The 71,890-nt window shown below is 41.4% G+C and overlaps 2 protein-coding genes and 1 long non-coding RNA gene across 9 annotated transcripts; 2 read left to right on the top strand and 1 right to left on the bottom strand.

Moving 5' to 3' along the window:
* Positions 1-7,563: 7,563 nt before the first annotated feature.
* Positions 7,564-15,097, top strand: TAL2 (TAL bHLH transcription factor 2). 3 transcript variants are annotated; one of them, XM_084898935.1, is made up of 2 exons: positions 7,564-7,600; positions 14,216-15,097. In XM_084898935.1, exon 2 carries the CDS (start codon positions 14,250-14,252, stop codon positions 14,565-14,567), a length of 318 nt encoding a protein of 105 aa, XP_084755061.1. In that variant the 5' UTR covers positions 7,564-7,600; positions 14,216-14,249; the 3' UTR covers positions 14,568-15,097. The 3 variants fall into 3 exon arrangements, with proteins under 3 accessions (XP_084755061.1, XP_084755062.1, XP_084755060.1); XM_084898936.1 differs by lacking the exon at positions 7,564-7,600 and adding an exon at positions 7,856-7,894; XM_084898934.1 differs by lacking the exon at positions 7,564-7,600 and adding an exon at positions 12,383-12,451.
* Positions 15,098-31,487: 16,390 nt separating this feature from the next.
* TMEM38B (transmembrane protein 38B) lies at positions 31,488-60,131 on the top strand. Of its 5 annotated transcripts, none has more exons than XM_084898298.1 (7): positions 31,642-31,741; positions 34,575-34,657; positions 42,452-42,608; positions 50,415-50,599; positions 51,507-51,594; positions 55,022-55,139; positions 58,423-60,131. In XM_084898298.1, exons 2-7 carry the CDS (start codon positions 34,579-34,581, stop codon positions 58,615-58,617), a joined length of 822 nt encoding a protein of 273 aa, XP_084754424.1. In that variant the 5' UTR covers positions 31,642-31,741; positions 34,575-34,578; the 3' UTR covers positions 58,618-60,131. The 5 variants fall into 5 exon arrangements, with proteins under 5 accessions (XP_084754423.1, XP_084754424.1, XP_084754425.1 ...); XM_084898299.1 differs by lacking the exon at positions 31,642-31,741 and adding an exon at positions 38,767-38,914 and having other exon boundaries at positions 34,577-34,657; XM_084898300.1 differs by lacking the exon at positions 31,642-31,741 and adding an exon at positions 38,767-38,914 and having other exon boundaries at positions 34,624-34,653.
* On the bottom strand, positions 58,981-63,552 carry LOC311629836. The gene is made up of 2 exons (XR_014796268.1): positions 61,658-63,552; positions 58,981-60,373 (listed from the first exon to the last, which is right to left on the bottom strand). It is a non-coding gene; the product is annotated as an uncharacterized lncRNA (long non-coding RNA).
* Between the last annotated feature and the right edge of the window lie 8,338 nt (positions 63,553-71,890).

Below are 71,890 nucleotides of genomic sequence, written 5' to 3'. Positions count from 1 at the left end.
ACTTAAAAATTAGCCTGCTATATTTGGTCCAACATTTAATTAACTCACCTCTAATGCCTTGGCAGGGCCAGACTAAACAATTTCTCGGGCCTTATATGGCCCACAGGCCTGATGGGACATTCCCCATCCCTGGTCTGGAAAGTCGAGCTCAAGAGCCAGGCTGCCAGCCATAGGGAGGAAGAATAGTGGACCAAGGTAGGTCTCCTGAGGGCTCTGGGGAGTGAGAGCAGGCATCTAAGGCCCAAGACAAAGTTTACGAGGTGAACTGGTACAGGAGAGTTGGTGAGATCCTAGGCTCTGGGAAAGGCATGAAGGCAATTTCTGGAAAGGGGTTGGGGTGGAGACACAGTGGTCAGTGTTAGGTCTGGCCTGATGCAGGCAGTGAGGTGGGGAGGAGGCTGGTGCCATTTCTGCACCTGCTGCTTCCCTTAGCTAGAAACCAGGACAGACTGCTGGGAAAGCAGGAGCCAGGGAAGGATGTGGGCTCAGTAGAGATGCTAAATTCTGTGTCTGAATTCGTCCTCCTTTCCCTGTTGACTGCTCACCTCTGCAGACTCTCATCTCCAAAGGGCAACGAGGAGCTGCTGTCCGTTGTTCTAGGAGCACAATTCATGCTGACAGGTGCCTCTTTGTCCCCAGCCTACCTGCTACCCTGAGAAGGCTTGGGACTCACTGGTTCTCTGGGTCATTCTGGGCAACTAATCAGGCCTGGCCATGTTCATCCGCTTTCCACTCTTCCCCATTTCCACCCACCCAGATTCTGCTGCCTGGGTCAGAGCTCAAACGGGGGCCCTGACTGGTGGGACCCGGGCCAGCCTGTAATGCCTGCCGGGATCACAGGGGTGGCCGGTGGGAGGGTGTATCTTGTCAATATAATCAGCTTCAGCTACACAGTGTTGAGTCTCAGAATGAAACCCAGCTGCTAGCCTACTTATTTCAGATAATTTTCAAAGAAACTGAATCCCCACCAGCTGGAAAAGATGCATGTGCTCTTAGCCAGTGCAGCAGTCTAAGTGCTATGGAGAGCCAGGTGAGGAGTGGTGGGAATCAGGGTTTCCTCTGCAGGCTTTTTATTGGTTAGACTTGAGGTAACTAACATCCTCTCGTTTTTTCTAAGAAGCCCCAGTGAAGCCTCTGGAAAACATCTGCTGGCTTTGAAGGGTAAGGGAGACCGGGCCTCGTCTCCCGGGGCGGTGTGTGTTTGGTGTGGGATTTGTCAGTGTGGAAAGCTGGAGGCTCTGGGCAGCTCAGGCCTGGCAGATTTCCCCCACCTGCCCGGAATTCAGCCTGGGGGAGGAGAGGGCAGAATCCTGCCCCCCTAAAGCCCAGTCCTGCACCTCCAGTCTCCAGACCCTGGTGCTGTGGCCTTTATTTCAAGTCTGGTCCCCAGGGGGCTAAAGGCGGTATGAGGACAGCTGATAAGCCTGGCAGTTATTGGCTTTATGGGCCTCATTCAATGAATTTACTTTCTGCCAGGAGGCTGCTCTCTTATCTGCTACCCACAGAGCATCTAAATCCTCATCTAGGGGACCCATTGATGAGTGATGTCCTATACAAAGGCCAGAGAAAAAAGAAGAAAAGAGCAGTTGCTCCCCAACCTTCCTTTTCTCTAGTACCTGGTTCTGGTCCCATCCCCCTTGCTTTCCAACTGCCTTTAGATTTGTTGGCTGGAAATGGAAGCGCTCAGAGCTCCAGACCTGCAGAGTCAAGGCCAAGCCAGCCTGGGCCTGAGCGCCTCAGCAGCTGGGCACACCCAGGACTGTCCGTCCCTCCAATTGGTAACTACGGGGAGAAAAACTCACTCAGTTGGGTCAGTTACGTGCCCCGCTTTCTGCTGCAATAGTCAACATGTGCTCTGGACAGGGATGCTCCCCGGGCCTCAGCACCAAGTGTCTTGGTGGGGAAATGTGTGTGCATGTGGATGTGTGGGTGTTACCACGGGGTCCTGGGTCTGGGGGCTGGAGAGTAGAAATTAATTGTAAAAAAAAATAGCCTTAAAAGATAATCAAGAGAGCCGAAACCGGTTTGGCTCAGTGGATAGAGCGTTGGGCTGTGGACTGAGGGCTCCCAGGTTCGGTTCTGGTCAAGAGCATGTACCTAGGTTGCGGGCACATCCCCGGCGGGGCGGTGTGCAGGAGGCAGCTGGTCGATGTTTCTCTCTCATCCACGTTTCTGGCTCTCTATCCCTCTCCCTCCTCTCTGTAAAAAATCAATAAAATATATATATTTTTAAAAAAAGATAATAAAAGAAAAGCTTTTCTTTCCCCTCTTGGACATCTCCCTCATCCAGTCCTGGGCTCTGTTTGCTTCACATGGTGGGAAGAAATAGATGCCTCTTAGCGGCACAGGGCCCAAAGCAACTGGAGGGAGAGAGGTGGGAGGCAAGATGCTGGGTTGAGCAAATGACAGTACCCTTTGGAGCTAATTAGAGGCATGTATTCAGATTATTCACCTAGCTTTTGAATAGAGTTTTTCTGATAATAAAAAAGTAAAGCTATTTGTTGAGCAACTACGAGTTTATTAGATACCTATTAATAAGACTTTTAAGCATTTGCTCCAAATAACTAACTTTACACACATTAACTCAATGTACATATTTACCTGTGAAGTTGGTATTATTTCCAGTTTACAGCTGAGAAAACTGAGCCTGGGAGAGGCAACTTGCCCAGGATGACAGCTGTTGTTAGAGCAGCGATTCAAACACTGGTCAGTCTGACGCCACAGCCACGCCAAAGAAAGGCCTTTTCTTAGCTACTGCACTGAACCACCCCCCTCTTGGTATTTTTCAATACTTTATCCCACTTAATACACAGCAAATCAATGAGTACCTATTATTCCTAGTCAAATTGGCTTCTAAAAATATAGAGAATTGATTTAATGGATATGTATTATTTTCAAAACAGAGGATATGCCTCTTTTTCTATTACCGATGGAACATTTATGAAAGTTGATCATGCTTTACCAAAAAGAAAATCTCAATAAATATCCTAAAGCAAAAAAAATGTTCAGGGTGTATTCTTGCCTACAGTGCAGTACAATTAGCAAATGGTCACAAAAACATACAACAATAAGAAAGGCAGGGGGGACACTACTTTCTAAAAGAAAATTTAAAAAACAACAAATGTTAGAATCGAATGACAGATACTGCAAATGGAAACACAGAATGACAGGAAGGTATATCAGAAGAAAAGTCATAGTTCAAAACGCTTTTCTTACTGAACAGGAAAGAACGCAGATTAATAAAAATAAACACTGAATATAAGAATGGGAGGTGGAGAGAGAGCAAAATAAACATAAGCAAGTGAGAGAGAGCATATTTTATAAAGATATAGTAGGAATTAATGCCTTAGAAAAACCATAAAAATGATGAATCACGGGGTGGTTCTTAAAAGAATAAAATGTACCAGCTTCTGCAGAGCTAATCGAGCATAGAGAAGTCATGAATGCAGAAAATGAAGAATGAGAAATGCAGTAACGCAAATACAGAGACTTTATTTACATCGTCACATTACTGTATGTCACACTTTATTAATGGTTCTGAAAATGTCAAAGTTTATATGTCAAAGTAGCAAAATTGCCTTAAGAGATAGGACACTTCAAGGAACAAAAACTACCTAAGAGGATTTACTTGTAAATTCCATTAACGAGCTCATCGCCCAGCCAGCAAGGCTCAGTGGTTGAGCATCCACCTGTGAACTGGGGGGGGATCACTGTTCAGTTACTGGTCAGAACACATGCCCAGTGTGGGGCGTGCAGGAGGCAGTCAATCAATGATTCTCTCTCAACGTTGATGTTTTTATCTCTCCCTTCCTCTCTGAAATGAATAAAAATCTATTTAAAAAATAAACCAGCTAGTTCGTGTGATTAATAATTTGACGGATGCAGACACAAACGGTACAGAGAAGGAATGGATAGATGGAGAGAAACACTGGGACATGCAGAACTGGAGAATGGAGAGGGGATAAGAATGAGGTGGGAGGAAGGGCGTTTTAAGACTGGATGACCTGTCAAAACCGGTTTGGCTCAGTGGATAGAGCGTCAGCCTGTGGACTGAAGGGTCCCAGGTTCGGTTCCGGTCAAGGGCATATACCTTAGTTGCAGGCACATCCCCAGTAGGGAGTGTGCAAGAGGCAGCTGATCCATGTTGCTCTTTCATTGATGTTTCTAGCTTTCTAACCCTCACTCTTCCTCTCGGTAAAAAATCAATAAAATACATTTTTTTAAAAAGAAAGACTGGATGACCTCCCGCCAAATGACCATGGCCCACAACCTTCTGGGCTGACAGAAATCCCCTCTGAAAACCTCAGGTTTGGTCCTCCCTGAAGCTGACTAGCTATACACACAGGACTAGAGGTCCAGTGTTCACAGGCCCCTCCAGACAGATCAATTAAGCCAGGAAAGCCAGATCCTGACAATAAGCCCTTCTAGGATCTGCCCTTCCCTCCCCAGCCGCCCTCCCCTCCCCACGAGCCCGCAGGTGCAATCTCTCCAGGGGGCAGTGAGAGCCATGAATAGTAAGGGTTTTAGCTCAAGCACACTGAGGCATTTAGCTGCCCAAACCTAATCCGCAATAATCGGATTATGTAAATTCCTGCTTCAACCCCATCCCTTGCAGGACCCAGCCCCGAAGCTCTCACACTGGGAGATGGGATGGAGAGGACTGGTCACTCTGAAGAGTCACGGCTAGTGGAATGGTGCATCAGAATCCTTCCCCACGTTAAAAATTGTGAAACCAGCAATCATACGTAAAACAGTGAGGAAAACAAATGTCAGCTCTGGTTCCAACGTGCCAACACAACGGTGATCCTTTCTCTGTGGCTCTCGCCCTCTCAGTCCCAATCCAGCTGTACACAGACCTTACTTCACAGTTTATTGTTTCAGTTAGCATCCGATCTTGCTACTCAGTTGCCACAATCCTTTCTTTATTTCCTTCTTTCTTTCCTTCCTTCTTTCTTCCTTCCTTCCTTCCTTCCTTCCTTCCTTCCTTCCTTCCTTCCTTCCTTCCTTCCTCCCTCCCTCCCTTCCTTCCTTCCTTCCTTTCTTCAGCTGTAGGCTATGCCATTAAGAACCTATATCATCTCACAGGCGTTTGGCTAACATGAAAGGTAATATGGGTTCTTGGTGTAAATTCTAACTAGAGCCCTAGCTGAGCTGTGGCACAGTAGGCAGGTGGGAAAGCATGGGCACCTCAAGGCACAGAGAAGGCAGAGGCAGAAAGAGGGCGGCTCGGCGATGTTTACTGCACATAGTAGGTTATGAAGGCCCTTTTGTGCCAGTGGACAAAGTGACCAGTTAATTCTCTCCTACCTTCTCTCCAATCCCTTCTTTACCACCAGAATGAGTTCTGTAGCCAGTGTAAACCTAAACATACGACTCCCATGTTCAAGGCACATGGATGCCTCTACATGGACTGCCCTCTCCTCCACTCTTACATGTGTACTTCCTGGTTAGCCTTCCCCACGCAGCCTTGGGTTCTGGGCCTCCCCCAGCACCTATCTGGTGCCCATTTCCCCCAGCACCTATCTGGCATTTCCCACCTTCTAGACCACGCTCTGGGTATTTCTGGATTTCTGGTCAAATGGCCCTGCTTTTGTTTTGAGAGCATGCACAGGGCTCTTCCTGAGATCCGTGTGAGATGGGAGCCCACATCACATGCACAGGGCCTTTTACAGAACTGGAGGGGAGGGAAAAATGGGCCTGGGGATGGGTCAGGAATCTGCATTTGTACCCTTGTCCCGAGTCCCACAAATGTCAGGCAGAGGCAGCCCTGCCACAGGCCTGGCTTAAATGCCACCCCTCCTACAAGCCATTTCTGATCCTTCACTGACACCCTACAGTGCTAACCTCATTGCCTGCTTGGTTTTCCTCACTTAATGCTCGCATGCCTATCATTGTCCCCATTTTAGAGATGAGGAAATGGAGGCAGGGAGAAGTTACCTAATTCGCCTGGAATCACACAAGTGGGTAATTCAGGGGTTTCAACCCAGATATGCAACTCCAGAGTCCTGGCGTATTTGTGCATTTGTTTTGTCAAATCCTATGCTGGTCATTCAGAGAGGTCGATGGCTAGAAATTCATCAATAATCCATTGCATTAATCAACCAACAGTTGATGAATGTCTTTTCACTAGGCTGGGCAGGAGGCAGCAAGATAAATACATACAATATTACTAAATGAAAATGAGTGACAAGAAGAAGAATATAACAGGGCAGGAGGATGAAGAGTACTTGTGGGTGTGAAGGTTGATTTCAGATATTGCTGTCAGAGAGGAAACCTTCGCTGAGAAGGTGACATGGGAGCAAAGGCCTGAGGAATGACAACTCCTTGAGTGCAGGGATTGGTCTGTTTTGTTTGAAGCTGTGATCCCACTGCCCAGGACAGGCACTGGCCTGAGGTCGGCACTCCATAATAATTGGTTGGATGAATGAAAGGAAGCAATGGAGGAACTATGTGGATTCCGAGGGGGAGAATGTTGTAGGCAGAGAAAACAGTACAGAGAAAACAGAAACAGAGGCAGGGCAGGTATGTGGTGTGTTCCTCAAACAGCAGAGGTCAAAGGGGCTAGAGCTGAGTAAACACAGGAGAGAAGGAGCAGAGAGGTCAGGGAAAGGCTGTCTTCAGAGCCACAGGTAAGACCTGAGTTTGAGTCTCAGGGAAATGTAGAGACACCCCAGGGGTTGAGCAGAGAAGTGATGGAATCTGGCTGGAGTTTTCACAGCATCATTCTGGGTGATGCTGGACTACAGACAGAAAGAAGCAAATGCAGAGGCAGAGAGGCCACGGTGATCGCCAAGTGCTGGGCACTGGAAACTGGCAAGTACACCTGGGAATCGGCTCAGTGCAGATGGACTTCCTGGTGCTCGTCACTCTCCTTTGGAATTTAGTTAAAAACGCCAATTTCAGCCCTACCTGGTTTGGCTCAGTGGGTAGAGCATTGACCTGCGGACTGAAGGGCCCCGGGGTTCCATTCCAGTAAAGGGCATGTACCTTGGTTGCTAGCACATCCCCATTGGGGAGTGTGTGGAAGGCAGCTGATTGATGTTTCTCTCTCATCAATGTTTCTAACTCTCTGTTCCTCTCTGTAAAAAAAATCAATAAAATGTATATTTAAAAACGCCAATTTCAGCTCCCACCCCCAGAACACCTGGTCTGGTGAGGCTGGATTGTGGTGGTTGAGACCTGCCTCCCCTCAACCCTTGATTCCAAAGTGGCTTTCGGAGCGCAGCTGGAGCCTCGCTGGACCGTCCACAGTTCACACCTGATGCTTTAACCAGGGGCACGCGCTCCCCGAGGCTGTGGACGTGGGTGAGGGCAGGTGAGCTGCCCGCGGGGCCTCTAGCTGCGGCCGGGTGAGCGGCAGGACCCCTCCTGCCCTGAGCTTACCCAGAGCGGGTTCTCCTGCCGCCTCTACCCCCTTCCCAGGGCGCGGGGAGGGCTGGTGCTGGCGGGGGCGCGGGGGTGGGGCGGGGCGGCGGGGTCCCGGGCGGGCAGGGGCCCCCCAGGGCCTCGCTAACAAAGGGAGGGTCCTATAAAGGCGGCGGGCATCCGGGCGAGGGCGCACACGGCCAGGACGGCGCGGCTGCTGGCTCCGGGCGGAGAGGTGCGTGGGCTCCGGGCGTGGGGTGGGCGCGGGGCGCGGGGTCAGTGGGCGCTGGGGGCAGAGGCTCAGTGGGCCCGCGGGGCTCCGCAGCCCCGGAGTCCAGTCCCAGAGCACTCGGCCTGGGGGAAGGAGTGTGGAGGCGACTAGGTAGCCGCCACCAAGTCAACTCGGCGAGAAGACCTGGGCTTTGGGCCGGGCGGGGCCGGGGCGCCGCTCCGGGGAGGCCAGGGACAGACACCCCGGAGCACCCCGATGGCTCAGGTGCAGCGGTGAGCGGCTCCCGGCCCCTGGCAGGTGCGAAACGTTAGCAGGAGAGGCTTTCCTGACTCAAAGGCAGGGCTGCGGGCTGGGGAGCTGAGGTTATCCAAAAGACAGCGGGGAAGGCTGGGACATGCAGGGCGCGGTGGCAGGCTGGGCGGGGTGAGCCCTGAGGGGCGGGTGGTGAGTGCACCTGGAACAGGTGGCTCTCCCAGGGCCCGCCCCCCCTGGGCTGGCATTCGCGGCCAATGAGCTGATTGAGAACTTCAACAGGCAGAGTTGTCTAAGGAGAGCAGTAACCTGCATAACCATAGGTATTCTGATGTTTATATTACGTATAAAGGATATAAACAGTGTATATGTAAACACCAAACTGGTGACTGCTGTGGAATGCGATTAGATAGGTAGGTAGATAGGGAGGGAGGGAGACTGCCGATTTTTAATCTTTTAAAGTTTGGTTTTGCTTTATGAACTGGTGTACCGCTTGATCATTTTCCTTAAACGAGCATAGAGTACTTCTGCAAACATTTCCAAAGGCAAAGCTGTGCCTGGTGGTGGAGGGTGGGCATCTCCTACGAAGGCAACTCTGTAGACCACCCTTGTCTCCGGCTTTCTGGAGAGAGCTCTCACTCACTGTCAGGAGAAAGATAAAAGACGCAGGGCCAGGACCAGGGCCAGGACCAGGGCCAGGAGGAGAAAGGCTATGGCTCCTCTGAACCGTAGGTGTGGGAATGCCCATGGGCGTGCTGGTTGGGTGCCTGTGTGGCAGGTGTGCCCCTTGACTTGGGCTGTGTGTCCCGGAACCACCAGCACAAATAAGAGGCAGCTCCTATTTGGGACATGAGTCACCTTCTCTGCGGGCATGGTTGTCATTCATGTCTCTGGTGACCTGTACTGCCAGGGGTGACAGTACAAACACAGGTTTGTTTCCTATGACCTCCCTCCTGCCCTGGCATTCCCGGGGTCCACTCAGGGGTGTGTAGATAGAATTCGGGGGTTCTGTATATTTATTTGGGAAAAAGTTACATCTTTATTGCCACTAACCTTTCATCCAAATGTAACCTCTCCTTTGTTGATGCTTGTGGGCAGTAAACTGCAGTGGTAGTAGCAGTCACGAGTAGAAATCATAGATACTTCCATGTTACAGATGTTCACATCTTTTGGGAAAAAAATCACTTACATACCACTATGCATCAATTATGCTAATGTACCTAATGTGTGATGAAGCAAAGCACATGCATTATTGTATATCAATTTAAAATTATTTTCATAACTGTTAAGCATAACTGATTATTTGATGGGTCAATGTATTTTAAGTGATGCACTTAAAATTATTATTCTGAGAAGAGAACAAAAGTCTTTTGACTTTATGTATTGAAAAATCATTGTTCTGAGATGGCTTCCTCAGACTGCCAGAAGGTTCCATGGCACAAGAAAAAGGTTATGCACCCTGACCCAGCAGGAGTCAGTGGTGACACAAATGCATAAACACCCAGGCTTGGGACACAGGCTCTGCCACTGATTGATTCCCTGTGTGACCTGGGACAAAGTTCTTCACCCCTGTTTTGACATCTACCAGATGTTTTCTGATTCTGTGGCATCTGGCATATTTTTTAAAGCTCTTTACTTACTCTGAAATCAAGATTAGCAGCAGTCAGTCCTCACAACTAGAAAAAGACTAAGTAAAATTTAAATTTTTTTTAAAAATGAAATGTATTGGCGTGGCATTGGTTTCACGTGTACAGTTCTATGATACGTCATCTGTATATCGCACTGTGTGTTTACCACCCCAGTCAGGGCTTTGGTAATTTTCCAGTGACCTCCGCTTTGAGTTTTTCCAGCTTGTTAGGTCGTTGATTTGTATTTCCCCCCGTGGAGAAGGAGGGGGGCGTACTTGAGGATAAACCCACAAGTAATTATGCAGCAGCTCCTGGGAGGGCAGGCCTCGCTTCAGAAGCTTGTCTTCCTCTGTCTGCGTCCAGCACAATGGAATGGAGCCCTCTCGGAAGAGAACACCAGTTAGTTTATCCTGCCTAATCTTTTTCTTGCCACTTTGAAAAGAATCCCCATGGGCCGGAGTTGACTTAGTGAATGAGTTAAACCCTCTTTTGACAAGAGAAGCTCGAAAATAACTTTGTTCCCAGTCCTGGCTAAGCAGCCAGCCTTGCCAGGGGAGAACATGACTATTTTCTTTCGATCTTAAAATCCTCCTGATTTTGTTCAAGCTTTCAGTTTTAGGTACAGGTGAGCACAGTTCTGACAACACTCATATTTTCATTGTCAAACCAACAGCCTGGTTATTGAGAACTGGCTGAAGTTAGCTCATTGGCAGTAAGGGGGGGGCGTGGTATTTCAGAACAGAAAGTGGCCTTGGGGTCGACTGGTCTACCCCGTTAGTTGGAAGGATACGTGGCTGCTGGGAAGCCCCCCACAGGCCAGGATTGGTGCTGTTTCTCTGCTCCAGCAGCCCTGCGCCTCCCTCTCCGTGTCACACAGGCAGCGGCTGGCTCCTCCGTGGCCAACTGCCAGCACAGTATCTGGCACGCAGTGTTGGTGACTGTTGATGCCAAAGCTTGGAGGGCATAGGATTGTAACTGGACCAGGGCCCCGAATGGGAGTGTCTCCGCAGAGCGAGGACATGGACCTGAGTGGCTGGTGGAGGGAGCCGGAAGCCTGCCATGCGCTGCAGGGGTTTCACTCAGCACCGGTTCTGGCACAGCACTGGACTCTCCAGCCCGGACAGCGCAGGAAAGGCAACCAGAACCTGGCTGGGACATGTGCTGGGTGTACAGAGGATTGACACATGCCAGGCTCTGGAGTAATGATACGTCTCATTTGGAATAGAGCCCTCGTGTTTATTAAGTGCCTATGTGCTGGGCACATGGAGTCTCATTGATATCCTTATATACTTCATAGGGGATCTCATGTAGTTCTCACAAGAAACTGAGCATGGCTTTATTTCCGTTTTCTAGAAAAGAAAGCTGAGGCTTAAAGAAGTTAACACATTTTCTCAGAATGGCATAACTAGGGAATTGGGAGCCTGGGAAATTGAGAGCTGGGATTCAAAGCCAGGTCTTTCTACATTAAAACCCATAAACTTTCTTAGTTTCTTTTCTATTGTGAGGCAAGTAATATATGAATATTTTATTATAAAAATGTAAAATAATACCAAAGTATACAGAATAAAACCCACAAGTCTTCTTTTTCTATCTCCCCCCAACCCACTCTCCTTCCCCTGAGGGAAGCCCTGTTGATGGTTTTGCCTGAATCCTTCCAGGTGTTTGGCTCTATATCTACATACACACACACACTCATACATGCACACACGTGCACACACAACCATACACTTCTATAGAGTGAAATGAACAAATATATAAATAAAGCTATGGTAGCTTCTTCATTAGGAAAAAATAAATTACAATGAACATTTTCTTTTCTCTGTTTTATTGGTAGGGATCAGTGTAATCATTTATCCTTTATTGAGCACTTACTATGTGCCAGACAGTGCACTAAGGTATCATTCTATGTGGCCTCACAGTTGTCCTTCACTTCTGAGGCATGTAAAGCAGAGAGGTTAAGAGATTGCTCAGGGTCACACAGCTAGGAGGCATAGAGGCAGTAGCCAAACCAGGGTCTGCCTCCGGAGCCTACACTTTTAACCATCACTTGGATGCCTCCACCGCTCTCTGACAGCTACAGAGTCAGGGCTTGGTGATATCTGAGTGCTTATCCCAATGAACTGGGATCATCCTCATTTGGTTCCTATGGAAGCGTACTGAGTAGTGGGATAACTTCTGGAACATGTCTCTGTCACTAGGCCAACCCCAGCAATGTCTACAACATGCTTGCCACAACCAGTGCTGCTGTAGCATGAGTTAAAACACAGAAACAGTGCCTGCCACAAGGCAAGTGCTCTGTGTCCTCTTATTTTCCCTCACTGTGTAGTTCACAGGTTGCCTTCATATGCCGTATTTCATGTATTCCCTACCACAGCCCTGTGTGGAAAGAATGGTACCGTTAACCTATCTGACAGGGGAGGAACTGAGGCCCGTGAACTGACAGGGGGCGGCCCAGGACTGCTTAGTGTTTGGTGCTGTGACTAGAACACCACTTGTGAGGGAGAGGGTGGCATTTCTCTTGTTTTGTCCTGCCGTGCTTTCCTCTATGAGGGCAGGTACCTGATTTGTGAATACACTGCTTCCTTACTAAGCGTGGTGTTGTGAGGCATCAGTGTTCCGATTTGGAGAGTAGAGCATTGGCTCTCAATGTTGGCCACACACTGAGTTCACATGGAAGTACGTGGCTTGGACCTCACATTGAGGAAGACCTTGTGGTGCATTTGCATTGACTGCAGTTAGCCCACAGTCTTCAGCTGCAGGTCCTCATTATATATATATATATATATATATATATATATATATATATATATATATATATATATATATATATATATATATATATTATTTTTTTTATTATTTTTTTTAATATATTTTGTTGATTTTTTACGGAGAGGAAGGAAGAAGGATAGAAAGTCTGAAACATCAATCAGCTGCCTCCTGCACACCCCCAACTGGGGATGTACCCGCAACCAAGGTACATGCCCTTGACCGGAATCGAACCTGGGACCCTTTAGTCCGCAGGCCAATGCTCTATCCACTGAGTCAAACCGGCTTTGGCTCATTCTATATTTTGAATTTTATTGAAAAAGGTTCACCACTTGATCTATAGATGCTTATAGCGTACAACTGGTTAAGGATTAAAATAAAAGGACAAAGAGATTGCAGCAGGCTTGGTTATGGAAGAACAAGATATCACCCTTAAGAATCATTCAGTACCCACAAGTCATTTTTCTGATAAATATATTTATTATTTTGTGGTATGTAGCAATCACTTTTGTCAATCACTTTTATAGCAATCACTGTGTGTCAGGCACTGCTATAAGTGATTGACAAATATTTCATTCTCCTAAGAGCCTTTGTTTACCACCAAGGGCTGAAGGCCTTCAGTGAAGAGAGGGTGTGGGGGCTCTGGGATGGAGTGGGCAGTTTCATAGAAAGGGAGGACTTGAGCTGCTCTTTAAAGAATGTGTAGAAGTAGCCAAAACCGGTTTGGCTCAATGGATAGAGCATCGGCTTGGGGACAGAAAGGTCCCGGGTTCGATTCCGGTCAAGGGCATGTACCTTGGTTGCGGGCATATCTCCAGTGGGGGGTGTGCAAGAGTCAGCTGATCGATGACTCTCATCGATGTTTCTAACTCTCTATCTCTCTCCCTTCCTCTCTGTACAATATCAATAAAATATATTTTTTTAAAAAAAGAATGTGTAGAAGTAGGCAAGGAGAGTGAGGAGGGAATTCAAGGCACAGAACAAGGCAGGTGTAGAGGAGTGGAGCTGGAATATCTGTGACTCTCTGTGGGAACAGGCATGGCCAGCTGATGGCAGTGAGCCAAGAGCACCCAACTGTTGCGGTCTGGGCTTTGGCTGGTTTGCTGACGCATCAAAATGTTCCCACTGATGCATGTCAGTCCAAACCATGTGACAAAGGGGGTCATGTTTCTCAGAGTTAAAAATGGCACAGTCGTTTTTGGCCATATATGAGGATAATCACTCCCCCTGGGTTGGAGAGGTCACAGAAATGGAGCCTTCTACAGCATCCGTGCCAAATCATCACCCCCATATGCTCCTGGCCTTTCTTCTCTGTCACCCTAAGTACCCCCACTTCTGTTCTTCACACAACAGGCTTTCAAGACTCTTCAGCACCCTGTTCACCCTCCTCTAAACATGGTCCACTCTGGATATTTTAGTTCTTATGCTGTGGGGTCCAATCCTCCAGGGAGGTCTGCCAGCTAAGAGCAGAGAGGCATTCTATTTTCATCACTCCAAATATTGTATTATTCATGAAACCTAGGATCACAGCTTTTTAAAAAAAGAATCCATAGTTAACTCCCTACTGACTACATATATATTTTATTATTCAATCCTACGCATGTACTATTCAGTTCTATGTTGTGCCTGACTCCAAAAAGTTAGGAAGAGTTCATTATAAAAGAAGCAATGGGGGTATTAGGATAAAAATAACCCTGTCACTGGATGGGGGTATTGAGATAAAATAACCTTTAAAACAGCGAGGGAGGAAAAGGCCAAAGGGTGTTGTTCTTATCCTGCCTGCCCTCTCTTCTGCCACATTTTTTTCCCTTCTCAAAAGGAGGATTAAAACAAAACAAAACAAAACAAAAAAAAACCTGAAAATGAGGAAATGAATTTCCTAAAATCTGGGTCAAGAAGATCAAACACCTCAAGGTTTTTTTGGCAGGACACATGCTACCCAACAGGCCTCTTATAAGGTGTTGGCCCTCAGGGCCCTTTCTCTTTCCCTGGCCAGGAGCTCAGACATGACGGGGAAGATCTTCACAAACACCAGGGAGCGGTGGAGGCAGCAGAATGTGAACAGCGCCTTCGCCAGGCTGAGGAAGCTCATCCCCACTCACCCACCAGACAAGAAGCTGAGCAAGAATGAAACGCTGCGCCTGGCGATGAGGTACATCAACTTCTTGGTCAAGATCTTGGGGGAGCAGAGCCTGCAGCACGTGGGAGTGGCAGCCCCAGGAAACCTTCTGGGGCTCTTCCCCCCGGGACCCCACCTGCCCGACAGGACTCTGCTCAGTGACCACCAGGTTCCCTCCCCTGGCCCAAGCCACCACGTCCCTTAGTGCGGCTCGGACTCTCATCACCGGGGAGACCCTTGTTCGGCAGTCACTGGCCACTGACAGCCTTTTGCAGAGCCAACTTGGTGAAGAATTTGTGAGGCAGGAATTTAAGCGTCACAGGAGGTGGCTCAGGGACAGCTGCCGGGAGCCGACCGGAGGCCACAAGGAGTGGCTTTGGAACGCGGCCTGTTTCTGTCTATTTCATGTGTCCAACATCCACAGAAGATGTTGTTTGAAGAAAAAACAATCGCTCAATATGTTTTCAGTTATAAGCAAGATGAGTAGAAGTGCACATTTCAGATGATTAAAATTGCTTTCCTCAGAACTTTTTAAAAAAATAATATATTTCTGCCAGGACCGGTTTGGCTCAGTGGATAGAGCATTGGCCTGCGGACTGAAAGGTCCCGGGTTCGATTCCGGGCAGGGGCATGTACCTTGGTTGCGGGCACATCCCCAGTGGGGGGTGTGCAGGAGGCAGCTGATCGATGATTCTCTCTCATCGATGTTTCTGGCTCTCTATCCCTCTCTCTTCCTCTCTGTGAAAAATCAATAAAATATATTTTAAAAAAATAATAATATATTTCTTTATTGATTTCAGAGAGGAAGGGAGAAGGAGAGAGAGATAGAAGCATCAATGATGGGAGAGAATCTTGGATCGGCTGTGTGGGGAATCGAGCCTGCAACTCAGGCATGTGCCCTTGGCCGGAATAGAACCTGCAACCCTTCAGTCCACAGGATGATGCTCTATCCACTGAGCCAAGCTGGCTAGGGCTCCCTCAGAACACTTTATATATTCATTTTGGAGAAGGAAGAGGGAAAGAAAGATAGAAACATCAATGATGAGAGAAAATCATTGATCAGCTGCCTCCTGCTCACCCCCTACTGGAGATCAAGCCTACAACCCAGGCATGGGCCTTTGACCGGAATCAAACCTGGGACCCTTCAGTCTGCAGGCCCATGCTCTATTCACTGAGCCAAACAAGCTAGGGCCCTCAGAACATATTTTAAAGTTTCTTTTGAAAAATGTAGCATGTTTGATCAAGGAGGAACAAAAAAGTCTTCAGGTTGACTCTTGCAGGAAAAAATTCCTAGAGGATTGTGGGAAAATCGGTGGAGAAAAGGCCCTCCTGACATGGGAAGGTTACAGGAATACAACAAATACCTATGAAAGAGCTCTGTGTTCTTTTTCTCTATAGAAATGGGAGGTGTTACCTGCCATGAGCCATTTCCATATATGTTAACTCCAAAGCCACATGGTGGGTTATATCTGAGAGAGGCAAGGACTTGATCACTTATAAATTAGAGTTCCTAGTTTTCTTATGAAAAACAGTTGAAATGGGTTCTCTAACCCCTCAGTTTCAGTCAGGTATGAATACTTCTAATTCAGTCTGCATTCCTGCTGATTTAAGACCTGTAAAATTCAAATATAATTACGAAAATCCAAACATTATCATTTAACGACTCATTTAACAGAGAGCTTAGTTTAAACAAAAGATTTAGAGCAGACAATAGGACTGTAATACCAGACTCTAATGAATTAATGAATTTGGAATTTGTCTTCTTTGCTATGGAGCATTAGCTCAGTCCTATGTTGGGAGGGGTGGTACCCACTGGCCAAAGGAACAGTGTGGATTTGGCATAACTCACCACCACGTGCCACCCCGATGATGCTTGGATTCAGAGATGAATCCCACAGCTGAGCCCAGAATACAAATGATGTCATTTGATTGTCTCTGGGACATTTTATTTCTCCAAAGTTCTTGATGGTACATTGGTTTTAAAACCTTCTGAATCACCAGTAGGAAATTGATGGATTTGCGGTTATGGATTTCCAGTGTATACACAACAGAGGAGTTAGCATTTCCTGCCACTCTGGAAAGAAGATATTTGATTTATGAAAGGCTGAAATGAGCCCCTTCGGTTTGGTAATCAGGAGAAAATTGGATGAGGCCCCCTCAAAATCTCATTCCCCAAATTAGCAAGGCCGTTGTGTCAATAAACTCTAGGCAGCATTCACACTCGTAGCACATTGTGTTTGTGAAGCAATGCATTTCCTTCTGAGTCCTTTCTTTAAACTGCCTGCACTCAGCACACTTCCCCATGGACCCAGAATAGTCGGAGAAACAAATGGGCATTTCTCACAAGCTTGCGGGGACTTAAATGTGCCCCCAGATTACCAATGCTTTGCTGATAGTTGTCAATTGAGCAACACTACTTATTCCCATCTGGCATTCAATCAAAATCACACTCTTGACAATATTTTGATATCAGTTCCATTTTACCATGTTGCTGAGGGCTGCACGGTGGCCTGACTACAGGGTTCAATGCTCTTCTAAGAGTGAGAGCACCTTTTTGCTGGTGGGGCCATGTCTGTGGGTGCAGAGGGTCTTTGCTCCTACAAAGCCCTGGGGAGATTGAATGATCATTAAACTATATGAGGGGCATCATTGTTTAATGAAACGCTGCAGGAAATCCCCTTGATAGAATTTAAAACATGACTTTATGTAATTCACCTCTTAGATTATTTCTTTTGCATGCTTGGATTTTGGTATATCAAGTTGTGTTACGTTAAGATGACTGTCAGACCTAAACCTTGGCAAGGTAGCCGTAAGACTGGAGGCGAATTGAAAAAACACGCTATAGTCTTCGTTGTTGTCCGGTACTTAGGGCTTGGCAATCGCGATAGTAAGAATTTACGGCTGGAATGTATTATAGTTCACTGTTGGTACATCTTCTTAGGGACCATTGGAACCCAACAGAAGAGTTTAGACAGATTATCTCATCGATGCTACTCTGTTACTTGAACACAAGTGTTTGGGCTGCTCCAGACGCCACTGGAAACTTCTGGATACTAGGTATAAACAAGTCCATCTCTTTATAGAGGTCACTAAGTTGGCTAATTTTACTGCTCATGTGAGAGAGGAGAAAACAGGTCCAGAGCATTACAAAGTGACTTCGAAAAGGTCACATGGACAGTTAATGGAAACCCAGTGCGTGCCAGTCTCCTGATCCAGCACCAGCCGCTCTACAGCCTTGTTTGGTCACTGAGTATTTTAGGACTGAAAACGGACCAGCACCTTATGATCAGGCTCCTCTCCTCTGAATAGTGCTCTGTAATCTCCTTCTACCCTTTTTATTGAAATGGAATTTCTGTGCTTTATAGATTGTGATTAGAAGTATCAGCCAAAGATGTTATCTGTTGTTTTGTGATATTTTTACCATTGATTCTAATTTACTATTTAACTATTAATTTATTGAAAATAAATTAAGAAAAGAAAGTGTTCTCTCTTTTTTTTTTCTTTTTAAAAAGAATATTTTAATTAACTAAGCTCATCTGCCTATTCACCCCATCCTCACAGCCAACCTTCTGGCTTTGAACCCCCCTCCCCCCCACTGTCTTTAGTCAAGAAAAAAATGCTGCTCCCCAGCAAACAAGGACCTCTGCAGCCTGACCCCACTGTACCCTTCTCTCTACCTTTTACAGTCCCCGAAATGTACATGCAAATGAAACCATTTCTCTTTATTGTCCCCAAACAACTCTCCCCCCCTAATATCTCTGATTTTCCTCTTGTGACTCCATCTGCTTGCATGAATGTCCCATTCTCACTTGTTTTACTCACCCCTCCATCTGCACCAAATTCCACTTGCTAAAATCTTTCATGGCTGACCTGAAATAACACTCCTTCAGGACGCTTCACTCATCTTAAACATCATCTCTTACACAAGGTCCTCCTAGATTTCCACCGCTCCGTCCAATCTCTCCTTTCTTAGCATCCCCTTATGTGCTTCACGGCCCTTATTTCCTCTACCTTGTCTTTCAGGTACCTGTGCATAGTCTGTCCCCCTGCCCCCAGCTAAGGTCTCCACACAGTGACAGCTTCTATCTAACATCTAACCCCTAAGACAGCCCTGTACGTGGCCTTGCTTTCAGAGTGAGGAAGCTATGTCAGGACCAGCTCTGTTAAGTATCTTCCTCTAGCTTCCCTTAAAAGATGACATGAAACGTGGACCGGCCGAATGTTACTGAGAAACCCAAAGTCTTAAAGCTCTTCTTCAAGGTTTGTTTCCCATCATATCCACGCAGCGTGGCCCTTGCAGCACCTGCCTCATGAGGTTTCGTCACCCAAGCATGGCTTGAGATGACCAAACTATGTGCGAGTTATGCACAACAGGCTTTGTCCTTAAAAAGGCAAAGGATCTTTCATCTTTTCAGGGGTATGGGGAGAATGGACAGCTTAACTGCTGACCCACAGGCCAAAGGTTAGTTAAAAGCCACATCCTTAAAGGAAAAGGTCAAAGATAAGGAGGAAATCTAAACTCTCAATGGCAGTGCAAAGTGAGGGATTTAAAGCGGCAGGTGCTACAAAATGCCAAGGAGTGAATGCAGGGGAAGGATTACGGGAAGCCAGGGCCAAGGTCTCCTAAACTGAACAAGCATTTCTGTGACTCTTGGGAGTTTGCTATAAACAGGGACAGTTTCCACTTTATTTTCTCTTTACTGCGAAGGATTTATCACAAAGCGATTTTAATGAACACTAGACTTTTACACACACCTTAGTTAGGTTTGTAATCTGCCAAATAACGTATATGCTAGGAATTGAATTTCCAGAGCCCAGGCATTCCCTGGGAGTCAAATGAAGTAAGCCATTGAATTGCCTCTTCTGGGTAACTTTAAAAACAGGATTATTCAATATGATCCTATACTTGCACCCAAGTCATTATCCTCCTAGGAACCTATCATAGAGAAATAATCATAATTACGGTCAAAGAACTATGCATATGGATATCTACTTCAGAGTTATTTACACTGTAAATACAAGTAAAATAAAAATTGTAACAATAGAGCCAAGATTCCCTGAGTACTTACTGTATGCCAGGCTGTGCCAATAGCTTCCTGTGACTGAGCTCATAACAGTGTTCTATTGTTAAGATTATGTTGATTAGATGTATTGTTCTCACTTCACGGATAAGGAAACTGAAGTGCAGGAGGTTATTTAACTTGCCCAAGTTTCCACTGCAGAGCCAGAATTTGACCCCAGTCATTTTTTACTCAAAATCACTGCTTTTCACAGACAGATTAAAAAAAAAATAAATCTAAGTTCTTAATGCCTTTTGACCCTAACCATCTTAATGGAACCTCATGGACCAGGCAGATTATGCAGTAACGCTATTGGGTAAACAAGCACAACCCTACAAAAACACAAAGCCTCCTTTTCCGAAGGCTCGTTTCTGTGGGCGCATCTTCCGCTGTGCCATGCAACGTAATTTATGTCTGAGAGGATGGGACCCCCAGCACTTCCTTTGCAGAATTTTCCCTTTATCACATAATTCTTCAGGATAGAAAACCCAGATCACCAACCACATTTTTCTGTGATTCTCCCCCTCGGACCCCTATATCTCAGTCATCGCCTACCTGCAGCAAGCACTTCCTTCACCAGAGGCTGCTGCTCTTGGGGGCAGAAGAACAGAGTGAAAGAAACGTGGTCTCTGCTCAAAGGCAGGCATAGCTTCCGAGCCCAGCCTTGTTCCTCACTCACTACATGACCTCAGGTGTGTCTCCTAGACCCCTTTAAGCCACCGTTTCCCCAAGTGTACACTGGAGCAAATATCTCCGTTAAGTGGTTGCTAGAAGAATCAAAGATGGCATTTATCTAACTCCCGGCACATAATAGGCTCTTGATGACTATGAATAACCCTTCTTTTTGTTTTCCTTCCCCATCTCCACCATGCCCTGTTTAGATCTGTTGTGTCGCATATCCAAGGAGGTGTATCATATACTCACACACAGGGCAAAGAGCATAGTAGTCCCCAGAGCTGTCTTTTCTCTGTGCTGTTTCCCCTGTCTTTTCACCAGTATACTAGTATACTAGTATCTGTCCTTCCCAGTTTTGTGATGGGGATCTGACCACCTGGAGCCTAGAGCTGTGGTAGGCAGTTAGCCAGATGCAAGCAGAGCAAGGACAATGGGCCAGATTCAAAAGGTCACCAGGAGGAAAGCCCCAGGTACCTAGCAGTAGACAACTGTAGGGTGGGACCTTGCCCCCAGGGTGATCTTCCTCCCCTAGCATATCCTTGGTCATGTGGTTTGGACCCCCTGACCTTTACTCCTTAGAGATAGCATCTGAGCCTCAGATGTATTTCAGCTCCAGGCCCAGAAAAGCAGCAAAACCAGACCAATAACCCCGCAGCTGACCTCAGGATTAGTTGCATTGAGTAATGACCCCCTTCTCTGGCACCGGCCATTCCATTAGTGGAGATATAGACTCGGAAAGGAGAATTGTTGAATCTTCTATTGAGACCTCCCCCTGGGAACTTCCCTAACTTTTCCACACTTAAAACCCTTGGGACAGAGGACCCAGCAAGCTCTTCCTCCCAGAGCAGCCTGCATCTTTCCCTTCCCCCTACTCTTTACCCCTCCCCCTCCCCCTCCCCTAGGTGTGTTACCATTAGCTTCCTCACTCCCAAACTCCAAGGGCCCTTCCTTTACCTCTATAACTTGTTTCATAAGCTCATTTCTTCTAGGAATTACTTCTTCTACCTCTGATTTTATAAATAAACTAGAGGCCTGGTTCATTAAATTCGTGCATGGGGGTGGGGTCCCTCACCCAGCCTGTACCCTTTCACAATCCCTTTTGTAATTTAGGACTGCTGGCTCCTAACTGCTTGCCTGCCTGCCTGATCACCCCTAACCACTCACCTGCCTGCCTGATCACCCTAACCACTCCATGGGGGCGGGGCCACCTGGGGCAAGGGGCTGTGGTCATTCTGGTCTCTGGTCATTCTGGTCGTTCCACCATTTCGGTCGCTGGGCTTTTATTACATAGGATCTTCTCTTATAGTTGGATTTTTTGGCTCTAAATTCTTGCTAGAAGAATGGTATAAAAACTAGCCCAAACTCAAATACCGAGGAGGTTGCTAAACCTAGGCTCAGTCTGCCCCCACTGGTGTAACATCTGCCGTTTTCAACAGAGCCATTCAGCCTCTCCGAGAGGGACAAAGGAGACACTGCTAGGTTGTCTGCAGATCTTTGGAACCTAGGGAAGAAATTGAGTCTGGGGAGACAGGTAGGAAAATAATTCCTATCTGCTCGAAGCTGAAGTAAATATGTAGAGACCTTAAAAGTGAGAAGGGGGTATGGAGGCCTGATATTCAGAAAAAAAAGGATAAGAAGCAGATCAGGGGAAGGCCCGAGAAGCTCATTAGCTCTGACAGACCTTGGGCTATGGGTCGAAACAACTATATTTTTATACATCATCTTATGTAGACAGAGTGATTAAATGGCATAAAAGGAAGCGATTCAAGGTGTCCTTAGTCAGACAAGATGCTCTGCTTTTCTTTAGTAAAGGTTCCTTTTGAAAAAGTCTGACACTTTCATAGATATTTTACATCACAGTCAAGCTATGGATGGAGAACATAACTTACCAGTGTATGAAAAGACAATTACACTACGACCAAGTAAAGATTTACCTCAAACAATGCAAGAAAATATCTTCATAGTATATATCCTACATAAATTTTGATATTGAAAAAACCTTTCATTAAAATACATTACCTGGTCCTTAATTGGGGGAGGGAACAGTGAAACACCAGCCCTGTGCAAACCTCAGCCTCCATCATGCTGGTCTTCCCTCTCTCCAGCTTCTGGTTGGCAGAGGCAGGACAAAGGGTGGAGGAGGAAAGAGGACGAGGTATTCATGGTATTCGCTCTCCCCTCCCCTCCCTCTGCAACCAGAGCTCACCTCAGGCAGCCCCTCAGATGGCCACACCCTGATGGGTTCCAGTAGCACTGGGGATACCAGAGGAAACTTGGAACCTGCCTTTACCCAGCTATCTCTTTCTGGGGACCCCATTTTTGAGATAAGCTGTTCTGAATTTTTGTTTCTTGGTGTTGATTTTTCCTTCCTGTTTTTGGACCTTTCTTCCACGTAAGAAGGGCAAAATAAATCAATTTCTTGAAACGCAACATTTACCGCACACATAGATTGGCATTCCATTCTCAGTTTTCAAAATAATGAGTTTCAGTTATACCCATAAACAGTGTACAACAGAGTAAGGGGCACTCAGTCAAAAAGTCCCTGCTTCACCTATTACCAGTTGATTGTTGAGTTTTCCTTCCGTGGTTTCTAAGGAAGCACACATTACCCAAAGGCCTAAGACAATGGCCACCACCGAGCATTTTCTCTCTCTCTCTTTCCAGAAATAAAGGAAAGATACAGACGTCCCATTCAGAAAGCACTGAAATCATCCAATGAACTTTGTTGCCTTACAAGTAAACCCCTTATCAGTCTCTTGCAGAGATTCTAAAACGCTTATCTTGATAGACCAGATTATGGGGCTGACCCACTCTCAATGCTGAGTAGGAATCAAACGGGCATTTCTCTTCAGTCAGCCACCCCCCGCTTCGCCAATCCAGATAAATCAATTAATGGGATGCAGAGCCGCTGTCTTGTCTTTCTCTGCCCCACGCTTACCACCCCGAGCTTCCCCCTGAACCCTCAGCGCTCTGCTTAATACCATCTGAGAGTCCTTATTGACAAGAGGCTTGTGCAGGTGCAAGCGTTCAGGCCGGCGGCACCGCCCGATTGTGCCCTCTCCCTCCCAGCTCCAGGCGCCCCTCTTTGTGAAACACTTTTCTTTTCTCTGCTTTTCAGCCCAAAGACGCCCCTCAGCAGCTAGCCTAATCGGATTATGCTAATTTCTGCTTCATGAACCCACGCAGCAGAACTAGATCTGCAGAGGGCTAAGGCCAGGAGGACAGGCGCAAAGACTTTGTGGACTTAGCTGGGAGGCCTGGCCCAGAAAAATGCAAAAGGAGGGTCCGCCCTGTGGTTAGCCACACAAAGCTGCTGCTCAGGGCTCTCGACAGTGTGGAATAGAGAAAAGGCAGCAAGAGAGGGCACAAAGAGGACCATAGTGGCAAGGCTGTTCTTCCCTCTTATGAGTACGGTTCCTCTTCTTCCTTCTTCCCAATTTACTCACTTTTCCTCTCTTGGCTGATCAGTGTAGACATTTGGAAGCTGCAGCCCGTTGGTCCAATCCCACAGACATTTATGGGCACCTCCTACCCTTTAAGGGTGATGCGTGGTGCTACGGGCTGCACAAATGTGGCTAAGGCTGCGTAGTGCCCTCTAAATTTCTACTCTGGTGGGAAAGACAGTTCGGGTACAGCAATCAGAAAGCACCCGTGTCAGGCGACGGCGGTTTCTCCACTTGTTCTCTTTGCCTCGTGCTAGTCATCCTCTGCAATCTTTCACAGATGATTTTAAAAAGCAACTTATGTTCACATAAAGCTTTATGTTTATTCAAAATATATTACGTAAGTATGTAACTTAATCCTCACAGCAACGGTCAGATAAATAAAACCGATATTTTCTATCCCATTTTCAAGTGTTGAAATGGAGACTTAGAGACCTTCAACGGCTCATCCAAAAAGAATCATCCAGTTAATAATTGGGCTTCTGATTCTGAATCAAGTGTTTCCTGACCCCCCTCACCCCCATCCCCAGCATGTTGCCTTACACAAGGCTGGAGGGGTTCTGAGGAGGCCCACTACTGCATTCTAACACTGCACACAAATGTTAACATTTTACATTAATAGCCTTTTTAAAAACAACAACAACAACAAAACACCATCATGCATTGTGAAACTGGAAAAACTAGTTTGGATTTTCAAGTGGGTGAGTGAGATTGTTCATCTGGAATAATCCAGACAAGTGCTTTTTATAACCTCCAGCTCATTTTTAGCCCTTGACTTTCCTGTCCCGGTTCTTGTGTATTTCTGCCATTCAGCTGCTTCCTTTCTTGGCCAAGACATCCACAAATGCTCCCTGACTTGGTCTCTCCCACCCATTCTGGAGTCAGACCCTTTCACGCATCAGGTTCTTGCTGCCTTGGGTGGTTAGCACTTGGCACTTTAGCTAATTAGTTTCTAAGCCCATCATACCCTTGGGTGACGAAGCCCTAGCAGTTGCAAAACTTTTCCCTGGAGATTGCCACATACCAGGCTCTGTCACAGTTTGCAGAGCAACTTGCCTTTCACTTATTCCAAAATCCTCATTCCCTCTGGGAGCTCACACTGAGTTCTTGTATCTGGTCTGTAATTCACAGCTGATTTACAGGCTGAAAGGATTGACTGCCCTGAAATTAAAGAATGAGTGAGGGCTTCTCAGCTCCCAGGTTCATTTCACCACCTCTCCCTCACCAGCACCCCTAACATAGCCCAAATATGCAACAAAATCGGTCTCCCTCATGAGAAGAACACAAACAAAACTAAAAAAAAAATAATAATAATTTTATAATCTCATAGCCTGTTTAGGATAGAGACTGGAAGGGCAGAGGGTTAGAGGTGGAAGATTTCAGATGTGTTTAAATAAATAATTTCTAGAAAAAATTACTACTCAGTTTACAATTGATTTAAGATAAGGTTTTTGAAAAGCTTGCAGCGGTAGTTCTCAATTAGTTTCCTTAAATGGTTGAATATTATAGGCCAAGCAAGTTCAGACTTCCTTTTGCTAATAGTTTAATATGGAGCAATCTAAACAATAATGAATATTTAAATACCTTAACCTTGGTGTTAATTTTGCTGAAAATGACTTTTTGTGTGTGTCATTGTAATTATTCCCTATTGGATTTTTAGTGCTTTAGCCACATTCTTCTGTCATATTCTCATAATGAACTAAGGGCTATGGGTTAAGGTAAATGTGGGCTGAAGTCTTAAGACTCTGTCAAGCTAACTGCCTTGACCTCATTCAAATCAAGTATTACAGACATGGCTCTGAAAAAAAGATGAGTTCTTTATGAAAATTGTACTGATATAGATTTTTTTTTTTAAACTAGAAGATAAAAAAAAATTGGCTATCAAAAACACGGATGAATAGGAAATGTTTATATGCTATAAAGTAAAATATTTATAAATTATACTAATATATATTGTTATACTAGAAAAAATTTTACTGAATTCCTTCTGGCATTTCCCCCCTGTTTATTGTGTAGATCTCATGCTTTCCTAAAGCCAGAACCCAGCAAATCTTTGTGTGTGGAATATCATGTGGATGATTCTGCCCACTACAGTTATATAGTGGAGTACAGTTTCTAAGAGATGCTGCTGTTGAGCAAAGCACAATCAAGACAAGACAAAGACTGGGAAAGGAGTTATATGTCAGGTTAGAACACACAGGAGACTAAAACAAAATCCTAATACCTTTTTGTTTTGACTAGAATCAGTTTCTAGCGTAGCACAATGGAAATTATAACATATGGAATAAAAAAATGCAAATGCAACATAAGAATCATATTACACTGTCACACTTTGGTTTAAAGCCAGAAATAGGTAATAGAAAAAAAAAAAAAATCAAAGGAAAAGTATCAATTAGATGGCAGAAGAAGAAGCTCTAGTCTTTACTTCTCCTACCCCAAAACAATTTAACAACCATCCATCAATGAAATTACCTTCATTAGAGCTCTGGAATCCAGGTGAGAGGTTACAGCACCCCGGGGAGCACAGAAATGAGAAAAGATGCAATGAAGGGGTAAGAAAAGCACTGCCACTTTGCACATATCACACCTCTCCCAAGCTAGCACAGCAAAATGCTGAAAGAGATCCCATTGGCTCACGAGGGAAGAGAGAGCAAATCGAGTGCCTGATTTCTCCAGCCTTTCAGGGTGCTACTTGTGAGTCTCCTTCTGTCGCATCTCACCTAGAACACTGAAAGAATCTAGATAACTGGAGTAGCTGAGAATAAAGGAAAGAGGTGGAGGCCCTCACCAACCAGTGCTCAGATCTCAACAGCTGGCCTGCAAGCCCCAGGAACAGTCTGTTCTTGATGCTGGTGGACTCTGGCAGCAGGCACACCTGTAGATCCTGCCATCTAGTCCACACAGAATCTCTGGCTGGGCTGATCGGTGGAGGACTTTCCCTGACAAAATCAAGCTGTACAGACTGGGGGAAAATGACTGCTTTCTTCAAATGTGCAAACACCAATGTGAAGATCAAGGAAATAAATACCACCAAAGGAACAAAATAAAGCTCCAGTAACTGACCCCCACCCCAAAAATGAATTGCCTGACAAAGAATCCAAAATAATTATCTTATAGGAAGCTCAGTGAGCGCAAGAGTACGCAGATAGATAACTAAATGAAACCTGGAAAATAATACATGAACAAAATGAGAAGTTCCACAAAGAGATAGAACTTCATAAAAAAAGAACTGAACACATTCTAGAGCTGAAGAATACAGCAACTGAACTGGAAATTTCAATAAAGAACTTCAATATCAGACTGAATCAAGCAGAAGAAAGAATCAGCAAACTCAAAGACATGGCATTTAAAATTATCCAGTTGGAGGAACAAAAAAATAAGAATGAAAAAAAGTGAAGAAATCTTACAGGACTCATGGAATATCTTTAAAAGAACCAATATACACATGTTGGAAATCTCAGAAACAAAAGAAAGAGAAAGGGACAGGAAGCTTATTTAAAAAATAATAGCTGAAAACTCCCCATTCATCAAGAGATGAATAAATAATGTGATACAATGAATATTATTATTATTTTTAAAAAATATATTTTATTGATTTTTTTACAGAGAGGAAGGGAGAGGGAGAGAGAGTTAGAAACATCAATGAGAGAGAAACATTGATCAGCTGCCTCTTGCACACCCCCTACTGAGGATGTGCCCGCAACCAAGGCACATGCCCTTGATTGGAATCAAACCTGGGACCTTTCAGTCAGCAGGCCGACCCTCTATCCACTGAGCCAAACCGGTTTTGGCATGAATATTATTTAACTAAAAAAAAAGAAAATGAATATTACAATATTTAACTAAAAAAAAAGAAAAGAAAGAAATCTTGCCATTTGCAACACCATGGATAAGTCTTGAGGGCACTCTCCTAAGTACAATAAACAGAGGACAATTACTCCATGATATTGTTAATGTAAGGAATCTACTGTGTTTCCCTGAAAATAAGACATCCTCCAAAAATAAGACCTACTTACAGGTTTCCTTCTGAGTGAAATATAAGGCATCCCCCCGAAAATAAGGCCCTCCCTAGCCTCTGTCTCAGAAACTTTGTGAAACCTAACTGCAAGAAGTTGTGACTTGGGTGAAGAATTCATGGGAGAAAATCACTGACAGTTGCATTGCAAATGCACTGAGAACAGGCTACCTTGACAAGAAGTACTCATTTAAAGACAGTGTTATTGCTAAACATGAGAAATTTGGTCCACTGATTCTGAAAGAAATGGAGTCACAAGAAATTCACCAGGAAATTCAGGAATTGGATTGTTATGATGATGTTCCAGAAGATGATGACATGATTGTCATTGAATAAATGAGTAAATTCTTGATACTGTAGGATTCACAGTTTGTCTGGTTTGTGTTGACAACTACTGTACTACCGTACTGTATACAGGTAATAAATTTCCTTTATTTTCATTTAACAATAAATGTGTACCATATTCTTCTTCATGGAAAAATAAGACATCTCCTAAAAATAAGACCTAGCGCATCTTTGGGAGCAAAAATTAATATTTGACACTGTCTTATTTTCGGGGAAACAGGGTACTAGTAAACTAGTCAATCACAGGAACAGAGAGTAGAATGGTGTTGCCAGGGGCTGGAGGGAGGAGGAAACAGGGAGTTATGAGTCAAAGGGTACAAAATTTTACTTATAAAAGATAAAGAAGTCCTAGAGATCTACACTGCAATTTAGAGCCTATTGTTAACAAGAATATGTTACATACTTAACATTTTGCTAAGAGGGTAGGTCTTAAATTAAGGGTTCTTATCGTAAACACAAACAAAATAAAGAGGATGGGAGGCCCCACCAGCATGCTCAGTGGGTTGAGCATTGTCCCATACACCAAGAGGTTACTGGTTCGATTCTTGGTCAGGGCACATGCCCAGGTTGTGGGTTCGATCCCCAGTGGGGGGTGTGCAGGAAGCAGCCAATCAATGTTTCTCTTTCATCAATGTTTCTATATTTTATTCCTCTCCCTTCCTCTCTCTCTTAAAAAAATCAATAAAAACATTAAAAAAAAAAGGACGGGAGAATTTTTAAAGGTGATGGGTATGCTTGTGACATAGTTAGTGGTAATAGTTTCACGGGTGTATACTTATTTTTAAATGTACCAAGCAGTATATATTAAATATGTACAGCTTCTTGTATGTTGAGCATACCTCGATAAAATGTTTGTTTGGTGTGTTTTTTTATTTATTATTTTAAAATATATATATTTTATTGATTTTTTACAGAAAGGAAGAGAGAGGGATAGAGAGTTAGAAACATCGATGGGAGAGAATCATCGATCAGCTGCCTCTTACACTCCCCCCACAGGGGATGTGCCCACAACCAAGGTACATGTCCTTGACCGGAATCGAACCTGGGACCCTTCAGTCCACAGGCCGATGCTCTATCCACTGAGGCAAACCGGTTTCGGCTGGTGTGATTTTTTTTTAATAGGAAAGGTGGAATAGTTACAGATTTAGTGGTTTGGTGCATTGGGACTTCTTAGAAAGATATGAAGGTATTTACCAGTTTTTGTCTGTCTGTCACTGATCATGAAGACCTAAGTCTCTGCACTAGTAGGTGATACTAACTTTCTCCTATGGTGTTCTTTCCCGCAGCTCTACGCCAGTTCTCCAGGCCAAGTAGCGGCTAATCTTTGGACTTTCTGGGAAGGGGTAGTGGAAGGATGCCATATGTTTGAGGTATTGCAGAAGTTGGCAGCAAGTTTTCAATTTCACTCTTTGTCCACTTTCCCAGCTCCCTCTCCTCGTCAGCTAAGAGCTACAATTGCCTTGGGGATCTTTGAGCTTTTGGCCATTCTGAAGGACATACCACATGACTTGTTTTCTGAGCCTAGTTTTTGGTAGATGACTATGTCATGGAAAGGGGTCATATGAGGTACCAATAGACCTAGCAGTGAACCTTAATATGATGCTGGGTGAATCATGTATGGAATACTTGGCCCATGCTTCTGTGTGTGTGGGGGGGATAATATATTATAAAAAGGAGCATGAGAAGTAGGCTGTTCTAAAAATAGTTCATCAAATAGTAACTGACTTGCCTAAAGGACAGCTGTCCTTCCACCTACTTTACACAGAAATTGTTAATATCCTTTCATGAGCATGAACTTGGCCTTTTAGGAGACAGCTGTTCCAATTTCTAGACTTGTAGACTAGAGACCTGGTCAAGTTCCAAGTTTCTTATTTTAGTTGGAAGCTGGACACACAGTGAATTAAGACCTGGGAGAATGTCTACTATTCAGTGGCCTAATTTGCTACCGTGTGATTGGCTAGTAGCCTCCCAAAGGAGATCCTTGCTTCATAGCCAGTGATGGCAGGCAAATGCTACAATGTACAAAATGGGGACTCTAGAGCATTTGCTAAATAGCAATAAAACAAAACAAACAAAACAAAACAAGGTAAGTCATGCTTACAGTGCATACTCCCATGCAGCTCTTACCTATCTAGCAACTCATTATGCATTTCCAGTTTCCTGGGCCAGCATAATCTGTTGACATATCAAGTAAAAATATGTACCAAACGAAATTCGTGTTTTTCCTCCTACCTGTTTCCAGCCGAAACCAGTTTAGCTCAGTGGATAGAATGTTGGCCTGCGGACTGAAGGGTTTCCAGTTCTCTGAATGTAACCATAATCCTACTCACCCATTCCCCATATCCATATCTTTGACAAGTTGAGTTGACATCCTTATTCTGTTTCTGCTGATTTTCCCCCACTCGGGTCTCTGCTCCTATTGTCCTCAGCCTCCACTCCCTTTTGCTTGGGCCAGTAAATACCCTTCATCTTCATCTTCCCTGTCTCTTCTTAGCAATCTATTCCTAATTTTGTTGCTTAATTGCACCTCCCACTGCTAAAACCCAGTTTAGCATAATGGTTGAGTCGGATTTCTGGCTCTGATTTGTACTGCTAACATTTAGTGATCAAGAACTTAAGACTCTGGAGCCAAACCTCCTGATTTATTGTCTGCCTTTTAAGTACTTCTTTTCCAACCTCATTCTCCCTTTGTAGTCTACCCAAATACCCCCACCGTCTCTACCCCAGCTTTTAAAGGCCAGTTCACCTAACCACTTCCCTGAAATAATCTTCCTCTCCTAGGAACTGCCTTGGCATGGCTCCTATACTTCTCACTACCTGCTCTGTACAAATTAAATAATTAAAAAAAAGAATTTCTCTTGGGAGAACATAAGTTTCTTGAGGGCAGGATATTAATTATATTCTTTTTTATATCTCCAGTAAGTCATGGTGTGATTTATGCAGCTATAAACCTGTAGTTGATCAAGAAATATCGGTGAATGACATCAATTTGCAGGAATAAACCCAACTCCAAGGGTCCTTCCCTTTAGACTGCAGGTGTCCAACATCATCGGAAACAATAGATGAAAATGGGCGGATATAATGTATGCAAATGAAATCTTTAAAAAAGCTGACTTAAAAATATTTCTTGAGGCTCCCACAAAGTTTTTGTGTATGTGGGTTACATATATCGATAACTAGCGTATTAGAAATTATAACAGGAAAATTTAAAATAGTTCTTGATTCACTTAAAAAACAATAAATGCACTAAATGTTAACATTAACAATGTTAAATAAATTCACTATTTATGTCTTATTCATCTGCCCGTTCTCCATGGCCTGGCACAGCTCCCAGCACCAAGAAGGTGATGGCCCCTTATTAGGAAGGAGAACCAGCTCAGGTCCCGCGGAAACAGCCTGAACGCTCTCACCCCGCCCACCCGCCGACTGCCCCGAAAGCAGTGGCTCTCGCCCCTCGGCCCCGCCCCTGAAGACCCTCGGCCACGCCCCTCCAAACCCTCGATCCCGCCCCTCCAGACCCTAGGCCCCACCCCTCCAGACCATAGACCCCGCCCCTCCAGACCCCGGCCCGCCCCTCCGCGCCGGGACGCGGGTGCCAGGGCGCACGCGCAGGGCTCCCGGAGGCCGCGCTGAAGAGCGCGCCTGAGGCTGCCCCGCCCCCAGCTCCCACCGCGTGAGCCGGGAACCCGTCACCCCGGCTGCTTGGGTCGCCGTGGTTAGGTCGTCGTCATGGCCTCTTCGTGGGACGAGATGACCATGTCCTTTTCTAGCCTGTCCATGTTCCCCTTTTTTGACATCGCCCACTACCTGGTATCCGTGATGGCGCTGAAGCGTCAGCCGGGTGAGTGCGGGGCGCCGCGGACCGGCCCCCTCAGGTGAGGACGGCCGAGCCGCCTCTCGGCTGAGAGAGTCCTCTGGTCGGCTCCACCAACCCCTCCGGTGCAGGCGGGGAAACTGAGGCCGGAGGAGCGAGCTGGGGTCGGCAGCCCGGGAAGGGCTCCCGGAACCGGTGCCTGGGATTGGGGGGCATCAGTTCCGGGAGCTGAACCTGGGACCCTTCGGTCCCCGCTTCCTGCAAAGTGGTTACAAGTCACCTGGGGACACAGCTCCGGGGAGCGAGGCCGACGTAGTTGCTTGGAGGAAGGATAGTTTCGCATCGCTTTCCTTTTGGGAAAGTGTATAAACACTTAAATCAAAAAGCTCGAGTTGGGCACACCAGTCAGGCATGCCTCGCTTCACCGCGCTTTGCTTTCCTGGCTTCCTGATGGGGCGTGTTTTGTTTCGTTTTACAAATTGAAGGCTGGACCTCACACCCGCACCCCAACAAAAGCCTTACCGTTAGCTTTATTGCTTTACTTGCCTTATTGCGGTGGAGGTCTGGAACCTGGGCTTGGGTCTTGAGGATTATGCTGTACCTCTTTTTTTTTTTTTTTTTTTTTTTTTTTAAATATGTTATTGATTTTTTACAGAGAGGAAGGGAGAGGGATAGAGTTAGAAACACCGATGAGAGAGAAACATCGATCAGCTGCCTCCTGCACACCTCCTACTGGGGATGTGCCTGCAGCCAAGGCACATGCCCTTGACCATGGAACCTGGGACCCTTCAGTCCGCAGGCCCTCGCTCTATCCGCTGAATCAAACTAGCTAGGGCTATGCTGTACCTCTTATAGACTACTGGTTTTTTAAAACTCACGTACCTCACAAATATTTCTCATTTGCACTGAAGTTTATAGCCCAGTCTAAATCATTGTTTGGTAGGAGTTTTGACCTGGAAAAAGGGAATCTTGCTGTATTAAGATTAAGGACAGATAATCTGCACAAGATACTGCTTCCTGATTTGAAAAGAAGTACATTTTTCTCCTGCCCTATTCAGTAGTTGGTATTTTCTCGTGTAGGCTAAATCAGAGATTCTCAAAGTGTGGTGCAGGAACCCCAAGGGTTCCTCACACTTGCAGGCCAAAATTATTTTCATATTATGCAGATGTTTTTTTCACACTCATTTTCTCACAAGTATACAGTGGCGTTTTCCAGAGGCTACATAACCAGTGATACTGCAACATTAAATGCAGAAGCAGATACATGACTCCAGCTGGTATCTGTTTGAAGCTAGACCTTAAAGAGAGTAGTAAAATGTAAAAGTGTGGCTTTTCTCTCTAAAAGGTTTTTACTTTGGAAAATAGCTATTTTTTCATGAAAAAATACAGTATTTATGTTAACATTTAGTGCGTTTATTATTTTTAAAATGAATACATAAAGAACTACTTTAAGTTATTTTACTATAATTTCTAATATTCTAAATTTTGATATATAATACCCACATAAACCAAAGATCGTTGAGGTTTTAAATATATATTTTTTTCTTTTTAAGGGTAAACATTTTAATTTTAAGGAATTTCATGGTGCACATTTTCAGTGAGTCACATAAGAAAGCAAAAATGTGCCTGGCTGGCATGGCTCAGTGGTTGAGCATGGACCTGTGAACCAGGTCACAATTCAGATTCTCAGTCAGGGCACATGCCCAGGTTGCTGGCTCCATCCCCATTAGCGGGTGTGCAGGAGGCAGCAGATCAATGATTCTCTCTCACTGATATTTCTGTCTCTCTCTCCTCCTTTCCTCTTTAAAATCAATAGAAATATATTTTAAAAAAAGAAAGTAAAAATGTCATCCTCCCCTTATCCTAGAAATAAATAAGGGCATAAAATTTCTTTTTAAATCACATTGGAAGTTTAGCACTAGCATCCAAAATGAACAGAAAAGGAGGGGAAAAGCATTTACTATATATTTCAAATTTATTTGGTTGGGATTCTCTCCATGTGGTATTACTATTTCTTCTTTCAAATCATATTACTGAAACAGTAAAAACCATGAAAAAAAATATAAACCTAGTGGTTGCTGAAACTGGGGAGGCTGCTTTTTTGTCTTCTGGACAGGCATTCCCAGAAAACTAGCTGACATTCTCCCTTTTGTGTTGGTTTTGTAAACAATAATCATAAACATTCTAATGTCCACATCTTGGTTTTTTTAGTCTTTTTTTTTTTTTTTTTTTGCCTATTCTTTCACAAAATACTTCGTGCATCTGGCTAGTCTTCCTCTTTATTGTTTGCATATTTCTTTGGTGTTGGTAAGGTCATGTTCTGCTTTTTGTTTTACTGCTTGAATGGTCATTATTTCTGTAGGTCACTTGTTGATGGTGAAGGTTTCTGGGGGGCCTGGTGTTACGAAGCACTGCTCTGGCTAGGTGGCTAGAGCAGGGTTCTCAGAGGGCACTTCACCTGTCTTGGTCTCTTTGCCATCTGGTGAGGAAGCCTTAGTAGGAGAGTTGTATGGGCGTCAGTATCCGCAGAGAGAAGATGGCTGGTTTGTACCGTTAGCCGCTTGTTGATTCTCTTTCTCTTCAGCCTCTCCCACAGCTGAGGCAGGTCATGGGTGAGGAGGTCCCTTACGTTACCTTCGACAGTAAGTTGGATTTCCACGAACAGGTCCCTGACGTTGCACTCCCTCTGGGACACTCCATCTTTCATCTCTCCGCTAGCATCATATCCAAGGAGATATGGCGGTTCCCTTCTTTTCTTTTCCCATTTGACCTGTGCTTCTTAAGCAGATATCAAGGTGTTTAATGAATTTGTTTGTGTTTTTATTTTTTCTTGATCTGCATTCTGTTGGGATGAGGAAAGACCCATGAGCAATGGTCAGAGGTCTGTTCCACGTGGAGAGGCAGGAACCACCACCGGTGCTGACATTCTTATGGCCCTTGTAGGTAATTGACTTTTTTTTTTTTTTTTTTTTTTTTGCTGCTTTTAAGACTCTTTCTTTGTCTTTAACCTTTTACATTTTAATTATGATGTGTCTTGGTGTGGGCTCTTTGGGTTCATCTTGGTTGGGACTCTGTGCTTCCTGGATTTCTATGTCTATTTCCTTCAACGAGTTAGGGAAGTTTTCCTTCATTTTTTTTCAAATTGGTTTTAAATTTCTTCCTCCTTCTTCTGGAACCCCATGATGCAGATGTTGGTACACTTGAAGTTGTACCAACTTCAGAGGCTCCTTACACTATTTTCATGTTTTTGGATTCGTTTTTCTTTTTGCTGTTCTGATTGGGTGTTTTTTGTTTCCTTGTATTCCAAATTGCTAATTTGATTCTCAGCTTCATCCATTCTACTGTTTATTCCTTGTAAATCATTCTTCACTTCAATTAGTGTATTCTTCATTTCTGACTGGTTCTTTTTTATGGTTTCCATGTTCTTTTTTATGCTGTTGAATTTCTTTGCAAGTTCATCTACTTTCCCCCTAAGTTCATTGAGCATCCTTATAACCAGTGTTTTGAACTCTGCATTTAGTAGATTGCTTGTCTCCATTTTTTTCTCCTGGAGATTTGTTCTGTTCTTAAATTTGGTACATGTTAATTTTTCTCCTCATTTTGACAGCTTTCTTATGCTTGTTTCTATGTATCAAGTAGAGCTGCTGTGTCTCCTGGACTTGATAGAGTGGCCTAATATAATAGGTATTCTATAGGGTCCATTGGGACTGGCTCCCCTTTCACCCCATCTAGGCATTCCAGGTGCACCCTCTTATGTAGGCTGTGTACATTCTCCTGTTGCGGTTGAGCCTTGATTGCTGTTGGCACATCAATGGAAGGGATTTACCCCCAGGTTGATTGGCTACAAGGACTGGCTGCCACCACTGTGGAGGATCAGTTGTGCTGGTGCCCACCCCACAGAGCAGGACTTACTTCAGCAGTGCCTGCTAAGTCCACCTCTTGAGTGTGTTCCTTATGGAGGTGGTTGAGTAGTACCTTGACAAGAAGCTGTCCACTGGGTATGCTGGCTCTGGGGTCTCCCAAGTGGTATAGGCCAAGGTCAGCTACTGCCTATGTTTACCCTCGGGCCACCTGGTATAAGCTACAAAGTGAGCTGCAGGTGGTTGCTATTTGTGGTGGGCTTGGAGGTGCCCAGGCGAGGTCAATCTGTGAACCAAGGTTGGCTGCCTGTAGTGCCAGGCCCGTAGCCAATTAGCGAGGGGTAAGGGCATGCCAAGGCCAAGAGCTACTTGCTTGAGAGATTTCAGGGAAGTCTGAAGCAGGAGCCAAGACATGCCTTTTGTATGGAAAAGGATAGTTGTATGGGCGTCAGTATCCGCAGAGAGAAGATGGCTGGTTTGTACCGTTAGCCGCTTGTTGATTCTCTTTCTCTTTTATGGAAAAGCCACTGAAAAAAACCAGCTTGGGTGAGCTCCCTAGTTGGGTGGGATGGGGTCTTGGGAAATCAATAGGGCACGGTGAACAGTGTTAGCCAGGTTGATGGAGACTCAGATATGGTGCCCTCCTGTCAGCTCTGTGGGGGAAGAATTCATAAAGTGGCCTCTGTTAGTTAGCACTTCTGTCTGGGAGAAAGCTGGCTCTCCAGCTCTTGCCTTGGCAGATACTTTAGTTCTTCCCTTTGTGTCCCTGGTGTCTTTCAAGCTGCTGCCCCCATGCTAGAACTCAGTAGATTCGAAGCTAGCCTATTTAAGAGGAACTGCCTGGGACTCTCACAGCCCTCCCTGTCACTCAGCCACAATCCCTGCTGTTCTTTACAGCCAGAAGTTATGGAGACTTATCTTCCTGGCACTGGAACGCTGGCCTGGGGTGCCTGGAGTGGGGCTGGGACCCCTTGCTCCTCAGGGGGCATCTTGCAGCAGAGATAATCGTAATTTTTATCTACCAATATGGATAGCCCATTTCTCTCTCTGACCCTCATACTAGTCTCAGTGTGTCTTCTTCTATATCCCCTTAGTTGTAGGACGTCTGTTCATCCAGATTTCAGATGGTTCTGTAGTTTAGGTATTTTTTTATGTGGTTGTGGGAGGATGGGAGTACCGTATTTATCTATGCTGCCATTTTGATCGAAAGCCTCTCATAATGAAAATGGTTTGATGTTAAAGTTCATAGGTGATTATATGTATGTATATTAAACATTTTATACTTTGAATTAGATTCATATGCCAATGTGACAAATTTTGCTGAGAGTTTTGGGGAAAATAATTCTATTGAATTATTATCATAACTATTTACATTCCAGATAGGACAGAATTTTCTTTTCTTTTTAATTTTTAGTTATTAATAAAAAATTTTTTTTGAATCTTCCTTTACCTGAGGATATGTTTTTATTGATTTTTAAATAGAGAGGCAAAGAGAAAGAAAGAGATGGAGAGGTGAGAGAAACATTCATTAGTTGCCTCCTGTAAGTGCCATGACCATGGATTCAAAGCTGCAACCTAGGTATGTGTCCTGACAGGGAATTGAACCTGCAGCCTTTTTGTATACAGGACAATGCTCCAATTAACTTATCCATTCAACCAGGGCATGAATTTTCTCTTTTAAATGTCAGTATGTTAAAAAATAAAATAATGTATTCTAATTAACATGCTTGTTTCTTAGGTAAGAAATACATATTTGTTTTAAAAATGTGAAGAAATTAAAAATGCCACATAAACTATTTTTTGTTATCAAATATTTTTTGTATGCTCTAAAGATATGCAAGATGTTTCTGTCTAACTTTCTATATTTTCATACTTTAACTTCACATTAAACTAATTCTGAAACCAGTATCATATAACAAAGAAACATAGCATCCAAAGAACTTTATCATAAATTCCTCTTACTGTAAAATGTGTTAACAAAATGTGTATACTGAAAAGAGTGTTATAAAAAGACCAGTTTGAGTTGAGAAATTTTTCCAGGTGACATATTTTGAAAATTAGGACTGAAGTGAGGGGAACAATCTCTTCAGCTCTGTTCTTTTCTTTTTTCCCTAAAAGATCTTAGTTTCAATGATTTAAGACTGGCTGGTGTTATGAGTACTTTTTCAGTGCCATGATGTGCCTTTCTCATCCCAGCTTTGCAATAAGAGCTCAAAAGAATTATAGCTTAGGCTCAGAAAACTGAGTCAGAAGTAGCCTAAGGGTTGCATTTTGCATACCTCTTTTTTTCTGCTGTCAGTGATCAATCCATTCAACAGATAAATCAACAGAGTCTGTGCCATGAACTAGGTAATAAATACATGTTTTTATGCATATTCACTCATCTTAAATCCCTGTAAGTTATGCATTATTCCCATCTTATGAAAGTTGAAATTTAAGCTTAGAGAGGTTAGAGGGTGTATAAAAAGATCACAAAACTGGTGTAAAATCATAGCAGCCTTTCTCACTTGTGATACAATTAAGGGAAATTAATTGTAATGTGAAACAAACAAACAAACAAACAAATAAATAAATAAATAGGAAAGCAAACAAACTGTTACATTCACTACAAAGGGAAAGTACTGGAACCAGGACTTATTTGTGGGTAATTAAGCTCTAGATGACATACTCATAAAAAAATTATGTTTTTATTGATTTTTAGAGAGGAAGAGAGAGTGATAGAGAGATAGAAACATTGATTGGCCATCTCCTATATGCCACCTACTGGGGATTGAGCACAATCCATGTGCCTTGACCGGGAATTGAACTGTTAACCTCTTGGTTCATGGATTGACACTCAATCACTGAGCCACACTGGCTGGGCATAGACTCCATACTAGTAAGTACTCTATATTGTTTTTCAACATGAGGATTGTCAGTATGGCAGCTAGTGTCCATTGACCAGAAGATGACACTGTGCTGATTAACCATGTTGTAATCAATCATCACTGTATGTGGCAATACTGAACAGTGCCTATACACGTTTAGTTAGATAACAAAATATATGTATTTAGGGAAATAGCAGTATTAGCTTTAAAAACTGCATGATCGTGTGTCATCAAAATAACTCTAAAAAATTCTGTGATTTATTGCTTCACTGGAGATTGACATCCTGTCTTTTAGTAAGTTTATTGTAACTAATTTTTCTTCCAGATTGGAACAGGTCACCATTTCTTGCGTTGTCACCAGATGGGTATCATTAAACCTTGGCATCACTTCTCTTGACAGGATGTGTATACCACAGAAAATTCACATCTGCCAATTCATGTTCATTCCTGGGCACATTTTGTTGTGTGGAATGGTGGGTTGCACTATTTAAATATTTATATCTCTTTTGTTTTTTTCTCCTGAGTACATACGAATGCATTCCCATGTTATACAAGTAGGATGATGTTACTGCATTTGCATATACATTTTCATAGTACTGAATTTGCATATACATTTTCATAGTTACTTTGGTGTTCATTTTTGCATAAATGGGCTTTCTTCTAAGAGGTACCAATAGTTAATAACTTGGCCACATATTATTGCAGACCTAATTTTATGTATTACTTACATGTGTATGTACCTATAGAAATATTTGGTTTTCTGGTTTCTCCCTCTCCCATTAATGATTTCTTCCTATACATATTATTTATATACATATGTTCTTCTTTTTGTCATGTAAAGTTGCTACTTCTTTAGGATATGACATAATGTGTTAGAATTTTGTTTAAATATGTGGATAATAAATGAACATTTTATTTTAAATAATTCAAATATAATTAAATAATATAATCAAAATAAATTTAAAGCCGCATTGATCTTCTTCCCTAATCGCAAGCTTTTCTCAAGTGATAAAAGTTAATATTTGGTTTATTGCACACCTATTCTGGGTATTCCGTGTATCTGTATGTTCCTAGAAATTTAATTGCAAGAAAAAAAACTGAAAAACACATTCACATGGAGACTGAATAAAATGTTACTGAACAATGAATTGGTTGTCAATGAGAGCAAGGAAGACATTAAAAGATACCTTGAGAGATATGAAAATGGAAACACAACCACCCAAAATCTATGGGACACAGTGAAAGCAGCTAGCTCTAAGAGGGAAATTTATAGCAATACTAGCCTACCTCAAGAAATAATAAAAGTATCAAATAAAAAAAAGCCCAAAATAAAGAGAAGGAAGTAGCCAAAATTGGTTTGGCTCACTAGATAGAGCGTCGGCCTGCGGACTGAAAGGTCCCAGATTCTATTCCAGTCAAGGGCATGTACCTTGGTTGTTGGCACATCCCCTGTGGGGGGTGTGCAAGAGGCAGCTGATTGATAATTCTCTCTCATCGATGTTTCTAACTCTCTATCTCCCTTCCTCTCTGTAAAAAAATCAATAAAATATATTTAAAAAAAGAAGGAAGGATATACAGATTAGATAATATACAGATTAGAATTGAAATAAACAAAATAGAGTCTAAAAAAAAATACAAAATATCAGTGAAACCAAGAGCTGATTCTTTGAAAACATAAACAAGATTGACAAACCTTTAATCAGATTCATCAAGAAAAAAAGAGGACCCAAATAACTAAAAAAATCAAAAGTAATAACTGACACCAGAGAAATAAAACGGATTATAAGAACATATGAATAACTATATGTCAACAAACCGGACAATCTGAAAGAAATGGATGGATTCCTAGTTACATACATTCTTCCAAAACTGAATCAAGAAGAAACAAAATCTGAACAGAATACAACTAATGAAACCAAAGCAGTGATCAAATACTCCCAGCAAACAAATGTCCTGGACTAGATGGCTTCACAGGTGAATGCTACCAAAAATTTAAAGAAAAACTCACACTTATCCTCTAGCTAGCCAAAAAAATTCAAGAGTGGGGAAGACTTCCACCGGTCATTTTACAAGGCCAACATTATTCTAATTACAAAATCAGATAAGGACACTACAAAGAAAGAAAATATAGGCCAATATCACTGATAAAAATAAATGCAAAAATCCTTAGCAAAATATTAGCAAACTGAATCCATCAATTCTTAAAAAGATCATATGCCATGATCAAGTGGAATTTATTCTGGGGATGCAAGGTTGATACAATATCCACAAATCAGTTATTGTGATGTATCACAAGTAAAATTAAGGATAATGATTGCTCAGTTTGCTCAGTGATTGGAGCATTGGCTCATGGACCAAAGGGTCTTGGGTTTGATTTCTGGTTGGGGTGCGTACTGGAGGCAGCCAAACGATGTGTCTTTCTTATGTTGATGTTTTTCTCTCTCCCCTTTCCTATCTCCCTCTCTCCACTATGAAAAATCAATGGAAAAAAATTCTTGGGTGAGGATTTAAAAAAAAAAAAAGATCATATGGTCATATCAATAGATGCAGAAAAAGTATTTGACAAATGCAGCACCCATCTATAATATTATAATCTATAATAATATATATAATAATAAAAGGTTATATGCTAATTAGACTGAATGTCCTTCTGGACGAAGCTGTGGAAGGGGCGGGGGGGGTGGGGGGAGGGCCCTGAGGCAGAGGCAGCTGCTGTGGCTGCGGGGACCGAACCCTTTGCACAAATTTCATGCATCGGGCCTCTAGTTTATGATAAAAACTCAGCAAAGTGGGACTAGAGAGGAACATATCTTAACATAATAAAGGCTATTATATAAGACAAACCCATAGTCAACATCATACTCAGCTGGAGGGGGAGGGTGGTGGAACCAAAAGTGTTCCCTTCAGATCAAAGACCAAGACAGGGTTGTTCACTTTCACCACTCCTATTAAACACTAGATGCCCGATGCACAAAATTTGTGCAAGAATGGGCCTTCCTTCCCGCGGCTGCTGGCATTGGCTTCCCTCCAGCACCCAAGACTGGCCTTGCTTTCCTCTGGCCTCCAGCAGGCACCTGGGACCTGGGCTTTGCTCCGGCCCTGGCTTTGTCCAGAATGATGCTGGAAGGACATTTCATTTAATTAGCATATTATCCTTTTATTATTATAGACTAGAGGCCCGTTGCACGATATTTGTGCAAAAATAGGCCTGCCTTCCCCTGGCTTCACTCCCAGCTGCCTGGGAGCTGGCACGTCTTCATTTCCCGGCCTCCCAGGAGCCAGCAAGTCCTTGCTTCTGTCCAGAGCCCTGCTCCAATAGCTCCCTCTGCAGCCCCCCTTCCCCTCACAGCAGGCGTCATGCCCCTCCCGGCTGCTCCGTGTCTGCATATGCAAATTAATCTCCATCTTTGCTTGGTTAATTTGCATACTCACTCTGATTGGCTGTGGGCATAGCAGAGTGATAATTAATTAGCATGTTTCTCTTTTATTAGGTAAGATAGTATTGGAAGTTTTAGCCTCAGCATTCAGAGACATTTTGTGATGATGTAAATATCTGTTCCTAATCAACTTTTGCCTTTGGGTTTATTTTATTCTATTTCTAGCCTGTCATGTTGAAAGCTTTATTTATTTAGACTTTCACTTTTTTTAAGTACTTAAAATTATACATTTTTAGTAATATATATTTTTGACATTCAACTGAGAGTACTTACAGTAGGGTTGGGAATGAAAGGAAATATTAGGTGTGGATATTGTTTATACTATTAGGAGACTGGTGGTTAGAGCCTGAACAGAGTATTTTAAATGTTGCCCCAAATCACCCATGTCTTAACAAATGTTTTTAGTCTTGATTTAAATAACAGAAGATATTCATGATGATTGTGATTGTCATACCCATGAGTAATGATAAATTTTGAAATTAAAAAGTTGCTATTTTTTTTTTAGTACCACTGGTACTTTGAGAGTTATTTAATATACAACTCCCTCATATCATTTTTACTTTACCATTTCAGGAGCAGCGGCGGTGGCATGGCAGAATCCTATTTCAAGTTGGTTTACTGCTATGCTTCACTGTTTTGGTGGAGGAATTTTATCCTGTTTACTGCTTGCAGAACCTCCATTGAGGTTTCTAACAAACCACACTAATATATTACTGGCATCTTCAATCTGGTAAGTTGCCTTTTGGTGAACTATTAGATATTTAAAACGTTGTTTTGTAAATGATTAGTAAATGGAGTTTTTTTCTTTAAAAATATTTTATGTTATTGAAAAGTTAATGCATATGCAAAGGAAAGAGCTCAAATAATCCCAAAGGTTTTATGTGAAAAGTGTGTTTCTTTCTTAACCTTCTTCTCTCCTATCCTCTCCCAGAGTCAGTTATTGTTGCCATTGTCTTAATGTATCTTTAGTGGAAGCATTTCAAATATGAAAGACCATCAATTATTTGGCCCCAAATAGTTTATCCTATGAACGTAACCCATACACACGGACATACCACAGGGGAAAATCAAGAATGCGACCAACTGTATTCCAAAGTCATACTCTGTTGGATTTTTGGGAACTTTATCAGATTTAACATTGATTTGTTTTGAATATAGTTATGAAGTGAAGAAAAAGCAATCCAAATTGCTTTGGATTCTTACAACGCAAATTCATTGTCTTGCTATCTTCTCTCTTGCTAACATTTCCTAGAAGCTTCATATTTTCTTTTTTTCAGACAGAATGAAATAGCACCTCCCTTTCATGATTATCACATCATCCTTTAGTTTTCTTCTTAAATTGATTACTACCTGACATATTATCTGTTCATTTCTTTTTATGTTAGTTTGTCTTACTCCCGTAGAATAACAACCTACCAGAGCAGGGATTTAATTTGTTAACCAGAGGCCTAATGCACAAAATTTGTGTAAGAGTAGGCCTTCCTTCCCCTGCTGCCGGCATTGGTTTCCCTCCGGGACCGGGCTTCCCTCTGGCTGCAGGCACCCGAGACCCAGGCTTCCCTCAGAGGGAGGCCCCATCCACCCGCCACTGGTTGGTGGCCTGGGCCTTTCTCTTTGGGGCGATCGTGCGGTAATGGCTGGGTCCCCGACAAATCGCATCTCACCTGCCTTCCTTGGCTGCCCTGGCACCAGTGGGTGTCAAAGCATTGTCCTGGATGGTCATCTGGACGGTTGTTCCACTGCGGCCGTTTAGTTGATTTGCATATTATACTTTTATTATATAGGAGAGTGTACTAGGTACAGTTGTAGGTTCAGTAACTACATTGCTAAAGGAATGGATTTTTGTATGTTGTTAGTTAAGGGATTTCTGTATTTGAATAGCAAGGAATTTTAGATCTTGGCTAGTTGATGGCTTCAATGAAATAAACTTGCTTTTCTAAAAATAATATTCTTTCATGGCTTAAACTAAAAGGTATGTTACACATGGAAAATAAGAAATGCATTTAAAAAATATATTTTGTATTTATTTGAGAAAGGAAGGGAGAGGGAGAGAGAGAAAGAAACATCAACGATGAGAGAGAATCATTGATCAGCTGCCTCCTGCACGGTCCCACACTGGGGATCCTGCAACCTTGGGCATGTGCCCCTACCGGGAATAGAACCACGACCTCCTGGTTCACAGGTCAATGCTTAATCACTTAGCCATGCCGCTGGGCAGAAATGCATTTTTATATAGTGAATTAATAGTATAGTGTTTAATTATTTGTTAATCTCAGATCTCTGATTATCCCCCTTAACATAAGAGAACATTTAGATTTAGATTTTTTAGATTTAGTCACATGCATTTAGATTATGATTGCTTTTTTTATGAGTGAGAGAGGGAGAAGCATTGATGTGAGACAGAAACATCAATAGGTTGCCTCCTGCATGCCCTCTACTGGGGATCAAGTCTGCAATCCGGGCATGTGCCCTGACTGGTAATTGAACCAGCAACCATACTATAGTTTTCCATACTATATGCACTCTTCTTAATCCTTACTTAGTCTTAGATTCATATCTAACTATGTATTTAATGCTAATCACCAGTCCTATGTCTTTGTCTCTCTAGTTGGTTGTCCAAAGCTTATTCTCTAGTTAATTCATCAAGAACAGTAGTAGTCCCTGAATTTTCACATATCCATACGTTTTTATCTTTTGTACTTGAAAGTGAATTTTACTGGATAAAAGTCATTGGATCACATTTTCTATCTTTGAATACTTTAAATGTTACTCTGTTTTCTTGAAAAATCTGATGATCATTTAATTTTCTTTCCCTTATAAGTCACATGCTTTTTTTTTCTAGGTGCCCAAAAGATTCCCCTCCAAGTCTAGTAATATTTTAATTAAATTTATTGGGGTGACATCAGTTAATAAAATTATATATTGTATTCACCACCCCATATCATTTCCTTCCATTACCATTTATTCCCCTTTTACCCTTTCCTATCTTCCCCTGCCCCCTTTTCCTCTGATAATCATCATACTGTTTTCTGTCTGAGTTCTTTGTATTTTTTTTTTTAATCCCTTCACTTTTTCCACCCAATGCCCCTTTCCCCTCCTCTCCCCTCTGACAGCTACTAGTCTGTCCTTTGTATTTATGAGTCTGTTTCTGTTTTGCTCGTTGGTTTTGTTCATTAGATCCACATGTAAATTAAATCATATGATATTTGTCTTTCTCTGACTGGCTTATTTCCTTTAGCATAATATACTCCAGGTCATCTATGCTGTTGCAAAAGGTAAGAGTCCCTCCTTTTTAATGGGTGAGTAGTATTCCATTGTGTAAATATACCTCAACTTTTTTATCCACTCACCTATTGATGAGTACTTGGGCTATTTGTATCCTTGAACTAGCAACCGTACTATACTTTTCCATACTATATACTATTGTAAATAATGCTGCAGTGAACGTAGGAGTGCATATATTCAAAGCCTAAAAATTTAAACAAAATATGTCTTAGCATTGCTTATTCTGGGTCAGTATTCTTAGGTGTGTGATATATCTTTTTAGTAGCTACACATATATTTTTTAATTGAGAAAGTTTTTTAGTATTTGTGCTCTTCCCTTTTCTTCAAGAACTCCTATTATTGGTATATTATCCTTCCTTTGCTTTTCTTTAGTGAACCTTTTATCTTAAAATTTAAAAATTTTTCTTTTTTTGTATTCTGTATTTTGAAGACCCTGTTATATTTATTTATTTTTAGTTTTCTTCCAGTTTGATCTTCATTTGTGAAATTATTTTTTTCCTTCATGAGTATTTTACCTTCAGTTCTCGGTTTTTCTAATTGTGATGTGTGTTGTTCTTTTATGTATTGTTACCACTTTCATAATGTCTTTAGCTTGTTTTAAAATAGTAGGTTGCAGTTTTGATGTGTTTTATGGATATATTTTTTTGAGTGATTTCTGTAGGGATTTATTGTCTGCAGGGATTTATTTTTTTTTCTCTTATAATAAATTTGTATGGGATTTTACCTTGATCCTTTTCTATTGGTCACTTTTATGGGTAGTTTTATTTAACTTTTAGCATGAGGTCGAATTCAGGGAAGTTGTTCTGACTTTGTAGAGCTCCGCCTCTCTTGTTTTTATCCAGTGTTCTAAAGAGTTTGGCCTGCATTCTGAGATTTCCTAGGTCTTTTCTCCTGCCCCAGTTTAGTCTGGTTCTCCTCTTTCTTCTTTACTCTCCTCGATTTTGATTTTACACCAATAGTTTCTTCTTAGTGCGGGGCTTGTTCTAGAATATAGTCTGGGTAGATCAGTTTTGGAGGTTCATGGTGTATTTATGAATTGATTCAACCTCTTATCAGACCTTCTTATTGTGGACCTTTTGTCTCATACAGTGTTAGAGGTGCCAGAATCCCTCCTAGTTTCAGCTACTGTCAGTGTTTTCCTAATTGGCCTGATTGGCTTTGCAGTGACTACACATTAGGTATTTTGGAGTTGTTATTAGGTTCATTAGTTGCCACCTTATTGTTTTGTTTTTCCTTTCAAACAATGCACGCCTTGTGGGTGTTGGTGAATTGTCTCTGCAATTGGGGATTTGAAAGGGTACCTTGCTGCATAGTTTGTTTTAGGTGTTATGGATGGGATTTTGGTTTTGTTGTCTGGATGCCTTGTCTGTTTTTATGTGGAGATTTGAAGAGATCAAAATCTATGTGGCTCTTGCTGCTACCATCTTCCCAGAACTTGCCATTAGTTTTGATGTTCCCTGTGTGGTAAGTGTACTCTATGATGTTTGCACAACAGAATTGCCTAACGACACATTTCTCAGAACATATTCCCACTGTTAAGTGACACATGGCTGTATATAGTTTTCTGGGATTGTTTTCTTCACTGAACATTATGTTACTAAGATAAATCTGTATTTTGTATGTAGCTATAGTAAATTCCCTCTCACTGCTACATAATTTATTATATTAATGTCTATATTTTATTTATTCTTCTGCTGGTGAGCATTTTAAAAATTCTAGTTTTGTTGGTCATTACAAAACAACAACAATAGCAACCACTGTATTCTATTTACTATGTCCCACAAAGTTTTCTATGTGCTTTACATATATTTTCTCTCGTAAACCTCACAAGAAACCTGCAAGATAGATACTATTTTATTCTCTTTTAAGGCTAAGGTGAAGCAAAAAGGGTTAAGTAACTTGCCCAAGGAGCCAGAATTAAAAACGTAGGGTATCTAGTCCTTTCGTCTGTGCTAATGTAGTAGATTGTTTTGGATTCTGGAAATATAAGTATTATCTCTGTTCTCCTAGACCCTTAATTATAAAACATGATACTTGCTTAAAGACACATTGTATTTTACTATTTTTTAAGGTTTTAATGTTGAGAACATATAATCTTTGTTCATTTGATTTTAATTTGAGAGATAAAGTGATGTTTGGAATGTACGTTAAACTCTAACAAGTTAAACTAAGGGATTCTGTGAATGCACTTATTGAAAAGGTCATCTTTTTTTAGTACAATAGCTGGTGGTGCTCACATCTGGAGATTAGCACCATCTACTGGCAAAGGGAAACAACTGTTGTGAGGACAGTATACACTTTCATAGGATTTTTCCTTTTGAAACTGTTTCTGGGGGAAATAAACATGTTGTAATTTTTCTGTATGTTGATTATTGTATCCCTGTTTGTTTTCTTTAAACTTCAAATATTTATTATTTATTGCATATTTGCATAACTGCATTTTTATGAGGAAAAATACAAGAAAACATATAGTTTTATAGTCATTCTGCAATAGTCTTTTTCAAATCATATAAGGTTATTATTTTTTTTTAGAGTAATACGAGCAGAACCTAAGGTGTCCAGTTGTGCTAATATGAACTGTATTTAGCTTATAGTTCTGTTTTGGCTTGGTTAAGTAATACTATCTTTATAGAGGTATGGAATTAACAGTAGAATGGAAACAGTGGCTAACAATGGGAAGCTTCTCTCTGCTCAACTCTTGGTATTAACTTAATTTTACTTAAATTGGTTTAGCTTTCATTTGTCAGTGGCTTAGCATTCTGTTTGTATCTTGTTTCAGATGAACTTCTATTGCTTAGCACTATTCTTTGTCATTTTTTTCCTCCTCATTAATTGAAATGACTTAAAAGTGGATGAGGGGAAAAAAAAGGATGAGAAATCAGTTGCCCTTTTGTTCCATTTCTTATTCAGTATGTTCCATTTCTTCTTTTCTGATATGTTTTATATAGGCACTTTACAAGTTCAAAGTTTTTTAGATGTGATACTTTTAGTTAAAGGTGAAATGATCATTTTTACAGAAGGAGGGACATAATCATTGCTTAATGAGCTTTGGTTGAGTGTTTCGTTAAAGAAATTCTAAAAAGCTAACTTGAGTTATAGAGCAGGAATGGTTGTTTAAGGAACCCTTAGTCAGATATGTTCACTTGTAAGTGTACTGAACACATTAAAAAATTGTTCTTTTTGCCCTGTGACTACTTAACACTTGAAATAAGAACTATTTTCTGTTTTAAATGTTAGCTTATTATAGGTATATTTTAGAGATACATGGAATAAAGACTTATTTATTAAAAATAGCAATAATTACAAATTTTGGATTGTATGACATAATGTTACATAGTTGAATATAAAAGATCCAAGATGCTGAAACCGGTTTGGCTCAGTGGATAGAGCGTCAGCCTGTGGACTGAAAGGTCCCAGGTTCGATTCTGGTCAAGGGCATATACCTTGGTTGCTGGCACATCCCCGGTTGGGGGTGTGCAGGAGGCAGCTGGTCGATGTTTCTCTCTCATTGACGTTTCTAGCTCTCTATCCCTCTCCCTTCCTCTCTGTGGAAAATCAATAAAAATATATTAAAAAAAGAAAAAGAAAAAGAAAAATTGATGAGAGAGAAACATCAATAAGTTGCCTCCTGCACACCCCCCAATGGGGATGTGCCCACAACCAAGGCACATACACATGACCGGAATTGAATCTGGGACCCTTCAGTCCCCAGGCCGATGCTTTATCCACAGAGCCAAACCAGTTAGGGCTGTATTATTTTCTATATGAACAACTGTAAACCTACATTTGCCTCACCTTGTGTATTATCAAAGAAAAATGTATTAAGAGGGATCTATGTTTAATTATAGGAACCAATTGTTTTAGTTGTACAGAGCCATTAGAATTTAGTCTGAGCTGAGAATATTAAATAAAACTCCCAGAGTCAGGGTATATGGTACTATATTGAGTGGGACCTTGAAGAAAGAGAAGGAATTGATAGGTGGAGATAGAAAGAATTAAAAAAAGAAGAGGAAGAAGAAGAAGAAGAAAGAATGCCTCAGGCTGAACAACCCATAGCATCTTGTGTAGGGTCTCTGAAGCAGTATTTTGGCAAATAGACTTCATATTCCATGCATAGTTTTGGGAATTCTTACTTTATGAACCATGAATTGCAATAAGATTATCGACTTCTTTTTTAAGAAATATAATACTTCTTTCATACAGTGTTTCCATACCACTCCCTTAGAAAGAGGATAAGTTCTGTTTTAAGCACAAAATTGTCAGCTAGAGAGTATTTTTAGGAATGGGAGGGGGGAAATGTAGAGTGTTTTCCAATTTAACACTACTGCTAAACTGTTTGAACAGATGCTTAGAACAAATGAAGCTTCAAAAAATAATTCACCTGAGGAGGAGTGAATTATCTTAAACTAGTATCACAATTTAATTGGTTAAAACTTAATCTTGCTCAACTGAATTGAAGAACAAGCTTCATATTCATTCAGCTGTATGAAACATGTTTTTCTTTAATACAAATCTGTGTCCTTGAGAGCTACGACCTTTCTTGTACAGACTGCAGTTTATGTACTGCACAAAAGAGCGCAAGTGAAGATGTTTGGGCGTTGAAATGCAATCCTTGCTCAGCTTTCCTGGAGAAAAAGGCACTCTACTTAGAGGAGCCTTTACCCTAAAGTGATTATACATTTGCTTAATTTTTTTTTAATGTATTTTTATTGATTTTTTTACAGAGAGGAAGGGAGAGAGATAGAGAGCTAGAAACGTCGATGAGACAGAAACATCCACCAGCTGCCTCCTGCACACCCCCTACCGGGGATATGCCCGTAACCAATGTACATGCCCCTGACCGGAATCGAACCTGGGACCCTTCAGTCTGCAGACCGACGCTCTACCGCTGAGCCAAACCAGTTTCGGCTGCTTAATTTTTTTAGTGGATTCAGTACTGAGCTTCTAGAAGAGTACAGGCACAAATTAGGAACTCAGTAAACACTTTTTGCATATATAGAATATTCAGAAGTCCACGCAAGATGAAATTTCCCTCGGACCATGACTTTTTGGCAGATCATTATATGTATCTCATGGGATTTTTAAAAAAATTGATTCTACTCAATCTGTAGTCTTCTTAAAGTAAAATTCCATGTTTATATGGAATTTATATTTATGTTTGTTGTGTTTTGCCAAATTGTTATAGCTGACAAGCTGTATTGTTATTTTTGTTCTGATTCCATTTATAAAAATATTTAAATTTTAATTTCAGGTATATTGTTTTTTTTTGCCCATGTGACCTAGTTTCCCAGGGCTATTCTTTCCTACCTGTTCAACTCTTGGCTGCAGGAATGAAGGAAGTGACCAGAACTTGGAAAATAGTAGGTGGAGTCACACATGCTAATAGCCATTACAAAAATGGCTGGTTAGTCATGATAGCTATTGGATGGGCCCGAGGTAATATTAACAGTATATGTTCATAAATGTTCTGTTATTGGTGTACTACAACTACTGAACAGTTCTCTAGTTATATTAATGAGGACCATATACTTTAATTATGTCTTTTTGGAGGATGGAATCCTTGTTCCTGTTAACTGTTAAAGTTAGTTCAAAACTAGCACTTTTTACTAGTACTAGCCATCAGCCATTATTTTGAGCCCAACTGTCTTACAAAATAAATTTTTAAAAATTTATTTATTTTTTATTAAATTATTATCTGTGTACATATTTTTACAATTGGTTTTTGTAAAATTTTATAAATTTTAAAAAATTTTTATGATTGGTTTCATTAGCAGCCCCAGAACCAGAGGGATTCATAATTAATTAAGGTGTAGTGCCATCATAAATAAACCAAGTTTACATAAGAAATTATGTGCTGCATGTAAAAAAAATTGTGTTTTTTAAAATTTTGAATAACTGGAAATGGTAAATATGATTGATTATGGGTTCATATTTACTTTGCATTGTTTACCTTTATTGTTGAGTTCTTTTGTATGTAGGAATTGAACAAATTTCTCCAATCTCCTATTATAGTGTATTTTACCTAAAACTAATATCAGGGAAGGAAATAGTAAAACAGAGGATTTTATTTTTCAGATCTGAAACAAACCTCTAGCCACATCTCTGTGCCTAAGGACCCAATTTTAATTTAATTATTAGACAATAGACAGTTGCCATATGCTGAAAGGGAAGAATTCCAATAGTGTCAGTACCATTAATGTACAAGGCAACTTTTTTCTTTCCCAAAATTACATTTTGGGGGTCCTCTCGGGATTTTAAGTCAGGAAGTAAAATTATGATTTTGTTTTAAATATTTCTCTAGAAAATTTGGCTAAATATTCTTGTTTTATTTTTTTATTTTTAGGTGCAGGAGGTAGCATTATCACAAATTTTGAGCTATTGGTAAAAGGAGATTGGAAACCACAAGCTGATGAATGGATGAAGATGTCCTAGTGAGTTGATATAAACTATACTGAGAATCTGGCTTTTTATCCTTAGATCCTACCAAATTTATTTTTGGAAACATTTTGTGGATTCTAGATATGGATGAAATATAGGTGAAAAAAATAAATAGTGATGATAATGGGAAGAAAAATAGGAAACTTTATTCTTTCAAAAAGACTGCTCTCTCAAATGTAGTTTTAAAATATATATATATTGATTCATTTATTTGTGGGTTCCTTTTCTTAGGAAATAAAATAAAACAAAAATTTCTAGATTGTTATAGAATTGTGAGAAGAGTATGAATTTATGGAGAGAGAATTACATAGGCACAGACTTCTCTAAATGGAAATGAATCAGTTGCAGGCTCTTGGTATTTTCATTAATGAAATCACCCAGATTTCAAATTTACATAGTTCTGTAATTTAAATGTTAAGTTTAAGAGAACAAATCGAAGCATTGTCATTAGTTGCTTTAAAAATGAAAGACGAGTTTAATTGTACATAACAATAAGAAAAAGATTAGAGGAAATAACCCACTCTCCACTTGTTGGATGCATGCTACCTTTTGTGTCCACTTAAGAAAATCTAATTGTTAGATATTCTTTAATGACATTGACCCAGTATTAAATAAGTCACAAATGTATCTCTAATGTACCTGATAATGAAACAAAGAAGTGCAGTTTCCATTCCCACAATTCAGGAAGGGAAAGGGTTAGTGAATAGTGGCCATAATAAGCAAGGCAAGGAAAGACTTCATGAGAAAATAAACTCATTAGAATGGATTAGAAATGAAGGTGAAAAAGCAGTATGGATGATGAGGTATGTTTGAGAACCAACAAATTCCAGGATATATAACTTGGAAAGTACTCCTTAAAGCTTGAATTGAGGCAGTTCAGAAATAGAACAAAGAAGGTTTTGGATGATAATTAGAGGTGCTGGTGAGGGCTCTGAAGGAAATGGGAAACATGATATTAGAAACTGAAGAGATGATACAATTACCGTATATAATGGCAGAAAACTTAGCTGAATTGTGGAAAGCATAACATGTAAGCAATGAACTTGATTAGTTAGCTGAGGAGATGTAGAAGCAAAGTTGAAGTTCTGGACTAGGTTTTCCTTGCTGCTTATGATAAAGTGTAAGAGGAAAGATTTGACTTGAGGGAATAACTGCTAAATAAAGAAACCAAGACTTGATGATTTAGGAAATTCTCAGCTAATCCAGGCTGGAAAAGATGATAAAATTAGTAGACTTGTTCTTAGGAAAGCCTGCGGTGGAGAGAAAGTCTAAGGTGTTGCTGGATAATTTTTGCTAATGTTAGAAGAGATTAGGCATGGGACACATGGATCCATCCAGCTATCACAACAGAAACCAGGACTAGAGATGGGATTTTTAAAGGACCATTTTGACTAATGGCATGGATTCCTGTGTCATACACAGGAGACCCATAAGTTCTTTGGAAATGTTATTTCAGCAGAAACATTGCCAGCTTGGACTGAAAGGGACAGAGATAAGATGAAATAAAAGAAGGCTGTCAGACTCCTAACATTCTACAGGCAGGAAACAGGCTGATAAAACTGCTCAGCTGCAAACATGTGCTACCCTTCAAGGAAAAGGAAGCATTATTTTAAGGTGAGGCTGTGGGCCTAGAGGTCTGAGGCCAGGGACACAGGCCGGCGTCACAGGTGTAAAGGCCAGAGCTTTGAGTGCAGAGGTTGGAACTGCAGACTTAGAGGACACAACTTCAACCCATTGAGGATAGCTCAGGCCTCAAAACCTAATGGAATTTGCCCTGCTGGATTTTGAACTTGTGTAGGAGCAGTGGCCACTTTATTATTCTGTTTTTTTTGTTTCCTTTTGGAATAAGAATGCCTATTAACTGTTATTCTGTGCCTATTCCACCACTGTATTTTGGAAGTAGATAGCTTATTTACTATTTCACAGGGAACTACTATAAGAATTTCCTAAATGCTTTCTGATCTTCCTAACCAACCTCATTGACTTTTTCCTAAAGCCCAGCCCTTTTCCAATTTCCTGTCCCAATTTATTGTCTACAATCATTTTTCCTCAGATCCTTGCCTTGCTTAAGAATGGAATGTGTGTGCACTAGAGGATGCCCAGGATGAGGCACTAATGTACAGATACCAAGTTATTAGAAACAAAGAGTAGCAAAATGACATGAAGACAAACCTACTTTCATTTGTTTTTTATCTCAACTTGTTAAAATACCAATTTGCTGTACATTTTATAATAACAGTTGTACATTTATATAATTTACAAATTAATTGATAAATATATTTTAGGGATACTTCTTTATCAATAGAGCTGGATACACAGTAAAACGTTTTTGGAGATTACTTTTCCAAAACAGGAATGCTGCCCGATCATTGTTAAGCAAAGTTCAAACCCCTGTTGCCCAAACCTAACCCTGGTTTGAACTCAATTCTTAGCTTGTAATAATGAAATTAATAACCAGTTTTTCATAAAATGGCTGATAGGGGCTTTTACATTCTAAGTTTATTTTATTTATTTATTTATTTATTTATTTATTTATTTATATTTTATTGATTTTTTACAGAGAGGAAGGGAGAGGGATAGAGGGTTAGAAACATCGATGAGAGAGAGAGTCATCGATCAGCTGCCTCCTGCACACCCCCTACTAGGGACATGCCCACAACCAAGGTGCATGCCCTTGACCGGAATCGAACCCGGGACTCTTCAGTCCCCAAGCCGACGCTCTATCCATTGAGCCAAACTGGTCCCGGCTCTAAGTTTATTTTTTATCTTTTTCTAGTCATCATAGAGAGCTAGATAATGATCTGTTACTGAGATATGCTTTAAATATGTGGCAAACATATGACATTAAAGTAGTGCTTCTTATTTGTAAATTCACATCTTAAATTAGTAGACTTGAACTGTTCAGCATTAATTTATTAAGATATTAGCTATGCAAATATTCTGTGCTGGCGTTAGCTAAGTAATGTGCTGGAGCAAGCTCATATTGTTTTATGAGAGCCAATTGTGTATCTCTCTTCTCTTTACACAGCAACCTGAAGTTGGTTGTGGTGGGAATATTTACACAATGGAAATGAGAAAATACTACAAATGGGGGCTTTCTTTTACGTCCCTCATTCCATCCAAGAAGTCTGTTTACATTATAAGGTTTTTCAGGACTAATCTACTTGTCCCAAATTATGCTGACAAACATGGGACTTCCAGATCTTTTGTAAGAAAGTGTTATGTGGTTAAATATGTTCCAGAAATATTGCATAAAGAAATAAGTTTATATAACTTAGCATTTCACAGGGCTTATTTTTGTGTTCTATCTATTAATAACTCATTAAATTAGTATTTTATAGAGTACTCTTTGAGAAATATAGACATAGATCATGTTAATTACTTAAACTAAACTTGACTTAAAGTGTGTTTTGTTTTCAGCCCTGCCAAGGTAACCCTGCTGGGGTCAATTATCTTCACACTCCAGCACACTGAGCACCTGTTAATATCAAGGCATGATCTTGTGTTCCTCTATACCATGTTTCTTGTGGTCACAAAGGTAAGAGTTCAAAGTAGCAATAAATCAGTATCACAGATTCTGTGTAATCAGAATTCTGCATATGAGGCAAGTAACAGGAACATTTACTTTTTATTGTTAGTACAGTCTAAAATGATGAACTTTGGAGAATTTATTCAGCAAATCCATGACTTTCTGAAACTTATTTCTCATGACTCCTCATTTGATTTATGCTGAGGCTATCTCTAGGGCAATGTCTGTTCAAATCTTTTGCCCACTTAAAAATTGGATTATCTTATTGAGTTGTAATAGTTTTCTATATATTCAGGATACCAGACCTTTGTGAGATATATATATCTCCATTATTTTTTCCCCAGTTTGTGGCTTCCTTTTTATTTCCTTAACATTGTCATTAGAAGAGCTGAAGTTTTTAATTTTGATGAAGTTCAGTTTATCATTTTCCTTTTATGGTCCTGCTCTTTTGTGTCCTAGCTAAAATATTCTACCATATCTCAAGGTTGTAAAGATTTTTCACCTGCATTGTTTTTCTTATAGTTTTATTGTTTCTGTTTTTACATTTAGGTTTATGATCCATTTCTTTAAAATTATTTTTATTAAATTTATTGGGTGACATTTATTAATAGGATCATATAGGTTTCAAGTATACATTTCTATGATACATAATCTGTATATTGCATTCTTTTTCAGGGTTTCTTTGTATAGTCTAAGTCTTACATTTTCATATATAAATATTATAAGGCTGTCACTTGAAGTCACATGTTATTCAATTTAGGTAGTATATATTTTTTTAATAGTTTGCAAAATAAGGAGATAGTTTTATATTTTCTTTGTAAAAAAAAAGGGTCATTCCATTTTTCACTATTATATTTGTATCACCTTGCTGAATCAAGGCCTAATAAGAGTTTCAATTCACAGAAGCCTGTCCTTGAACCTTGAGTCTATTTCAGCAATAACTCCTGATGTTGGCAATATTTCTTGGATGAGTGATGACTCTACTGGGAGTAGAGCTTCTATTAAAACACTCGATTTGAAAAATACTTACTATAGTTCACATTCTCGGGAAATACTTTAAATCATGGCACTCTTCTCTTTTGTATATTGTTTTAAAAAATGCTGTTTTTCTGACAGTAGGCCATTGTTTTTATCTGAATTCTTCTGTTTTTTTTTTTTTTTTTTTTTTTATTCTCACCTGAGGCTATTTTTTCATTGATTTTTAGAGAGAGGGAATGGAGCGGGAGAGACAGAGAGAGAGGAACATCCACATGAGACATATTGATTGCTTGCTTCCTCAGACCAGGGCCAGGGATCAAGCTTGCAACCAAAGTACGTACTCTTGACCAAAATTGAACCCAGGACCCTTCAGTCCATAGCCAACACTATATGCACTGAGCAAAACTGGCTAGAGCTGAATTCTATTATCTTTTATTCACAGTCCATGAAGTCAATAATTTTGCTAGTACCTCTTATTGTACTAAAGAATAGTTTAATGTAAGGAATTTTTTCTTAGATAGTGCCCAATAAACTTGGAGGTGAACATTATATTAGGATTTTTTTTTCACTATTTTCTCCCCAGGTGAGCACATTCATATTCATGCCTTTACCCTCTACTTATATGGTAATGACTTCCGAATCTATATCTTGTACTTAAATGTTTCTGGGAAAACCTCTGTTACTGTCTGAAGTCTCTGCTCTGTTCTTTAGCATTCCAGTTGTGGCTGTTTGCTAGGCAAAGAACCTAAATAGATTTTTTTTCTTTACAAAGAAGAGATACAAATGGCCGACAGGTACATGAAAAGATGCTTAACACCATATCAGGGAAATGCAGATTAAAACCACAATGAGATATCATCCCACACCTGTTAAAATGGCTATTATAAAAAAGACAAGAAATAACAAGTCTTGGTGAGGATATGGAGAAAAGGGAATCTCGTACCCTGTTGGTCGGAATGTAAATTGGTATAGCAACTATGGATAACAGTGTGGAAGTTCTCAGAAAATTAAAAATAGAACTACCAGATGAGTTAACATTTTACTTCTGGTATTTATCAGGAGAAAACGAAAATGCTAAGACAAAAATGATATATGCCAGGAGGTCAGGGTTCGATTTCCGGTCAGGGCACATGCCCAGGTTTCAGGCTAGATCCCAGTAGTGAGTAGAGGGTGGGCAGGAGACAGCCGATCAATGATTTTCTCTCATCATTGATGTTTCTGTTTCTCTTTCGGTCTCCCTTCTCTGAAATTAATAAAAATATATTTTAATCACAACAACAAAAATAGTATATGCCAACCCCAAGTTCATTGCAGTATTGTTTACTGTAGCCAAGATTTGATAACAACCTAAGTGGCCATCAAAAGATGAATGAAGCCGAAACCGGTTTGGCTCAGTGGATGGGACATCGGCCTGTGGACTGAAGGGTCCCAGGTTCGATTCTGGTCAAGGGCATGTACATTGGTTGCGGACACATCCCTGGTAGGGGGTGTACAGGAGGCAGCTGGTCGATGTTTCTCTCTCATTGATGTTTCTAGCTCTCTGTCCCTCTCCCTTCCTCTCTGAAAAATCAATAAAATATATTTTAAAAAAAGATGAATGAAGACTATATGATGAATATGTATACAATGAAATATTCAACCATAAAAAGGAGTGAAATATTGCCATTTGTGCCAACATGCATGGACCTTGAGGACATTATGCTATGTCAGTGGTTGGCTAACTGCGGCTCGCGAGCGGTGGCTCTTGAGCCACAGTTTGCCGCTCTGTTGACTAATGAGTTTGCTGACCACTATGTTAGGTGAAATAAGACAAAGACAAATACAGTTTAGTCTCATTTACATATAGAATCCAAAAATTAAGAAAACACACCGTATTCATAGATAGAGAGAAGAGAGATTAATGGTTGCCGTAGGCAGGGTGTGGTGATGGGCCAAATAGGTGAAGGGAGTAAAAAGTTACAAATTTTAAGTTCTAAAGTAAGTTATCGGGCATGGTGACTATAGTTAATAAAACTATACTGCATATTTGAAAGTTGCTAAGAGAGGAGATCTTAAAAATTCTCATCACAAGAAATAATTTTTTTTTGTAACTGTGCATGATGATGGATGTTAACTAGACTAATTGTAATCATTTCCCAGTATGTACATATATGCAGTCATACGTTGTACACCTGAAACTAGCATGTTAAATGTTGATTACATCTCAATAAAAAAACACATTTTGAAATTATTCTTTTTTTTTTATTATTACTTATCCCTTTTACTTTGAGGACAAACATTTGTATTTAAATTCAAACTTGAACTTTTTTTCCAGATAATCATGATGACTACAGCGACCCCTATTCTGCCTTTTGCTCCTTTTGAGGCTACCATAAGTCGGATATTGTTTGGCTGGCAGCAGCAGTTCTTACCATGTGAAAAGAAAAGTGAAATAAGCACATCGACCTCAAAGTCTACAGCTGTTATTTCAGATAAAGTTAAAAAGAAGGGCAATAAGAAGACTGACTAAATTTACTCGATGAATTTTAGAAGGCAAAAAAAATTTCTTATCTACCTAGCAGACTGTGATAAGTATTTCTATTGTAAATGATGTGAAATAAAGATTACACATAAGGAATGGAGGTGACAAAAAGAAAGAACTTCTTTCTATTTCAGGGAGAACATCCCTTTCTGGATTGTAATTCTCCAGTGTTGTGAGTGTATCATGTGAAATTGTTCTTCTAAGTTATAAAATATTGTGGATATTTTATAGCTTTATATTGATAAAAGCAGGCTATATTTTTTTTAGTGTTAGAGAAAGTGAACCTATTATCATTGCAAAATTACAAAAATTAAATTCTTTTTGTTTTCTTTAGATATTGATATTTTAAAATTTATTTGAGCTTTAGTTTAGCAAAATTAAACTTCTACTTCACATTACCATTATAATTTCTAGATATGGAAAACAATTCCTGTTTAATTTTGAACATGGGGAAAAGCAAACTTTACCTAAATCACTTTACATTGCAAAGAAAGTAAATTACTAGTTTATATCTCAAATATAAATATTGTATATTTTGCCCCATTAAATGGAAATATCTGAAATTTTATTAGTTTTTTTCTAGTAGTTTTTTTCAGTGAGAACAGAGTATTAGCATGAGTCTCAAAGTCTTTTTCATGCCCTTGTTTATACTGTTTCTTTTGTCTCAAAAAAATCAGGGGTATAATTTTAAATAAATTACTAGGTCTATGTTTTGCTTTGTAAGTTTCATTTGAGAAGCTACTATTTTTTTCTCTCTCCTTAAAACTCCTTTGTTTTTAACTGTAGAAGAAATTATTTTCAGCATTTCACATGTTCTTTCTGATCTTAGTTGGTTTGAATATACTGATGGTAGTATCATCTTAATGATTCAACAAAAAGTATTATTTTAGTTAAAAATTTTTCCCTTTATGTGTCTTTTTTAAGGGGAACTTTTCAGTTTTCTAGTTGAAATGTCTCTGACAATGTGTTTGTGTTGTATTTTAATCTGTATGTACATATATTATTAATTTTATTTTAAATTAAAAATAATTACCTTTATGTGAAAATGCTCAGCTTTTATGAGAATTATCCTCATGCCTTTGGCAGTAACCAGCTAACCAAGAAACAGAAACTAAAATCTCATATGGTAGTTCACTTGAGTGAAAACTGATGACATTGTATCTGGTTTCTTTTATATTTTCTTGCTTTATTTTATAGTTTAAAAGTCCAGTTATGATTTTAAAATTCTGCGACTGACATTTCTTCTATCCAGACTATAAACCTGCCTACCTGCAAAAAATTAGTATGTATCCAGCATTTTTGGATGGCGAAGTACTCAAATCACATTCAAATTAAAAGTTTAAAAATATTTTTAACAAATACAATACACCAGCAGGGACTATACTTTTACTTGCTAAAAAACTTTTTTGGGGGATGGGGTAGGACCTTTGATAGCTTTTGTATACTAAGAAATTTATTTTTAATATTGTGACAAAAGGCATTAAAATATGAGTTCTTTGTTACGTTTGATACTCTTGTACTTTTCAAAATTAACATGTTACTAATTGTTGACTTAGTTTTGAAGTTTGGGTTTGACTGTGGTTGAAATGGCAGTAATCTTGTTTTACACTTGTGTTAAAGACAAAGCTATTAAAATAAGTTATTTGACACCAATGAAGTATTACATTATTTTATGATTAAGAAAATAGTTTTCTTGAGTTACCCATTCAAAACTCATTAGGTGTATTGACTGATAGAGTATGTACTATTGGGTCGGCAGCTAAGTAATTGCGGGTTTCACACATATATGGCTTCAGTTGAATTTTTAGTTTGCAGACGTAGTACAAATGTAAAACACATTTTGTTATTTGATAGTTGGCTATTCAGCTGTTAATCAGTAAAAAAAGTTTTTTGATCTGTTTTGTAGTTTTCGTTTGGCGTTAGTTGAAAAATGGAAAATCAAAAGGAACATTTTCGTCATATTTTGCTTTTTTATTTCCGCAAAGGGAAAACGCATCGCAAGCTCATAAAAAGTTATGTGCTGTTTATGGTGACGAAGCCTTAAAAGAACGGCAGTGTCAAAATTGGTTTGCCAAATTTCGTTCTGGTGATTTTTCACTCAAAGATGAAAAACGCTCTGGTCGTCCAGTTGAAATTGATGATGCCCTAATCAAAGCAATAATCAATTCAGACTGTCACAGTACAACACGTGAGATTGCAGAGAAGATTCATGTATCACATACATGCATTGAAAATCACTTAAAACAACTTGGCTATGTTCAAAAACTCGATACATGGGTTCCTCACGAACTGAAAGAATCACAGTTAACGCAACGCATTAGCAGCTGCGATTTGCTAAAGAAACGTAATGAAAATGACCCATTTTTAAAACGACTGATAACTGGCGATGAAAAATGGGTTGTTTACAACAATATCAAGCGGAAAATATCGTGGAGCAGGCCAGGTGAACCAACTCAAACAACATCAAAAGCTGATATTCATCAAAAGAAGGTTTTGTTATCAGTTTGGTGGGATTACAAAGAAATTGTCTACTTTGAACTCTTACCACCCAACCGAACGATCAATTCTGATGTCTACATTGAACAACTAATGAAATTAAACAATGCAGTTGAAGAAAAGTGGCCCGAATTGACAAATCGAAAAGGTGTTGTATTCCATCATGACAATGCAAGGCCACACACATCTTTGGTCACTCGGCAAAAATTAATGGAGCTTGGTTGGGATGTTTTGCCACATCCACCATATAGTCCTGACCTTGCACCATCTGATTACTTTTTGTTTCGATCTTTACAAAACTCCTTGAATGGTAAAAATTTCAATAATGATGATGATGTCAAATCGTACCTGATTCAGTTTTTTGCTAATAAAAACCAGAAGTTTTTTGAACGTGGGATTATGATGCTGCCTGAAAGATGGCAAAAGGTCATTGATCAAAATGGGCAATACATTACAGAATAAAGTTATTTAGTTCCATGAAAAAATTGTCTTTGATTTTCTTTAAAAAATCCGCAATTACTTAGTTGCCGACCCAATAAATAATTACTGTCCAAATGGGACATTGGTACAGACTTTTAAAATCTATGCAAGCTTCCTAAAACCTTCAGTTCAAGGATCTTAGGAGAAAGATGTTCTGGAGAACATAGCTTAAGCCTGAATCTACCCTTGCTGCCAGAGACTTGAGATTTGCAAAGCATATTGTTAGACTCCTTACCCAACTTGTAGCATAAATGAGACCTTTTGACCAGCTTAACAGCCTATTATTGGTAGTCCTGAGAAAGTTAAGTCCTGGTAGATCTCCTTACCTAAAAGGAGATAAGAAGCTACAAGAACATTGGCTGGCTTAACTCAGTGATCTCACATTCTAATAAAATGTGGCCGAATTAATACCAATTCTGACTTTAAATTAGTCACTCTTCCTTGCTGAGGGTAAAGGCTGGAGGAGCCAAATATGTGGAACTGGTATATTTTTTGTTTACTCCTTTAAGGCCTAACACCATTTCATTAAAATTACTTCAAATCACAAATTGATTACAATTGAGTTTTACACTTGTGCTACATTTGTTTGATAAGACTCCAAGAGAGTAGTGGGGGGAGGTTGTCAAACATTTTAATTTTGTCTGTTTTCAATGAGTAATTGGGATTCTTATGTTTTGATTTGCATTTTCCTGATGATTAATGATGTAGAGTACTTTTTTGTGTATGCACATTGACCATTTGTTTTTCTCCCTCTATAAAGTGTCTCTACAGATCTTTTGCCCATATTTTATTGGATTTGTCTTTTTATTATTAAGTTGTAGGAGTTCTTTATTTATCTTTGGTATTTATCCTTTGTAAAACAGGTATTTTCTTTCTGGGCTGTAACTTACCTATTCACTTTTATAATGATGCCTTTTAATGATCATGGATTTTTAATTTTGAAGCAATCTAATTTCCCAGTATTTTATTCATAGTTATTCCCTGTCTTAAGAAACTTTTGCCTACCTCCAAGTCATGACATTGTTTGCCCATCTGAGGAATCTGCAACAAGGGAGAAACACTTAAAAGAGAAACCCTATACTGTTATGTAAATTAATAATTTTGCCACTCAGCAAGTCACTTAGCTCTAATTTTTGATTCTGCTTTTTGAAAATAATTGTACACCTTATATATTGATAATTTTTCCTGAGTTTGTGCTACATATTATCCATTAAAGGAATTTAGGACTTTTCTATATGTGTCTATTTAAGGACTTTTTGTAGTCAGGCTTGACTTTAGTTTGTAACAACTCTGATATTTCATTTAAGAGATGGTGAATAAGAATGTGGTAACAGAAAATATTTTAAAAAATGAAGTAAGTTCTCTAAGCTCAGAGTTGGTATGGAACTGGTTGGAAAAGTAGTGTTCCAAATATATATCCCATTAGTGCATATATGTGGTGAGCAGTGGTCTGACAGGAAAATCAGTAGACCTTCCTTAGATTAATTTACTTGCAGGCTGTCTGGTAATTCATGACACTTAATAAAGAGAATTAAGATTTCTTTGGGATCAAGAAAAATTATGCAATTTATATGTTGGGATTATTATCAGCAAACAATGGTTTAGTGAAGGGGAGAGAAAGAAAGGGACTTCTGTCAGACAAATTTATTTTTATTTCTGTAAAGTTGTATTTTTTAAAGAGAATCAAGTTGAGGATAGATATATGTATTTTTACAAATATTTTGTGTAATTCCGCAGTTTGACTTAAAAATTCAGCCTAATCTCAATAAAAATAGACTGTTGACTGAACCTTCCTTGAGAATAATATGAAGTAAAAGGAATCTGCTATAGGGGCTGATAAGCAGCATGATTGTATTGACATCTTAATGAGCTGTGAGAGGAAGTGCATAGCATCTTCATTAAATTTTCAAAGGATGGTAGGTGTTATGAAAGCCTGTGATGACAGGAAAGATGTAAAGGATTAAAAATATGCTTGGAAAAATGACTCAGCTTAAAAAAATGTAAGTATCCATCTGGGAAGAATTATATAAGGCTCAAGCCTAAGGAAATATGCATGCATTTTGTAGTAAACTTTGAATGACAAAAATTCATGGAACATTAGCAGGTTACAGTATTTTGAGCAGCCTGACATTTTGGAGTTAAGTGACTGAGGAAGAGAGAGTAATTCATGTTAGAGGACAAATAGCAGTCTTTGCCATGACTGCTGATCTGAAAGGACTGTTTTGAACATAATGTATGTTAAAATGACTACTGAGAAGAGTAGTCAATTTATGGGTGAAACCAGAGGTCTATACAGGTTGGAGCCCAAATAATGTGTGCCAGTCACTTCCCATGTGTAATACCTGAACCTCACAAGCCAATAAGACAGGAAGTTCAGAAGTCCATTCTCCTCCTGACACTGTTGCTGTGTTTTATTGTTGTTACGATGGTGTGATGATAGGATGGTATTATTACAGAGGAGCCCAGTCATTGTGTGTGGCCTTCTGACTGGTGTATTTAAATAATTCTATCATTTAAAATTTTTTTAATTTTTATTGTTTAAAGTATTACAAATAGTAATACATATGTCTTCCTTTTTTCCCCATTGACCTTCCCCTGGCCTTCCCTACCCATCGGCACATGCCCTCCCTGCCTTTCCCCCACGACCTAAAGGAAACAAACATCTAATAGAGGCAAGTAACCTCTATTAGAAACAGTAACATTTCTTCAAAACAGCACTTACCAGATTTACATCGAAAACTTTTTTAAAAAAATATATTTTATTGACTTTCCACAGAGAGGAGGAGAGAGGGATAGAGAGCTAGAAACATCAATGAGAGAGAAACATCTACCAGCTGCCTCTCCCACACCCCCTACCGGGGATGTGCCTGCAACCAATGTACATGCCCCTGACCGGAATCAAACCCGGGGCCCTTCAGTCCGCAGACCGACGCTCCACCACTGAGCCAAACTGGTCTCTGCATACATTGAAAACTTTTAATTGATGTATAGCATTCTGAAAATTGAGCAAAATTTGTTTGTCAATTGATCACAAAGAGAACATACCCACGTATTTATCCTGGAGTGTCTGGTTTATTTTCTGTGTATTATGTTCGTGAGGTTCATAGATGTTACTTAGTGTAGCTTGTAGTTCATTCATTTTCATTGCTAGTATTGTATAACTGCACCTTAATTTTTAAAAAAGGTTTTTATTGATTTTAGAAAGAGGAAAGGGAAGGGGAATATAGAGAGAAAAATATTGATCAGCTGCCTCCTGCATGCCTCCTACTGGGGATTGAGCCTGCGTGGGCCCTGACTGGGAATCAATCTGGTGACCTCTTGGTTCATGGGTCAGTCCACAACCACTGAGCCACAGTGGCTAGGTTACATCTCAGTTTGTGTATCTGATCCATTGGATTGATGGAAATTTTAGGTTGTTTTTCATTTTGGGCTATTACAAAATACTGCTGCTATAAGTTTTCTTTTGCATATCTTTGGTGCATATGTGTTGTTTTATTTGTTTTTGTTTTGTATATTCTTAGGAGTGAAAGTGACAATGTTGGGTCATGAGGGTGTGAACATACTCAGCTTTTGTAAATAGTTTCAAAAATTTTTCCAAAATAGTTGGCATCTATCCTGTCTGGTATTCTGAGTTTCTTGGATCTGCGGTTTGGTGTTTGACATTAATTTGGGGAAATTCTCAGTCATTATTATCTCATATGCTGTTCAGTTTTCTTTCTCTCTCTCTTTTTTTAATCTCCTGGTATTTCTATTACACGTATTTTATACTTTTTGTGGTTTTCCCACAGTCCTTGGATATTCTGTTTCTTTTCTCTTTTTCTTTTTTTTGTCTTTACTCTGTTTGCTTTTTGTATTTTTGGGATTCTGTTTATATATTCTCTAGGTTAGATTTTCTTTCCTTAGCCAATCTCATCTAAATAAACTCATCAAAGGCATTCTTCATTTCCATCACAGTGTTTTTGATCTCTGGCATTTCTTTTTGAATCTTGGGGTTTCCATTTTTCTGTTTATACTACTTGCCTATCTATTTTTGCTATTTTCTACTTTATCCATTACAGCCCTTAGCATAGGGATTATTGTTATTTAATTCCTGGCCTTATAATTGCAACATCCCTGCCATATCTGGTTCTGATGCGCCCTTCAAAATTTTTTTTTTTTAATATTCTTTTATTGATTTTAGAGGAAAGGGGAGAGGGAGAGAAATGGAAACATAATGATGAGAGAGAATCATTGATTGGCTGCCTCCTGCACACACCCCCCTCCCCCTACTGGGGATAGAGCCTGTAACCAGGAATCAAACCAGTGATCTCTTGGTTGACACTCGACCACTGAGCAACACCAGCCAGGCCAAATTGTGTTTTTTGACTTTTGGTATTCCTACTAGTTTTTTCTTGATGCCCTGACATAATAGGCTGTATAAAATGTGGATAGAGTTTCAGTTTTGCACCCTCTCCTCCGCAGAGTGACACTGACGTTACAGACTCACACTGTCCTCACTGAGGGATGCCAGTCAAGCCATCTCTGGGAGAGCAGACGGGGAGAGACAGGCACAGGGCAGTGAACGTGCTCACTCACCTCCTTGCCCTAAACCTAGCTTTTTCCCATCCCTGAGCCCAGAGTGCTGTGCTTATTTTAATGGGATGGACAGATAAGATGCCGGGATCTCAGCCACGCATGGTGGAAAAACCCAGCAAGTGAGGACTGAGTACAGGGCCAGGGACCTCATCAATAGAAAGGGGGTCCTTGTGGAGGAATCTCTAGAGGGCATTCGTAGATTGGGACTTAATCTGTTTATATCAGTTGGATAGTCCAACTGCAGTTTGTATAATGACTCAAATACATTCAAGTTCATTTTCACTTATGTGAACAGCCCAAGACATTTCCAGTTGGTGGGGACTGGGCACAGGCATTCACTCAGGGACCCAGGCTGATAGGCTCTGTCATCTTCAGTGAATGGCTCTCAGTGACGCCCTGGAAATCAACACCCAGTCGCGGGAAGGGGAAAGAGGCACACGGGAGTTTTCCTGGGCTAGACCTGGGAGCCCACTTCTCACTTTCGGTAAAACGGAATCATATGACCACACGGAACTGCAAGAGAGACTGGGCTAGAAGCCCAAGAAACAGAGGAAATGAATTTAGTGAGGACTGGCCGTGTCAGGCGCATCTGCATCTGAGGGCCAGTGGTGTGGTGTCTGGTGCAGGGCAGCAGGGGCTAAAGCCAAGATTTTACTGAGGCAGCATTCGGCTTGAACGGTCCTGCCCCGTAGGGAGTGAGGCATTAGCCAGCTGCGATGTGGAGAGGGTGTTGGTGGTGAGAGTTATGAATGCCAGGCCCCAGGCCCTGGGCTCCTAAGAAATAAGTAGCTTAGGATTCTGGGACACAGGTCCAGAGTCCAGTGGTGAGACAGGAGGCTAGTTAATATGGGCAGAGAGGTGGAGAAGGTCACATGTCAGGGCTTGCCTTGGGGATTTTCTGCCTGTGACAGCAAGACTTAATTCCAGATTCCCCTGTTGGGGGGCCTGGGATTCTGTGGGCCAGGCTTGGCTCTGTGGTAGTTTGGGGGCGGTCCCCCTGAAATTTTCTTGAGCACTTCTTTTAGGTGAGCACCCTTGTTTCTAGAAGGGTACTCCCCTATGCCTATCAAAGAGCTTACTCTGCTCAGAGAGGGGTATCTTGGTACCCGTGGCTTTCTCAAGCAGCCCCACTCACAATTCCCAGCTTGTAGGATTGTGCATTAAAATAACGCCACCTTCATCGTCCCGTGCGTCAAGAGGTCACCAGTTTGAGTTTTGGTCAGGGCACACGCCCAGGTTGCAGGCTTGATCCCCACTACGGGGTGTGCAAGAGGCAGCCAATCAATGCTTCTTTTTCATCTGTTTCTCCCTCTCTTCCTTCCTCTTTCTAAAATAAGTAAAAACATTAAAAAAAAAATAATGCTACCTTGTTTTCAGGCTCCAACTGGTTTTGGGATGACAGAAACACACTGTTGTTTCTGAACTTTTCATCTCCCTCCTCCCCTCTTCTGTCCACAGTGCCCCAGAGTGACTTTGCCAAAGTCACCGATAGCTACAGCAGTTGTTCTGCTTAAAAAAAAATCTTCAAATGTACCGACAAATTCCTTACTGTAAAATAACGCTAGGACACAGGTCACAAATTTCTGATGTCCTCTGATCTCACAGCCTCCACATGTAACCGAGGGGCTCAATAACTACTAGGTTCTGACTAACCTATACGTTCTATAGAGAGTTGGATAATGAATTGCTTGTTTTGTCTGCTTTCCTCTTTGGAGGTGGCCAAAAAACATCTTAACAATTGTTCAGGGCTTTCTGAAAATTGTCTTCTAAGGACGATACTGCATGTACTGTCTGGAGATGCCGTTGGAACAGATGTTGTGAGAGGCTCCTACACTCTGATATGCTGAGGATGCCCGTGTATCCCCCAGGCATTAGCGCAGAGAGTCCTCAAACACATTCACAGCACTACGGGGCCTTGCCTTCCACTTGACCCTTCTGTTCTCTTGATTGTGCAATGCACAAGGGTTATTAAGACGCTGAGCGATGATTATTACACTGCATTGTGGTTGCCAGCGATGTGCTGGCAGGTTTTTTTGAAAACAGATTCAGGAAACCACTGTAGGTTAATGGCATGATAAGTTGTGGAAGACTCCTGGAGTAAGCTAGCCAGCCTATTTCATAGAACAAAATATGGGATGGTAAAGGAAGCAGTATATTACAGCGTTCGAACATAGACTCTGTCGTAAATCTGCCATTTAACAGCAGCTCCACCAGGAGTTAATTTTCACCCTTTCAGTGCCTCATCTGAGATGGGGGTTATAATGCTATTCTCTTCCATAGGGTTATTAATAGAACTCAAGGAGCAGCTTATGGATCATGCTTAGCAAAATGCCTGGCATACAGTAGGTCCTCAAAAAATGTCACCTATTTTTATGGGCTAAGGTGTTTTTTTTTTCAGTTTTTTGTTTTTTTTAAAAACAACTCATTTGAATAAGAAAAAGTGGGAGATTGGCCATCAAATCCAAGCACTTATTCTTAACTAGAGGCCTGATGTATGAAATTCCTGCAAGGGGCTTGGCCCCCTGCTGCCCCTGCCTCAGCCCCTGCCCTCTAGGGCAGCCGCCTCGGCCCTCACCTTGGCCCTCGCAGCCCCAGCTTCGTCTGGAAGGACATCTGGTCTAAGCATATTATGCTTTTATTATTATAGGTGGTTAGAAATAATCCTTGAAATTATGCTGGTAAATGGGAATATTTGTGGTCATCTTCACTTGTATTAGCCCTTTAGTTACCACCCAGAGGAACTCTCAGATCAGGGGGAGAGGGAGGAGCGCAGCCCAAGCACAAGTTTAGAGCCAAGATTTCCATAGTGTGGGCTCCAGGTCAGCCGCATCAGCGTCCCAGGGCACTGGCTAGAAATACACACTTTGGGGCTGGGTATCCCAGACCTCCTAGCTCTGAAACTCTGGGGGTGGGAGGCAGCAATCTGTATTTAACAAGCCCTTTAGGTGATTCTTAAGCTCAGATTTGAAGGCCACTGACAAAGAGTCCCCAGAGATGAATGCGTTGATAAAATGCAGCCTCCTGTCACTTCAGAGAACCTTTGGGAGTTCGTGAGCCCAGACCCACCCTTCCACCTGCCTTCTGCAACCCCCACCTGCGCCCTTCATGTCCCTCCTCTGCCTCCTGCGGCATCCTGCTTAATGGTGTCACCATCCACCCAGTTGCCCACTCTTCCAGGTTCTCCTACTGTTTCTCTGTTCATCCCAGATGCTGAGAACCTGTGGATTTCCCTTCCGGGTGCTGTTGTCTCTGCTGCTCTCTCCTGCCTCGCCCTGGGTTTTGGATGACAGTAAGGGCCACACTGTTGTTTCTGACCCTTCCCCTTTCTCCCCACACTGCCGCAGAGTGGCTTTGCCAAAACACGGCTAGGTGAGCTGTTCCACTGCTGAAAAATCTCCAAACGCACGGACAAATTCCTCACCGCGAACTCCAGGCTCCTCGCCACCCAAGCAGGGACTTCCCTTCTCCCTAGCGCTCCTCTCCCACCAGGCACCCCCGCCATCTCTCCCCCTTTGATTCTTTTCACTCAGAGCTCTTGCTTGCCCCCTTGTCTGCCTTTGCATCTCTCTTTTTATTATTTTTATTTTTAATATATTTTTATTGATTTTTTACAGAGAGGAAGGGAGAGAGAGAGAGAGAGAGCTAGAAACGTCGATGAGAGAGAAACATCGACCAGCTGCCTCTTGCACACCCCCTACCGGGGATGTGCCGGCAACCAAGTACATGCCTTTGACCGGAATTGAACCCGGGACCCTTCAGTCCGCAGACCGACGCTCTACCACTGAGCCGGTTTCGGCTGCCTTTGCATCTCTTCCCTTCCCTGCATCTTCTTCTTCATCATCTGCTAGTTGAGGTTCCCGTTTACAGGTCAGCTCCAACATCCCCGACCCCGGGTATCTTCCGTGGCTTTTCCAAGGAGATTGAGAGTCTTTCTTTGTGGTTCTCCAGCCATGTGCCACTTTTATGGCGTTTACTACTTTCTATCAATGGATTTCAAACAAGACCGCCAGCTTCTTAAGGGCCCCCCCCAAAAATGTATCGCCCCATTCATGTTCATTCTCCCCAGCCACCTCCCGGTGCTCAGCACAGTGTGTGGCACTGATGAAGTGGCTGCTTAAATGTTTGCTCAAGAAATGAAGGAATGAGAGTCAGTGTCTTGTTGCAAGAAGGTTTCCTTTTAAGGAACGAAACCTCAGCTGCCCTGGCATGGAATACCGCCTTCAATCGAGAGTATTTACGTTCCGGATGGCGGCAGCCATGGAAGAGAAATGCGGCTCTCGGGGGGAGCCAGGGGGAGCCGGGCAGGTGAAATGCAATTATCCCAGCTGGCCTCGAGCCAAGACTCCTCGGTGGGGCAGCCGGGCCAGGGCTGAACACAAACGGGTACGACCTTCATCTTGCATCGCTTCTGCAGGGCTGCTCCTGCAGCGGCCCGGAGCCCCCTAACAGCTTGTGGGGCCAGGGTCAGTCTCACTCGTGGGGAAGGGGCCGCGGAGCCGGGCGACCCAGCTCAGCTGAGCCTGCTGCTTGGTTCTCAGCCGCCTCTGATCTCTAAACACACAGCCTGCGGTGGGAACGGAAGCTGGCCGGTGAGCCTGCCCTCTTCTGCCGCAGGCTGCGTTCCTTCCAGCCCAAGTTAGCAACACTTTAGCCTTCGAGGACACCAGACCCCAGCCTGTAACAGTAGCTGCACCTCGAGTGTCTGGCAGTGTGTGTGTGTGTGTGTGTGTGTGTGTGTGTTTCTAAAAACAATAAACCTCCCTACTACCAGGTAACACATGCACAAATTGCACAACAAATTGCAAAAGCCTTCTTGCAGATGATCTTACATTGCTTCTGGAAGAAGGAGCAGGTCACACATAAAGTGGCTGAGCTGGGATTTAAGCTCCAGGTCTGAGCTCTGAGACCCCGGTGGCAGAGGGTCCATCTGGGAGGGGGAGCAGCAGCGGCCAGCAAGCGTAGCCGGGACTCCCCGGCCCCCCGGTTTTTAATAGAAGTAAAACCCCAGCGACGTGGCACGTCCACAAGGAAGCGGCCTCGGAGGCGGCCGCGGGAGGCGGGCGGGAGACTAGAACGAGGGTGAAGAATGGGGCGCGTCCTTGACACAAAGCAATCTCACGCGGAGCCCCTGTAGCGCCTCAGGACCATTCTCCAGACAAGATTTTATGCCCCGGGCAGAGACTTTCCCCTGAACAGCAATATTCCTGTATGTTCTCCTTTTCATTTCCTCGAGTCTCCCTCCAAAGGTCTCCAAGCAATTTACAAACTCGGGGCTGTGTTTGCGATTCGGACTCCTAAAGTTTATCCATCTTCCTCTCCCCTCTCCCTGTGCCTTTGTCTTTTATGATTGTGATTGAGAGAGGAAGAGTTGGGAGACCGGGGCTCATGAATGTATATGAAGCCATTACCGTTGTGGGTGGCACGCGGGCGCAGGCCCTCTCTTTAAAATGGTTATCTCTGCATCGCCAGGGCTGCTTGGGAGCCTTTCCCTCCAATCGCAGATTCATTATTTACTCTTTTACTGCCTCTATTTTACAAGTCTGCGCGGACCCTCCCGGAGGCCCCTGTTGGGCCTGGGAGCTCTGGTAATGAAGCCTGGCTCACTCCACCCCACAGATCTCACACTGCGGCTGCCTGGGGGGATGGGGAGGGTGTGCCCACTTCTGAGGACAGAGGATGTTAAATCGTGCTCTGTGGAATCCTGGAATTC

The sequence above is a fragment of the Pipistrellus hanaki genome, assembly GCF_964339955.1.
Source record: "Pipistrellus hanaki genome assembly, chromosome: 11".
In the NCBI taxonomy this organism is placed as follows: domain Eukaryota; kingdom Metazoa; phylum Chordata; class Mammalia; order Chiroptera; family Vespertilionidae; genus Pipistrellus; species Pipistrellus hanaki.
Note: the sequence above shows the minus strand (reverse complement) of the source record. Positions and strands in the feature narration are given on the sequence as shown.

Coding starts and splice junctions, on each gene's coding strand:
- TMEM38B (XM_084898297.1), top strand. CDS start 31,630: ATGGCCTCTTCGTGGGACGAGATGACCATGTCCTTTTCTAGCCTGTCC. Junction 51,595..55,021: donor GAATGGATGAAGATGTCCTA/GTGAGTTGATAT, acceptor TTTTGTTTTCAG/CCCTGCCAAGGTAACCCTGC. Junction 55,140..58,422: donor TGTTTCTTGTGGTCACAAAG/GTAAGAGTTCAA, acceptor CTTTTTTTCCAG/ATAATCATGATGACTACAGC.